Raw genomic sequence first — 72,089 nt, forward strand, 5'->3', positions numbered from 1 at the left:
ATTTATTTACGCGCATTTTGATACTCCATTTGTCAAAAATGTCGTTCAATATTAACAACACAGTAGTGCTTTCAATGATTATTATGCCACCACTCAGGCGGCATAGGAAGCGCAACACGTGACGTACGAGGCTGGCGAAGATACAAGGCTGACAGCCCCATTCAAAATACACGGTTAGCAATTACAAATGGAAAATTAACATACATTGCAGTGGGGTCTTTTGTCGAACCCCGACGGTTTTAGAGTAAGATAATTTTGTTTTGACACCACATAACAAATTTAGAATTGTTTTCATGATTATGTGTTAATCCAATGGTGACCTCAAAATTGGCGATATCGCTTCCATCACCGCCTGCCACCACTGTTGCAAGTAAAGCCCGCCATTAGAGAGTTTGCGAAATGCAGTTCAAAACCACAAACTTTAACGTCTAGAGGATTATAGATGATTATGTATTCAAAACCACTCTGCCATTAAAAGCCGCTCGGAGTCGAAGTTAACGCGATAATCTATAATGTGCCGTGAATTTCGATGAAAATACGTCATATTTAAGGTTACACGAAGAAACGTATAAAAAACGTATAAAAGACGTATAAAGTTGTTCTCTAAAACCGCGTTTTCTCAGCAATCAAATATCGCAGTGAGTCAATGTTGGTGCATGGATGTATCTTTACATTATTTTTGTGTGTTTATAAAAAAAATTAAAATCCGTTTGAAAATCCTTCGTTTAAATCATTTTTACGCACCATGTTCACAAGATCAAAAACGCGTTCCATGCAGTTTTTTTTCAAATGTTCGCTCCGTATAAAACCACGCCGAGTGATTGTTTTCTACTTTTTTGTATTGTACTACAAATCGACCAAAGAAATAATGTTGCCATGGGGAAGAACCAAATACAGTACCGATTAAATTTTATTAGCCCGTTTTTGGGAACAATTTTCGAGAATCTTGTACCACAAAACACTGTTATGTTACATTATCGATATCTGGATTGTGGAACGTTAATTTTGATTTCTAACTGCCTACATCATTTCTCAAATGTCAGTCGATTACTTTACCATTTGAATTTCACTCCAAATTTAAGCTACTTTTGTAAAAAACAAGGTTTTTCAACATCGATACCTCCGACATTTACAGCGGTAATGAGCTTGTTTATCATAAGAGCCTGTTATGCACTATTCCATAATAGTCAGTTTGAGATCAATCAATTTCATATCTCCCCCAGTGGCTCAATCGGTTAGCGCGCCGGACTCACGTAAACCCATATAATACTATAGGTTTGAGCGGGAAAACTTTGGTACGTGTTCGAGTCCCTATGTGGTCCATTCCATTTATTTTATTTCATTTTTCTCTCACTTTTTTTCTCTTTTTTGTTTTGTTCGTTTCTTTCTTTCTGACTGCAGCGATTGATTGTTTTTGCCCGGTTTTTTTTTCATTATATGATTCAGGAATTTTTAGGCTATACCGGGTACTGGTCTAATAGGCGCGGCCTATGAATATATTTTTACAAATTAGATTAACAAAATATTGGTTGTTGGTTTTGTTATTGTTGTTGTAGTTATTGTTGTAGACCTATATATTGCATAATCAGGGTATAAATAGGCCTACTAGGCCTATTATAGCCTATAGAAGCATTGATTTATTTCACGACAGATATCATCCAGGATAATTTTAAAAATTGAAAATTTAGAAAATTTTAGGTAAATTGCCGAAAACGGCTGCCCACAATCACCCCCCCCCCCCATCAGCCCATATGGTCCTATCAACGTCCCCCCTTCCCTATCCCTGCAACATATAGGATGACTCACGAGCCGCGGTTTGTCCGTGGCCCTAGTAGTTCAGATTGATACACTATGGTATGCGTGAGTTCATTCTTTTCTGCATGGCTGTTTCCATTATTAACTTACGCCCCTCTGGAATCAAGCTTTGAAAATCAATTGTATTTAACCTTAAGAACAATAGTTTGTATATTTCCTCATAGACTACATAATTACCTCTTATGTATTATCTAATTAATAGACCAATTATTTGAAATCTATTTTGGTTTGGGTAAAAAACATGCCAACATTCCAAACGTCACGCTGTATATGCTTTTGTGTGTGCTCATCACGTACACCAAATCACTTTGCGAAACCAAGTTTTGTCATGACTCATAATCGCCGAGGGGATCATTACGTTTGGGTTTTGGAAAGAACCTTCTGTTAAATCATGCATGACTCAATTACAAATCTCTAAATCCCTTTCTTCTTATCTATTGATATTTTGAATAGTGTTTATCTTTCCCTAATAGATTATGATACTAAATGAACAATCAGCTCGGACAGTTCGCACTAGGCCCTACATCTCATAGGACAATAAAGCTAGCGCCCTGATCGATTCTTCCTGCATATCAATATGCTTCATTTACATTACATTACAGAGATCGCACACTAATCCCAAACATAACAAACCATGTAAACAATGATCACCTATATTACAGGTGATATTACAGGTCTATATATAACAGGATTAGATTAGTAAACTATGATCTATTTGCAAGTATTATTTTGATTGAGCAGGAAAGATGTGATACTTTTTTTTATAGTAGTCTAGTTGTCGGCGTCAGGTATACATAGAATGATTTTTTTTTATGATGATGACATGGACGTACAGATCATTATGCATGATGCAAACTCATAGGTGTTGTGCGTTTGGCAATTTGGGAGGGGATGGGGGTTCAAAATGACCCCATAGGATTATAAAATCAAAATTTCGAATTGCTCAAATACCTCTTTCAAATATATCAAATTATTTACATAAATAAACAAAAACAAATAAATAAATAAATAAATAAATAAATAAATAAATAAACGAAAAAAATTGAACAAATTTTAGCGTAGCATTAAAATTATAAATATAACCATTGCTGGTAGGAGGACTCGAACCAACGATATTTATATCAGCAGTCTGATTCTCTACCATTGAGCTATGACAGCATATAGTGATGAAGATCGAGTTTTTAGCTTATACAGTGTTTGTCTGTGATAATGCCGCCTCGTGAAAGAAATAAATATAAAATCTCAATTTTTAATTTAAATTTATTTGATAATTTTCTAACCTATATTTTCTTTAGAGCAGGGACAAATATTTCCCTTTTTATCCAATTTGACCGCTATATAAGAATCTACTTTTTTTATTACTGATTTAATTCCGCGATTTGTTTCATTAAGCAATATCAAAGATTAATGTCACACATCTCACAACAGATTTTAGTTGGCTTAGTGGTTTTGCACAGTGCTGTTTAACCGGGAGGTACCGAGATCGATTCCCACCTCTGCCTGCAATTTTTTTTAAAGACTGGGAAATAATAACCTGACATTCGCCACTGACATTCGTACTGCAGAAGCGGAGTTATAACTTGTTAAACTTTGCTCCTTCCGTAAAAGGGTACATTATTTTAGCGCTACATTATTTCTTCTTTTTTTTTCACATTGCTGGTATTAAATATCAAATAGTCATAATTGGCGGTCACTTCAAATCATCCCCAACTGAACGAGGTTCAGGAATGTCCTCTCATTGTTAATTGTTGGTTAACCCACCACTTGAGAATAAAGGAATATGGTTAGGTGCAACAGGATTACCTACGGGATTATCTCAAGGATATAATTATGTTCTCCCTCCTTTTCTTACATCTTCTCTGATATGTGCTAGTGTCAATGGTTATTGTTAAAAGGCAATAAAGTGTGTAATTACAATATTTCCTCTGAATAGGAAAGACTCTCTACATCGAGTTATGTATGCTGGTGGTTCGCAATACTGTTATTTAAGAGAAGGTATCTTCCAAATCCAAATCGAAATGTTATATTCCCGTGTAAATGGTCTAATTTCACCGGACCAAGCAATGAACCAACCTCCGAAGTGTAACTACTGTGAACATTATTTTACAACATTGCGTGTCTTAATTACACCTCTCTATAATACAGATGCTTGTGTTGTTCAGATATTTTATTTGATTATTTGTTTTATTCATTTTGCCTAACTAGTACAAAATGATGGAAACACGTGTCACTGCTATACGTTTTTACAAATATAATTTTTATTATTTTGTGTACATTGATAGATTTTCACATCTGGTATTTTTGTCACTTTTGCGATCAATTAACTGGTATAAGCAAAAATCAGAATTGGGCTATTCTATTCAAAATTCACGCTTCCCCTGTGAAAGATTTTGGAAATATCTTCCACAGGGGGAGTATGTTTTTTCAAATGTAATTGGTCATGGTTAATCATTTTAAAACCCATATTCCCCCTGTATTATGGCTTTACCTTTACCCATATATTCTACCCATATATTCTACAACTGGAGAGAGTATTTCAAATAGAAGTTACCCAATTGTTTATTGTATTCAAAGCTCATACTCCCCCTGTGGAAGACTTTAGCTAAATCTTCCACAGGGGTAGTTTACTGTACTGTTACTTTACTGTTTCTGACACTAATTATACAAACTTTTTATGACCATTTATCGAATACTTTAATGGTGATAAACACCAATATAATTTCGAGTTCAACTGAATTCGTTCATCATAATTAATAACATATTTTTATTTATCAAAACTTGACTATGGCATAGTCTAAAAAGCTTCCTGAAAACACACACAAATTTAACATTGTGGCTTTATTAAAAATAATTTTAGAGCCCATTTTAACATCAAACTTCTCATTGAATTATGCAGAGCCAACTTTGAAAAACTTAAATAATAATAACCCACTGCATTTTTTACACACTGCTGTTGCCATTAACGTACTTGCGCAAATATTAAAATATAAATATAAATAAATACACGAAACCCTACTATTGACCAATATCGAAAGTAGTGTTTCACAAATGCTTGTTATTAAATAATGTCAAGTGTAAAGGAGGCTCTTTAAAATCATTGCATAATCACAAATGTGTTTACTGGACACTCTACTTTGTGAGCAGCATGACAATTCCGGCCATATTTATATAGTGCGTGACTTCCGATTTCTTTTTATTTCTTATGTATTATATAGTTAGGGGAAAAAGCTCACTTTGGTGACCACTCTCTGGCTAGTAAGGTTTGACGATTGATTCGACTTCTATGGACCATTTAGAAAAAAAAATAGCCACCATGTCCCTCGCGAAAATCCCGGCATTTTGCGCTAGAGGCCAAAATCCAAAATGGCCGCCACCACCATTTTGAAAATTTAAGTTTTGAACCAGAGCACCTTTAATCATGCACAAAGACACTTTTTCGGATATGTCGAGTACAAATTCCGATTCTGACATTAGTTTGACATTACGGCATCATTTTCACCCAGAAATCCAAGATGGTGGCCGGCACCATCTTGAAAAATTTAGTTTTTAACAAGAGGACCTTAAATCGTGTACAAAGACACTTTTTTGGATAAGTGACCACAAGGATTTCAAATTTGACAGTTTGAAATCCAAGATGGTGCCCGCCGGCGCCATTACGTAAGTCGACCCCCCAGACAAATTTGAGTTCAAAAACCCCAGAAATCCAAGATGGCCCCATTTGGTAAAGCCCAAGCATTGAATGTCTCTTATATAAACCCCAGAGGAAAGGCATCCTACGTTCGTTACATAAGATGCCTTTTTCTAGATAAGTTGTTAACCCCAGATAAGTCGTAAATCAGATAAGACATCTAAATTTGATAAGGCGCCTTAACCCCATTTAAGAGACGTAAACTCAGATATGTAAACTCAGTATGGCAGTCTAAACCCCAGATAAGGCGCCGTCTGGGGTTTACTTCTCTTATATTAGGTTTATGTTCCTTATTTATGGTTAAGGCGCCTTATTTGGGGTTGGGACTGGTTTATCTGAGGTGTACGTCCCTTATCTGGGGTTACGGCGCCTTATCGGGGGTTTAAACTGTCATATCTGAGTTTACGTCTCTTATCTGGGGTTAATGCGCCTTATCTTGGGTTTAGATGTCTTATCTGAGGTTTACGACCCTTATCTGGGGTTAACGACCCGTATCTAGAGTTTGGGCACCTTATGTGGGGTTTAGATGCCTTATCTTAGGTGTATGTTCCTCATTTAGGGTTAAAGCGCGTTATTTGGGGGTTGGACTGCTTTATCGGCGGTCTACGTCCCTTATCTGGGGTTACGGCGCATTATCTGGGGTTTAGATGCCTTATCTGGGTTTAGACTGCGATATGCTAAGGTTAAGGCATCTTAGCCACAGGTAATGAACGTAAACCCAGGATAAGGCCGTCTAAACCACAGGTAAGGCGCCTTATCCCTAGATAAGGATGTAAACCCAAGATAAGGCAGTTTAAACCCATATAAGGGACATGAACCCCAGATAAGGCGGAAATGACACATTTATGCTTCTGCTTTCATTCAAAAATCACATTTACGCTCTACCAAATGGGGGCCATCTTGGATTTCTGGGCAAAAATTATTTTGTAACGTCAAATTAATGTCAGATTCGGATTTCTTGGGGTCGACTTACCGGAAAAAGTGTCTTTGTACACGATTTTAGGTAATCTGGTTCAAAACTGATTTTTTTCAAGATGGCGCCGGCGGCCACCATCTTGGATTTCTGGGTAAATATGAGTTCGTAATGTCAAAGTAATGTCAAATTTGAAATCCTTGTGGTCGACTTATCCAAGAAAGTGTCTTTGTACACGATTTAAGGTCCTCTTGTTCAAAACTAAATTTTTCAAGATGGTGCCGGCCACCATCTTGGATTTCTGGGTGAAAATGATGCCGTAATGTCAAACTAATGTCAGAATCGGAATCCTTGTACTCGACATATCCGAAAAAGTGTCTTTGTGCATGATTATAGGTGCTCTGGTTCAAAACTTAAATTTTCAAAATGGTGGTGGCGGCCATTTTGGATTTTGGCCTCTAGCGAAAAATGCCGGGATTTTCGCGAGGGACATGGTGGCTATTTTTTTCTAAATGGTCCATAGAAGTCGAATCAATCGTCAAACCTTACTAGCCAGAGAGTGGTCACCAAAGTGAACTTTTTCCCCTAACTAATATTATTTTGTGAGGAAAACAAACCGTGATGTTTTATATAGTTTCATCACTTTTGAAATAAATTAATTTCATATGCATTATATTGTTTTGTGAGAAAAGTTTTAAAATCTGATTTCTAATGTATTACATTGAGAGCAGCATGACGTTTCCGGCCATATTTATCAGATATAGCACGCACTTTCGATTTCTTTTTATTTCTTATGTATTATATTATTTTGTGAGGTGTTTCATACAGTTTCATCACTTTCGAAAACATTTCATTTCTTATGATTATTATGATTTATAATGTATTACATTGTTTTGTGAAGAAAATTGTAATATTTCGGTTTAATATCACTTTCGATTGTTTTGTGATGAAAATCATGTTTCATTTAAGGGCTGGGGTATGAACGTTTGGACAGTATTTATTTTGGGACATTAGAGCACATCAGACATATCGAATTGCATTCTGAATACGAATAATGTCATTCTGATATCAAATAATTTTGATTTTTGAAATTCGCAATTTAATACACATTTTATGGCAAATCATTAAAATTGATATTTTTGATATTTAACAGTACTTGAAGTAAACTTTATAAATCTGATGATTTATACTTAAAGTGTATGTAGGTGGATGAAAATCCGACGATCAATTGCAAAATTTTGACCTTTCGTATTGAAGATATGGATTTTTTTTCCCAAAACACACAAAAAAATTAGGTCTTTTTGGAAAAAAATCCATATCTTCAATATGAAAGGTCAAAATTTTCAATTGACCGTCGGCTTTTCCTTCCTGCTACATACATTAGATTTATATAATTTACTTCGAGGACTGTTATATATCAAAATTTGAAAAATATCAAATTTTTATAATTTGTCATAAAATTTGTATTATATTGTAATTTTCAAATGAAAATTATTTGATATCAGAAAGACATGCTTCGTATTCAGAATGCAATTCGATAGGTCTGAGGTGCTCTCATGTCCCACAAAAAATACTGTCGAAACACAATAAACGCTCATTTTAGATCCCTTAATCACTTGAAAAAATCATTTACATGTTTTGAGAGGAAAATCGTGACGTTTTATTTCATTACTTTCGAAAAAAAAACACATTAATGTATTATAATGTTTTTGTGAAGAAAGTCGTATTGTTTCATTTCATTACTTTGAAAAAAAAAACCCAATTCCTTAAGTATTACATTGTTTTGTACTGAAAATCGTGATGTGTTATTTCATCACTTTAGAAAAAAAGTTAATTTCTTATGCATTATATTGATTTGTGATGAGAATCGGGCCCATCACTTTCAAAAAATTGATTTCTTGTGTATAACGTTGTTTTGTGAAGCAAATGGTATTGGTAAGAACCCTTAACGGTGTACAAATAAAATAACAGTAAGCCCGATGAGCATGCGCAATCTCAATTAATCAGATGACCATTTCTTTCGAAAAATATTTGCAAGGTAAGACAAATCAACTTGGCGATTCAGCTGCTTGAGCTACATGTATATTGGTCAGATGCAAACTTTTGCGACTAGCTGCTCTCATTCTTTCCCCCGGAACAAAAGACATTTAGAAAGGTGTGCCAATTTGAAAGGATTCTCTACATTTGTGCCAATTTCTGGACGAGTAGAGATTCTTGTGAAGCGTTGATGTCATATACAATTACTAAATACAAGTCACCGAGGTAAGTAATACTTATTCATAACCTCTTTGATATACGCGATGCGCGCGTGTGATCCAATCGTATTTGATTTTTTGTAAAAACGCAAACGCAAATCGTGGTCATTTAATATCTCACAATTGTGACCGTCCACGGCGAATGAGCCGTAAATTCCTCCCCCGGTCAATTTTGTTTTATTTCGTGTTTAAAAAATAAACATCATAAACTTAAAAATGGTATATCATTTGACTTCAAACGATATCCAGAAGCGGGGTTATGGTTTGCTAAACTTTGCTCCTTCAACAAAATTATAGCTTTTTACGTTATTACATGTGTCTCTTTTTCCACATTGTTGGCAATAAATATCAAACAGTCATAATTGGTGGTCATTTCAAATCATCCCCAAGTCAACGAGGTTTAAGAAAGTTCTCTCATTGTTAATTGTTGATTATGCATACCTGTACCAAATACAATGCCTGGTAACCCGCCACTTGAACAGGATTTAGCAATATAAGCAAACAAAGACCAGAGCTATTAAAAGTTCTATAGCCATCTAAGGTAGAAGCTTATTATCCACTTCAACAATAGGATTATTGATTAGTTTTTGACTATCGAAATGAGACGGATGTCGGGCCAGCTTAAGTTACCGATGAATACGACCTTTGTACACATTTTACACCATAACTCAGAATACAATTTAGGGAATTTACGGCTCATTTGTGCTGCCGGGTCACAATTGACCGCAAAATGCGTAATTGTTCGAAAGTAAATATTAGTAACCTCCGTGTTCGCCGTATAGTGCGTTCAACAAACTGCGCGCGCTGGCTGCCGTATTTGGATTGCGTGCTATCATATTTTGCACAGACTGTAATAGGCATTTTTGTTATTGGTCGTCGTCTTGTTTTAGCCTGATCGATATTTGGAAAGGAATATGTAAAATCTGTTTATTTTACCAAGTTTTGAGGAAAAATGTATGTTATTTTGTTAAGTGAAGAGATGAAAGTGACGGTTATGAATAAGGTTAATAACTTCGCATCGGTAATATGTCGGGTATTGTGAAAAATCTAAACATTTTGCATTGGACCTCTGATATTCCTCGGTTCCAAAAGCAAAATCTTTAGATTTTTCACAATGCCCTCCAAATAACCGATTTTCTCTTGTTGCCGAATAAAAAATTAGTTAACACCAGACGATGAGAGAAACACTGTGTTTTACAAGGGATATCATATCTAAAAATCAATAACGAATTGTGATAGTTATAATTTTGCAATCATTACTATTGATACAACTAACCAGTTGTGTCTCTGGATGTATGTTTTAATATAATTTGTCTCTTTATTACATATTTTTATTATCACACTACTTCACTTTTAACAGTGCACAGTGGGAAAGCATGAGGTATAAGTGCGTCACTACAAAATAAACTTGTTTATTTTTAGGAAGTTGGTACTCAAATAAAATGTTGCTTTTGATAATTGAATACATTAATACAACACCCACCCAAGTCCATGGGAAGTGATTTTGAGAGAAAAACCTGTGTATCATTTTAATTCCTGGTCAATATGGTAAGTTTTACGTGCAAATGAGTGGATTAAACTGTATAAAGTATGACGATTAGCATTTCAGGGACTTTGTAGGGTTCGTTTTAAATTTTGGAGTTTGGTGGGTTTTTTAAATCATATACAAAGACAGCAACGTTGGAATGAGATTACCACTAGTAAGATAATACAAAATAAAGCACACGGGTATGTATAATGTTGATAAGCATTCTGCCATGTAATATAAACCACACACGTTCCTTTTTTTCAAAAGCCACTCTCCAGCAATGGATGTGTTACAAGTGTACTTTTATACATACTGGATTTCAATCAATGTGTTACAAGACTCAAATCACGGAATTGGGTGGTTTTTTCATACATGCTATTTCTCACATGCTCAATTAGACTATGCCGTAGTCGAATTTTATTAAAAATATGTTATTATTAGTCATGATGAACCCATTTCGTTGAACTCAAAATTATACTGATGTTTATTAAAATTAAAGTATTCAATAGTAAAATGGTCATAAAGAATTAAGAATATCAGATGATTAGTGACAATAAAAGTAATTGAATGCAACATTATCTTGCATAATTATAATGGCACACTTTAATACTGAACAATTCTGATTTTGGAATCTACCAGTTTATTGATAGCGAACCACGAAAATCCGACTATGGACTTTGAATTTTAAGCAGAACTTTGCCCCGGGACTTTGCTCTCTAAAACACACTGTCAAGCATACTTGTTTATCAGTCCATTAACCACAAGTACTAAGCATGGTATAGTACAAGACGTTTGATGAGAGATTAACTTTCGCGTCAACACAAAAGCGCCGCAAATACCACAGATAGTTGTGTACGGTGTAGTTAATGGTAATGGCGCGGGCCCGGAAGATTTAAACCATAGCGAGATATGGGTGACCAATCACAAGGCAGATCCATTTAAAGATGCATTACATCATGGCCAATTTTAGTTAGGCCAGAAATTGGCCTAACTCTCCATAGAGTCCCGTGTTAAGTATCTTAACCGCAAGGCAAAGTCAGTAGTCCACTTGGGAAGCTAACAAACAGAGGGAGTGCGGTGACTGAAAAGATCAGATACAGATGTGAAAATCTATCAGTTGCACACAAATCAATATAAATCAGAGTTTTATGCTTAAATGTAATAGCCAGAGTATGCAAAATGGGCAAGTGGACTACGGAGAAGTCTATGACATTTAGTACATTTTGATGTTTTTGGTCAAAGTTAATATTTTGTGTGCAATTTGTTTTTGATGTCTTAAATCTCTTTAAGAAGTGTTCAATCTTTTAATGTTTTAATATGAATATTCGCTTTGTAATTTCACATGTAATTTGGCCATTTGGCCACGAGGTGTGATTTAATAAAATACCGATAATAAACATTAACTCCAGCAAATGTAAAGATTAACATGTGAAAGTGTTAATATTGTTAACATACAAACATGTTAAACGACTTTAAAATATTGTTTTTGATATCATATTATAAATTCGGAGTCCCCGTGTGTACTAATCTTGCAATTCAATTAACACTTAAATTTGATGATATTTATCTAAAGATTCCTATCCGTGTGAATGGGATGAGGATTTGGTCACGTTTGCTTGACTGGGTATGTCGTGCTTACCTATGGGTCATGTGCGCATTTATACGTATTTATAAATATAATCGAAGTCAGCTGAAAACCTATATACAAGCTTAGCTTAAATCCCTCCAAGTGTCAAGCCATCCAGATATGCTTCAAAAACGACTCCCTGTCCATTCTGATTTAAGTATTTCTGGTATCTCCTCAACTTTGTCGTTGAAGGAAATATTTTAGGTGAGAGGATTCAAAAGGATCTCCGCTGGAAAAAGAACATCTCTCAGATTAAATTCAAAGCAAGCCGAAAATTATACATGCTTAACATGCTGAAAAGATTTGGATTAAAAAAGATGACTTGATCCCCGACATACCTTATTTGAAAAATCCTGGTGTTAGGAATGAAATTGTGTCTTTTACGGTAAGATGTTTTATTTTTAAAGACCTGAACTTCGCCGATAAGCTTTACCTTTTACCTTTTTAGCCTTTCAAACTAATATAGCACTCGGAACGCTACTCACCATCTTCTATTGATAAGCATAGTCGTGCTAAAAGTCGATCGATGATTGAAATCAGCACTATTCAAAGATATACCATTTTGCCTTGAAATTAATTTTCTCGTCAAATAAAAAACAATAATTTAATTTTTTCAGTTAAGTCAGATAAAAACATGTAGCTTGGATATACCGTTTAAAAAATCCTGGTGTTAAAATTAGGCATGAAATTGTGTCTTTTAGTGTAAACTTTTTGATTTTCATAGGCCTCAACTTCGCCCGTGAGATTTTTTTTAAATTAACGTTTCAAACAAATATAGTTCGCTAAGGAAAGATTTTCCCCACTTCTATAAGGCACATCGTGTGGGTCTATATATATTATAGTTTTGTCAGAATATCCGTTTTGATATCATCTTTTTTGACTTGAGACTACCAAAACTACCAGTTTTTTTTAAAAATACAGTACCAAGCATTACAGTTTTTTCTGACATTTACCGAAGAAATTAAAATTATTGCTTTTCATTTGACCGATATAATGAATTATGAAGTGGAAAGGTGTAACTAGAAATTTCAACACCGAATTCGATCGTTTCCAGTGCATAACTAATGACTAAGTGGGTCTTGCATAATAATAGCCATCGACTAACTAAAGTTCTGAGTGATGAGGCATCATATCGTGGGTCTATTGTTTTGTCAGAATATCCGTTTTGATTTTAAAATTTTTCACTTGCGATGCAAAAATGCCCAACTCAGTAGTACATCATTTCTAATATAACATGCAGAAATAATCGATATTTTTGTTGTGGATTTATTCACAAAATGGTGCAATCAAAACCAAAATTCTGACAAAACTATGATATTATAGCTTTATATAGAGTTTGGAAATATCTTTCATTAGCGAATTGTATTATTTTGAAAAGCAAAAACGTTGATCCCCCCCAAAAAAAATCTTACACCAGACGACTAAATTTCACACCTATGTTTAACACCGGGATTAACAATAAAATCAATATAAGATCAAGCATTATCGTTTATTGAAAGAATGAAAATTATTGGTTTTAATTTGGCCGAAAAATCTATTTCTAATTGAAAAGGTGAAACTCGCAATTTCGCTTATTTCAATACCGAATTTGATCGGTGCATTGCCTAATAAAATCATGAAATGACTGAGTGAGCCTTGCGTAACAATATCTAGCGAGTGACGTAGACTGTTATAATTAAACACAGAGATAAAAAGATTTTATCGCGTCTGATATCACTGTCAATTACAATCCTTGATTGGTTTACACAGGTTAATAGCGCGTAAAAGGAAGACCGATCTATCTGGTGCTGATCGGAGAAAAGGAATAGCAGCAAATGGCGAAAAATTACGTACTTTTACAAGGCAAAAAGCAGCTTTTTAGGCATTGTTGACATGGTGCCTTCGCAAAAGAAAGTTTCCTACTATAAAGACCTAACTTTTGAGATGGTTTGCATGTTTGAAGGTGCAAAATTAGCAATAAGGCGCCCGGTTAAACCGCCACGTTCAGCAAGTCATCATCACGACACTTGTAAACAAACCGTGCTCGAATTGATTGACAGATGACGCGATAAAATCTTTTTGGGGCGCCCTCTACGGAGGCGCCATCATATAGGCATGACTTTGTGAAATTCTTCTAATTTCACTCTTGCTAGATTGACTTCACAATTGTGTTGCTAAAATTATGCCCAGCTCAGAAACAAAACCACAATTTGCTTCGTTTTTTTTTATTATTGTTTTCTGATATGCGCGGGATAAAATGGTGAGCGTATATTCTTTGTTTAAAATACAAAATTAGGACTTATAAAAACACCAAATAAATCCTGACCTTTGTATGCGTTCAACCAGTTTACCGTGTGCCTTAGAACCCGATAGACGGTGACATTTGACCATACACTAGGATCCACAACATGCTCATCTATCATGGGAACAGTTCTTAAACCCTAATACATTTGTACATTCATCCTTTGAAAATTTGGGTACACAAACTCATACTCTGCAACTTGAGGTCAAATTTTGCACTATGATTATGTAATTGAGGTTATTGGACTATGCCATTGGGATGAGACTCTTGTGGTCCATAGTGATAAGATCAATTAACGAGGCCTCTTAAACTGATGGCTTTTGTTTGATAATTACCATAGAATCTATATAGCGGTTATTGCCAAAGTTGCAATATGGTGGCACAATTGGGCGGCAAACTGTATGCAAACAACACGGCATACTAATTATACATGTTCTACATTGTTGTATTTTAAAACACAGAAGACCAAAATTGACGTTAATGCCATGATTGGATCATGGAGGTAGTACTAGCTACTACCTCCATGATTGGATTAAGTAAATAACTAACTCCTGTTATCTACCCAGCAATGTTTGCTTATCTTAATAATTGTAACAAACTGTAGTGGTACAAGACTAAATGGTACAAGACAGAAAAGGCAAACAGACAGAAATTTAGAGTTTTAAATTAGAGAGTTGACAGGAAGTTGTAAGAGTTAAATTGTTATGGATATGATTGGTGTAAGCGCGAAAATGTTGAATGTCAGATCAAAGTCATCCGAGGTGAATTAAGTAATGTCAATCACAAATTGATACAGGTCATTTGAGGTGGACTAAGTTTATATTTGGATTGTCAGAACACCTTCCCCAATCAAATTGCATTTGATCATCTTCTACTCTTCCCTAGAAAAATCATTATAATACCAAATCTACACACCATGGAATTCACCATATCACGTCCAAGCTCACATTGGGCGCCCATTCCTTTTTTAAAGGAATTTTTATTATCTCTGTCTTTAATTATAGTTTGTCAAAGTGTGGATTTACACCCAGGATATTGAATTGCACGTTGCACCAACGAGTTAATAAGCATTTAGCGACCATGATAAATCCAGCCGGTTTATCCAACAACAGCAACAAATCGAATTTTATATCGCCCCATTACACGACCAAACACGACCACAGCGCTTTACCAGGAAAAGATTAATCTTAACTTACGGAACAATACAAACTAAACAAAAGTACAAAAATTACCGTCGTTTTATCTTTTCAGTTTCTGTTTCCGTATCCGTAATAGTTTTTGTAAGTCATTGTTATTCTGAAGTGGTAGTCTCCCAGGTTTGACCAATCTTTTATTCTAGCCTTTTGTTAGTTACTGAAAATTTGAAGCTCGTGAATTTCAGTTTTCGTTTTGGTAAGTTATATTGATTTTTTACATAAAACCTCGAGATGTGCGGTTGGGTGCTAATCTAGACAAAAGAAGAGTCTAAATTTTACGGTCCTAAATTCGCGGGAAATTGTACGGCTTCAATTGACTTGTGTTTGGTGTATATGCACTTACGCCTAGACGTAAGTGCCTCGTATAAATTGTCTTGCATTGAAATATATACTAACCATATTGCCAAGTTATAAGCATATTGGCGATGAAACGAGCGTCTAAAATAGTCAAATATCTCCCAATGAGGCGCGTACAAGTGGTGAGTTGGTAATCATGTTTTATATTGAAATGCAATACAAAGGAATTGCATTGGAGCAAAGATAATGTATTCTATTCATTCGTACCAATGGTAAGCTAATCTGATAATTGGTTGGGTCTATATGCAAGGCTCGGGTTTATTTTAAATGTTTATATTTTTGCAGAGCTTATTTTCAGTCATACTGATAAATACTGATAAATTTCTCGAGGGATGGAGAGGGAGGGAGGGAAATACTTGAGACTGAACAAGTGAGAGTGGGAGGGGTGCGGAAGAAAGAGAGGAGAGGGAGAGACTGAAAGACTAGAAAGAGAAGAACTCGAGAGGAGTGAGTAGGGACTGGGGAGGGAGTGGGGAGACTGATCATGGGGGAGGGGGCAGGAGGAACAAAATAGGGAGATAAACATTGATGGAAGGGCGACACTGTGGCCATGCACAAGTGCTTTGGGGTTCGACAGGCTCATAAGCGGACCTTTTGTGATTTTAGGGCTTATTTGCAACGTTTTTACAGAAAAAAGTGGATTTTGTTATTCGGATTGGCATGCATTTTGTGAAATTAATGTAGATCAATTTACCAATGTTAAAGAGAGAGGGCGCTAGGCCATTAAAAACACTGGTGTTAACATAATCTTTTCTCGCGGTTTTATTGACATAAGCAATCACCTGTATTGAAATAAGCTGATTGGTACTACATCTTCTCTATTCAGAGTTAACAATCCATTGACGCGTGACCTCTACAAACAGTGTGTGTTATAGGTATATGGGCATTGCCTAGTTAACATCACTGTGTGAAAAATAACCGGCCAATATTTTAACTATTCTCCAAACTTCTAGCAAATATATTTCTCTAACATGACCTAAAATTACAGCTAGGTTAGATGTTCAGAAGGGTCGCACTTTCGTAGAATATGAGTGAGGGCAAAGCATAGCTAGCTCATAGCTAGCCAACTCCCCGTGTTAATTGAATGGAGATTTGACCGAAAATATTGAGCTATATTGGTAACGGACCGCTCCGTTCTGAAGGATGCCACAAAAAAACGGTACAAGCTACATTATAGTTTAAAAACTATTCTAAATAGGTTCTAGAAAATATAGTTTTGTAACATGTCCTAAATTTTTAGCTAATTTAGTTGTTTGGAGAGGGTCGCACTTTTGTGTTTTAGGAAGGATATGTAAACGATAGATAACACCAAAAATATGAAGAAATTATTTCCAAACCGTGTTAAGTCAACAATCATTATGTTGCTCATTTTGAAGAATGCTGGTTAACAAAAAGCAGGCAATTGTCTCATTTCGTGAACAAAGGTACACATACCATTGTTTCCTTTCGTTTCCTTTATAATCGGTTACCCAACTGAAGCTATAATACCAGCTTTATTGCGATGTCGCACATGTAAAACAGACACTTGTGCACAACCAGAGAAGATCTGATTTAATCAGTTGAGCTGCTTCAATGAGTGTTATCTTGGTTTAATAGCTTTTAATGGGGTTTAAGTCCTGCAAAGGTCGAGATGAATTCTACTGTAGACATGACTGCATCATGTGACGTACCGACCGCTGAAACATCAGTACAAATTGACCAAATCTGTGATGTTTATCGTTCGTTTAAGGCCACAATTATTCTTATGTTGGCCCATTTCAGCATTAAAATTGCAGTTTTTTTCCACCTTGGAAATGTTGTTCACTGATAACTAGATACTAGAGCACCGGAATATCATACCAAAGTTACAACAATAATGGACAGGTTACTTTCAAGCCGGACGGTTACTTTTATGAGGAGCCTGTCCTGCGGATTAGTTGCCAGAGCCAAATGATAGGTGTTGGATGAAAGTCAATTGTTCCCTGTAATGTCTGAGGTAAATGATAGGTGTTGGATGAAAGTCAATTGTTCCCTGTAATGTCTGAGGTACAGACAGAGTCCTATAAACTCTTAATTTATTTAAATCACTTCAACCAGTTGTTACAAAATTCAGGAAAAACCATCCATTTTAAGGAACTATTAAACCAAATCAAGGGGGATCAGAATCCTGAAAAAGTTTCAGTGAGAATTTTTCATCAAGCACCCCCTAATAAGGGCAATTCAGCCGGCCATGATGTTCCTGCCACTGCCTGATTTTCTCCGTCATAAACACTAATACGTTTTCTATGAGAAATCTAAAAGCAAACCAATCCAATTATCCCCTGCTGATGCCGTACTGATAGAGCTGTCAACAGGTTGTGTAAAGTGTGCCAACGCAGATAATATTCCCTGTCAATTCGTTTATACAAGCAAAATCCATTCTTGTTATTTGATTTGCTACTGAGTTTCAATAATACTTGAACGTCTTGAACTAGTTTTTACTTCAAATTTGTTCTAAATTTACAGCATGCAGTTTTTGTTGTTTGAATTAATATTTTGTTGTTTGTCCCTGAAGAAGAGCAGTTTATCTGCTTATGTGTCTGCTTATGTACATAGTTATTTTCATCCTTTGTTCATGTGTACATGTATTGTTTACCTGACACTTCTGTCAGTTCTATGGGCTCGATAATTGGAATTGGTCATTTGCAATGGCCATTGAACTTTGCCTGTGTTTAAGTGTGCCTACATTTGTTGTTTGGTGTTTGGTTTAACGTGTCTGCTTAAACTTTGCATACCGTTTACTCTCTATTTTGCTTGTTTCCCAACATCTATTTGGTACACTCATAATGCTACTATACATTGGTTCCCTCCAAGTTCGGTAGTGACGTCAATGTTTTCATGCGGTTGCACCGCAAGCGTGACGACAAACCGCCCTGGTATAAATGCAAGTACGCTCTGTGCAATTTACTTTACGCATTTCTCTATTGCGGCAAGCGAAATACGCACATACTCGTACGTCACTACCGAACTTGAACCACCCTCTATTGTTGTGCATTTTGAATCAGAAATTTATTATTTTAAACTCAATTTTGGGGGGCCAATTGAAACTATTCATTTGCCACAAATGCCATATTAATCCATAATGCTTGCATAGTGTAAGATTTTCGATTTTGACAGGCTTGAACTTGGATTTACCCAATTCTCTATGGCACATCATACGAAGCTACATATCATAGGTTTTTAAGACACTCCGTTTCGAATTGACTATTTTTCACTTCCAATTGCCAAGATGTCAAAATCAGTATGTACTTGTATTTCGAATGCAACAAGCATAAATAATCGATATTTCCATTCGGTTAATTTGAAAGAGGTAGATAACCTGCACCAAATAACAGAAATGTGTAGAAAAAATATAACCCATGTTTAAAAAGAAAATAATATTTTTTAAAGGGGGTGAGCGGGAGCTGATTACAAGGCGATATGATATCTCAGATATAACAACTGCAAATGGATAATTAATTCATGTCTTCCATATTAATAGGAATGCATTCAATTGACATTATCGATTAAGTTTTAATTCTTATTTTATGCTTTATATAGTTTAAAAGACATAAGTAAATGAGAAGGTAAGGTTTTTAACGGGAACCGGTTTTCGCCTGCGCGATAAAGCCAGGCTGATCAGCATGCAATAAGCATTATGCTGATGCTATAGAGGCCTTGCATGTGACGTATCATCCCGTAAATATGGCGGACTACTCAAATGCATTCAACAAAAGCATGATTGCAATCTACCGTTACAGTTCGTCTCACACACATAACCCTGCACTACGATCAAATAGGTTGATGACAACATTTGATTGAATGGACTGCACTCCGCCATCACTACGGTGAAGGACACCGGTTCAAATCCTTTGTTTGGAGCCAATCGATAAATTGATGCAGGGCCTCTATATAATGGGATAAATATATTAAAAGCATTTAAATTCACACAAGTAATCCCTGAGTTGATATCTTTTATTCACACGTTTTTTTGTTAAAATAATTTGTTAGACAAATCTATAGGATAGTTACTTGTTTGCAGTACAGCCAAAGTCTTTCTGTGTCTGTACCAATCCGTCCTGATGAGATTGTCATTTACGAACTTTGACGGTGGATATTTGTTATTTCGAGCTGTTTCTTAAAGATCGAGGTTAAAAAGACCCACTTTTAAGTCATTTGTTAATTATTTATTTTATATAGTTACGGGTGATTTGACTTGTTTAGACCATTTGTGTTTGGGATTGTGATATATTGCAACGCTAATGTATAGCGTTTCTACCCTCTGTCATGTTTTGGTGTTTTTAAAGTTTAAAGTGGTTCTGAAAAGAGCCGTTGTATTTGCATGAGCCACGTTTAAGGTTGGTCTGAACCCTGGAATTATGGAAACTTTCGGGCCTCATAACTTCTAAATTGTTTGTCTAAAGTATATAAAAGTATACATATTTAGAATGGCAAAGACTGGATAAGTTCATCTGTGAGGTCAAATTTGGGCCAAAATGGCACTTTTGGCCCAAAATCTAAAATAACGGTTTTGGCCCACTTCTTTTTATGCACCGTAACAAATAAATTCTTGGGCCAAAATTTAATTTTTATTAATTTTTAAAAACTAGATCAAAATATCTAGGACCCGTTTTTTCATTTTTTTGAATTTCGACCAATTTCACCAAAAATATTTGAAATTTGTGCCAAAATCGGGCTTTTTTATGATTTTTTGCAAAATCAGCATTTTTTGACCATTTTTGGCGCAAATTTCTCAAAGTTAGTCGAAATTCAAAAAAATGAAAAAAAAGGGTCCTAGATATTTTGATCTAGTTTTTAAAAATTAATATAAAAAAAATTATGGCCCAAGAATTTTTTTGTTATGGTGCACAAAAAGAAGTGGGCCAAAAACCGTTATTTTGGGATTTTGGGCCAAAAGTGCCACTTTGGCCCAAATTTGACCTCACAGATGAACTTATCAAGTCTTTGCCATTCTAAATATGTATACTTTTATATACTTTAGACAAACAATTTAGAAGTTATGAGGCCCGAAAGTTTCCATAATTCCAGGGTTCAGACCAACCTTAAGTAATTTGATAATTATTTATTTGAATAATGGGATATTCGACTTGCTTGCAACTGTAATATACATGTAATATAAGTTTGCTACACTCTATTCAAGTTTTGGTACTTTTAATGTTTAAAATTGCTCTGAAAGTGCCGATAAAATCCTCTCCTTTATGCCTTTTAAATAAACATCTCAAAAATGTAACTAACCCCCCCTTAAATAATGACCTTTAAATAATAATATTGTATTACAGATCTGTAAAATGCGTTGGAAGCAAAATTTTGACACCTCATTTGTAGCAATTTTCTAAATATTGACGTCATCAACATAGATTTGAAAGTTGCAGTAAATTCTATTGATTTGTGTTCAGTATAATGGAAGGAAATCAGTGTAATGATATAGAGGGTATGCAATACGACGTCACTCATGACAGAGTCATCCACATTTAAATAAAATTCTGTCCTCCATAAGGTGCCACGGGGCAAATCGCATGATAATACATTAAAACAGGTGATAGGTATGAATGGATGTGGAATCGATCTAGAGACCTGTCCCTCTGTCATCTTAAGCTATTTTAGAACTGTCCTCCAACATGGCTGCCATCTCAATTGTTATATCGTTCCGGTTGGTTTATTGCATACACTCTATTGAGTGTCTTTGTATTGTTGTAACTACATTAAATTGACCGATGTTTTATTCTTTTCTAGGCTATCGTATCAAATGAGATGTCAAAATACGCAGAAAAAATTCTGCTTCCAACGCATTTTACTGTTTTGTAATGCAATAGCCCGTTTTTGAATAATGTCAATTATTTAAGGGGGTTAGTTACTTTCTTTTTTGAGATGCTTAATATTTAATTTCAGTCTGATTATGAGTCTCCATGTGAGGATTAATATTCCAAGTCTTGTCATTGATTCTTGTGAGTGTAAGCTTACTCTAGCATGTTTTGCGAGGACAGTTTCGCCGTCGTGCACACAGTCCAATACTACTGTCTCGATCACCATTTGATTGCATTGTGAGCGCGAATATTTCCAATGCGGACATGATTACACTCGCTCATTCGCAACTTTTTACAACCTGTGCTTGTTTATGTTGACATTCCTTCATAGTTAAGGCGCAAAATCTTACTGAAGTTAAAATCTTCCATGAAATGGTAGCATTCGATCGTTTGAAATATGTAGAATAATTATAACAAAGCCATTTTAAGGTCTTTATTTTTACAAATGCTCCATTGATTTCAATGATTAATTCGACTCAAATTAGTGATCGAAGCTTAAAATAACCACTTCCAAGTCATTTGTTGATTAACAATTTTAATTATGGGACATTTGATTTGTAATAGGTAATAGACCATTGGTTTTTGAGATTATAATATAATTACATAACGTTGCTACCCTCTGTTCTCATTTATCCTATGTCTTTTATACAATGTAAAGCATAAAATAATAATTAAAACTTAAAACCTTAATGTAAGATTTCGGTTAAATTTTAATTTTGTTATTCTTTATTCAAAATGTTGAAATAATATTAGTAATAACTGACGGGAAGGGTTGATATCCATTTAAAGTTGAAATAACAAGGTAAAGTGAAAGAAACCCCACTGCTTATTTTGGCCATTTAACATGCAGTTCTATGGGAGGACATATTATCATAATTTTTAAATTATGATATTATGTCGAACTTTGCTCTGTTGACCTACAAAGACAACAAATTTGGCCGATTACCTTTAGGTGCATGTTGGGACATGTGTAAACATTACAAATATGCAAAAAATCAGGTTTGAAAAAAATTAACCAATTTCATATTATAATATCGTACATTATGGCTTTAATTGATAATGTCATCTGAATGCATGGAAGACAAGCATCTACGATTATCCATGTCCAGCTATTGTATCTGAGATATCGTGTCGCCTTGTAATCAACTCCCGTTCACCCCAATTAAAAAATTCCCAAGGGGTCAACAGATTTTCTTCAGATTTTAATAACTTTTATTGATTTTTATCATTTTTAACAGATCTACAGACGTACAAGGTATTGCAGCAACAGAAGTCTCCACCACACCAAATATGACGAACTTCATCTTTCAACTTTTTGTCACTTTCACTATAATTATGGTTCATAAAAACATAAAACTGGACATATCCACTAGTGCAATGGCCGTTGCAAAGCTGCTGGTCTCTTCAATGTGGAACGTGAGTGATGTCAATTCTAGTATGTGTACGCTGGAGACGGATTCAGACGATTTCTTTATCTTCCGAAGTACCGGGGAGTGGTTTTGTAGTGTGGATGTCAGTGCATCAGAAGATATTCCAATTTCTGTAACCATCCTTAACGGAACCAGCAAAATGGCCCACAGCTCTACTTTATTTGCTGAACGATTAGTATCATATCCTCTATGTTCTGCCAAGTATGTCGTTATGAAAACCTGACATGAAAGCTGCAGTTTAATCTTCGGACATACCAATGTCAAGTTTCATCTCCAAGGTGATGTTGGCATCCTCGTAACGAAAGCGCCTGCTGTTAGCACGATCGAAGGCTGTCCGGAAGACCATCATCTTGACATTAGCTCCAATGTTATGAACGAAACTTTGGCACCTGTTTGTTTAGACGTTATGGGTTTCAACAAAATAATCGTATGTGACATTCATAGCGATCTAGATCTAGCATATCCCGTTATTTGTAAGTACAATTTTAACTCGAATTGTACGTCTACTCTTCAAAACAACAGCGAGGTAACATTCCGATGTCTTGATTATATGAACCAAGAGGAGGCAGTCATTGTATACCACAAGTCTGATGTAGATCAAATAGATCTCACTAATAATAATATAGAACACATTGAAAAAGGAACATTCAAAAGTTTAGTGTATTTAAAAGTTCTTGATTTATCATCCAATCAACTAATTATATTACATGACAAAACAATGGAGGGATTAAGTAACTTGCAAGTTTTATATCTCTCCCAAAATCAGTTAGAGGTGTTAGGTGAGGGAGTATTTCAAGATGTTCAAAATCTCATTTGGTTGTTCTTACCTGGCAATCGTTTGAAAATATTACCGAATAAGCTTTTTCAAGGCTTACACAATTTGAAACAGCTGTCTTTATCACGAAACCAACTGAGTTTTATAGAAGCGAAATTGTTCCAAGACTTGACAAATTTAGAAATAATAACACTAGCATACAATAACCTAGTCACGTTAGGCCAAAACGTTTTTCAAGGCTTACGAAACATGAGGGCTATTTCTTTGCAAAATAATACAAAGTTACAAAGTTTACCATTTCAGATATTCCATGATCTTGGTAAACTTGTCTACCTTTTCTTAAACAACGGTAGTATGGAGAAAATTCCAGATATACGACATCTCACTCATTTAAAACTGATAAATATTAAAGAAAATCCATTGACAGATATTGACGGGACAGTATTTTCTATGCTTCCTAGGAACTCCAGTGTTATAGGAAGTCAACATGAAATATGCGAGTGCTATGTTGGTACAGGTCTTGCTTGTATTGCCACAGACGATAGGTCACCTTACCTAACTTGCGATAGATTATTGTCTGATAGAGTATTGGTTGTTTTAATGTGGATCATCGGCTTGAATGCGTTCTTTGGAAATATTTTTGTTATAATGCTGTTTCTGATGACGTCAGAACGTCACACAGTTCAAGATCGATTACTTATCAACCTGGCAATGTCAGACCTGCTAATGGGTGTCTATATGTTCATCATTGCATCGGCTGATATCTATTTTGGAGATCATTTCCCAATGAAGGCTGAAGCTTGGAGATCAGGAATTATTTGTAGAATTGGCGGAGCAATCGCAATAATATCTAGCGAGGCCTCTGTATTTCTTGTTACTGTGATAAGCATTGACAGGTTCATTAACATACAGTTTCCATATTCGAACAGAAAACTGAGGAAAAAATCGGTTGCTGTTGTGATTGCTTTTATATGGCTCTTCGCTTTCTGCTTGGGTTTTATTCCGTCAATGTTATCTGGAAAGAATTTTAAATTTTATGATAACTCTCACGTGTGTATCGGTTTGCCTTTAGTTCTTACAGATAAGTTTGCATCAAACGTAGGTGACGCACTTAAATATATTGACGGGGTATTAGTACAAAGTGCTGATGTAGGAACAGTGTTAGTAGGCAAGATGTCAGGTATGTATTTTTCATCCGCTGTATTCATCGGTTTGAATGGAGTTTGTTACTTACTCGTATTCTTTTCTTATGTTGGAATCGTAAGAGCGGTGAAAAGATCTTCAAAAGCCATCGGCCGAACGCGAGTAATGAGGAAAGAAATCCAAATGACGACTAAAGTTATAGCAATTGTAGCCACTGATTTTTGTTGTTGGTGTCCAGTTATTACTCTCGGGATTTTAGTGCAACTTAGAATCCTAACGTTGCCTGCCTCGGTGTTTGCTTGGTTAGTCACATTTGTTTTACCAATAAATTCAGCAATTAACCCTTACTTGTATACAATAGCAGCACTAATCGGTAAAATTAGAAAGGATAAAACTCATAATGTACAAATAGTAAGGAGTAATGGGAATACAAGTAATGTGAATACAATTTCTACATTTCTGTAGTATTACTTGAATACGCACATAGATACCGTGAAGTATAGATGAGTTGACCTCAATGTTTATCAACAAAGGCAAGGGACTGGTATATCGATAGGCTTCAGTGAATCCCATGCAACCACTACACTGTTCAATAGCCTTATTGTAATGTGGCGGGAGTTTTAAAATCACGAGCCCTGAACAAAATATGATGCGCGCGCATACTTCCAGGCAAAAAAACAATGAAAATTGTGATCATGGTGATGATGCGTGCGCATACTGTCAGGCATTGACGTCAGAAGTCAACTCATCTATAGGTCTTAATTTCCATAGTTAAAATCAAGACGTGTTCGATCCATTCATTAATTACCTATAAGTTAATAAATGCGTATCACTTGTTGGCAGTGAAATTGTACGCGTACTAAGATGTTGATTCACGAGCCCCAACCTGAAAGTACATTAGATGCATCAACATCTCAGTATAAATGCATTATTATCTACAATTTCCCAAGCAACAAGTGGTACACATTTACTAATAGTTTATTTCATACACGAGAAACATATCATAACAAAATTGTCAATAAAAATGTTGGAAAACCCGCAAGAAATATTAACGCGGTACGACACCACGCAGAGTGCGGGCAGTGCATTATTATTCATAATTAATACACTCCTGACATTTTTCTAACGTTTGCTCTGATCGTTTCTCATTATGTAAGTTATATAAGAGTACACTCTCATGAATATTTATTGGCGACATTTTCCAATATGTCAGCGCTCAAATCGGACACAATAGAACAATAAACCCTTCAGTACGTTGGCGAATATCGTTCTTACTAAATCAGGAAGATTTTTAATGTGATGCGTAGATATCTCAGAAATCACCGTTACATTGGATAGATTTGCCAAATAATAGTTTTGTAAAGTACTATACTTATATTAAGTAATTTATTCTTATTTTAAATAACAAATCAATGTTTTACTGAATTACATGAGCGAGAGTGCCTGGGTGACCTAATCTACTAAACCTTAGACGTTTTCCCTTTGAACGCTAACCTTCCTGCAATATGGTGCCTATTGTCTAGACCTAGCATACACACACTTGAATCGTCAGGTGATTTCAGTCGCCCCTCCCATTGTTCAAAATCCTGATACGATCACAAGTAAAAAACAATACAGTACAACATAAAATAATATCCTTCAGTGAACAGACATTTGTGCAATCTCATTGGTCAAATACCAATGCAATGCAATTGTTCACAACACGCATCCAATCCTTCATTTCAAATCTTTAGTTTTGGTTTCTCTTTTGTTCAGAAACCAAAAATCAAGGGATCAAAAAGTAGAGCTGATCTGGTCTGCAATCATAACACTATTATGCTGGGAGGACACAGTATAGGGTATATAACCAGAAGTATACAATAGCCTATTGTGCTAACATAATTATTATCATGATTGATATCGGAAATCTATCCCGCGGACGACAGTTGATGCTCTCAGGGATCGATACAAAGGGATGGGCATCCTAGTATTACGTAACAAACCGGAAGATGTAGTTTAAGTCTAGACAATAGGCGGATTAGCGGCCATTTTGTCTTCGACATGATTTTATTCACGTGTCCTTATACTTTAGTACACAAATATTAACAAACAAGTTAACATGTTTACAATATTAAAATTATATTTTGAATAATCAATTATATTCTGTAGTAAATCGATCAAATGACGGTGATTGTTTAGGTATTATATGCTTGATAAAATTAAACTGTCTGACCAGCTAGTATTCTCCTCCGCCGTCAGTGTGATTCCAGACATTCCACGTACCATGTTGAGAAGGTGGAGGAGACTAAAGCTGTATTAACGAACACGCATGCGTAAAAAATGATGTAGTTTAAGTCGAACAATAGAGTGACGTAGTTTCCGGCATTGTTCCTATGCACTTTCACCCTCCTGATGCTCTCTGTCGAAGGTAGGTGGCATATTACACGCACGAGTTCTAGGCCTAGAAATCATATACATGCGCGTATATTGAAGGATGGGGCGGGGTGGGGGATTTGTTTGTTTGTATGAAACATAAACGATGCATGGAGATGATTTGATTATGAATTAGTTTATTATCCCCGGGAAGCACAACACATACCTCTTTAAGAGGGGGGCTCCCCTCCCTATATAACCACCTCTTCCCTAAATTACCCCTTTCCCCTTCCTCCTCCCCTACATTCGATACCTTCATCTCGAGCTCTCCTTCCCCTTCTCTTTCACTTCCAATGCTCTCTCCCATCTGTTTCTCTCTCTCCCGGCCCATATCCCCCTTGCCCTCCACCCCCCCCACCACACACACACACACCCACCCACACACACACACACCACACAATCTCTTCTCCCCTCTATCTTCTACTTTTTGCAGTGAAAAATTGCTTCAGTAAAGGTCATTAGGTTATTAGAGGTCATATAATGGCCTTCCATCGATTCTGGTACATGAGATTAAGGACATGAATCGATTTTGTTTATAGCACCTATACAATTACAATTGTGGCCCCTTTTGTAATGTCGAATGCAAATATTTCGATGGTCTATATTTTTTCGCAGGTGAATTAGCCTAGGCTTATTCGGTTTTGTAAACCACGTCTTTCAATGTAGATTACCATGCTCGATTTCTCTCCTCGTGAATATTGCACTGCGAAATTTAAACATTTCTTTTTCATACTTAGAGTAGGTAACTTCAAATCAAATAATTTTACGATTCACACCACTTATAAGAAACTGAAACCAAAACCGAAACTGACTGACACAAATGTTCGGTTTTAAACAAAAGGTAGAAACAATGAGTTCGATATCTTATGATTCAAGTGGTTAGGCACGACAATAGGAGACCACGTGCCCAAAACCAAAACCAAAACTAAAACTAAACATTTGAAATGAGGCAATGTAACCTTTTTTCGTACATCTTGGAGCACGTGTTATGGCATATTTACACGATTTTTTTATCAAATGCTAGAGTGAACAATAGCCCATGAGGAGTGACACAAGTCAAGAACTTATAAAGGCACCTAGGGCACTATAAAAGACAACGACATGGGCCAATCAGTGGTTCACATCATTCATGTCAATATTAATTTGTAAACAAGAATTGCCTTAACGCCGCGAATGAATTTTATATTTCTTAATTTTGTAAAGTGCCCAAAATGTTTGTGTTTAATTATCACAGACTTCTCAAGGGTGATCACTTCCACCACCACATTTCATTGTAATCCAGTTATCAATACTCAGATGACCTTGACATAACCATGAACTTTTTGGCGCTTAATTGGGATCACACCCACCACGTTTCATGCACAATGAGACAATATATACACTATTTTGACGTCAATACTCAGTTGACCTCAGATGACATTGATATGTTTTTTAATATTTTCTGTGCTCAATTGTGATCACATCAACAAAGTTCATGACAATCTGACAATCTATACTCATTTGACTTCTGATGACCTTGACGTAGCCGTTCTCAGTCAATAATGAGATATGCACCCTTAAACAACAAACCAAACAGTAACTCCTACAACTCCATGTTAACTCGATAATTCATAACTCCAAACCTTTCTGTCTTTTTGCCTTAACTTTATCTTTAACTTCAATTCTTTATTTCGGCATAGAATTGACATCATCTGTATAGTGTAACTGAATACGAATACATTGATTTTCGTAAATCTGAAAGTACATGTAATGACATAATCATATACATTCATTCGATAATCCAATAATCTATTCTCACCTGACCTCAGATTACCTTGACATTACCTCGTAACTGGGATCATATCCACCAATTTCACCACAGTTCGAAAATCAATACTCAGTTGACCTCAGCTAATTGACAATTTGAGGCGCACAGTTACAATCATAACCACAAAATTTCATGAAAATCCAACAAATCTATACTCATGTGACCTTAGATTACCTTGACACGACCTTGAACCTTTTTACGCTTAATTGTGATCACGTTATTCTATAAGTTTCATGACAATCCGTAAATCAATACTCAGTTGACATCAATAATCTATATTCAGTCGACCTTGTGATGACCTTGAACATTATTGGCGCTCAATTGTGACCACATCCAACATATTTCATGACAATCTGACAATCTATACACTATTTTGACCTCGGATGCCCTTGCTCGAATATTCTTTAACCACCACCACCCCGCGAATGGTAATAACCTCTGGGTGTACAACTGCGTCAATATTATATAGGGGGTCCAGACAAAGCAAGTATTCTCTTCTGGTCATATGGATTCATAACAAAAATTACCTGCCTGTTACCATTGGATCTTGAGTTACTAACACACAAGTCGAAGGTCAAATTTTGACCCCCACATGGGTCAACATCGTCAAAAATTCTTCGATTCAATCAGATTAAAAGTATCTCAAATTGTTCCACTATTAAAATCATTTCTCGAAATGAAGAAAAGTTTAAACTAGATATTGTCAGACCTATGTAACAAAACATCCTAGACTTGTTTATTTGGAATGGTTTTGCAAGAGAACCATGTTGAGAAGATTTTGGTTACAATCGGAGCATTTTTAAGATGTTGACGCCTGTGGTGGTAAAATTTGACCTTTGACCGTTTTGCTAATAACTCAAGAACCTTACGTCCCAAGAAGGTCAAAACTATACTTGTGACCACAAGAAAACTTTGGTTTAAAACAATATTCGAGCAATTTAGACCCCATATAACATTTACCCCAATGCTGGGACCCCTGTAGAAGATTGATTTCGGAACTCACAGAAAACACCTACATAGGCCTACTTGTTTATAACACGCCATGTCAGATAAAAGGGCTTGGCCCCGTGGTGTGGCGAGGCATTTTCTTCAAGATGGCAAACAAAAAATAATTTGATCACAATTCAGGTTTATTTACCTGGAGGTCATTTGTTACATATGAGGTTTTGTATACCGTAAAAACTCGATAGTTAGCATATGTGCTTTCTATCGAGCGCTTTTAAAACATGCAAACATGAAGATTCCCATCCACAAAAGTGTAAAGGGTAAAGTAAACCTGCAAATGTGTGTCTCAACCCTATTAGCTCAATTTCATGTTTTTAAAAGCGCTAAATAGTAAGCACATGTGCTAACTATCGAGTTTTTACGGTATGTTGTATATGTTCTTAAGGCAGCGGGATATTTCTGCGTAATTAAAAGGGTCAGGGGATTCACTCTATCATTATAAAAAATATTTGAAGAAATCAAAGAGCCCTTGGAGTTAAAATTGAAGTCAATAACAAAAATTAATTTTTGTAATCGAACGTTTTATAACAATTTTGAATTTAGCCTGAATCCATAAATATGGCATCACTTGTCCTTTTTTAGGCCAGGGCTGTTTTTACTATTTACCAGTGAACTATCGTTAAAGCTATTTCACATACATGTTTGAAAACTCCAGAGAAAGAATGGGGCCATATATTATTCAAATATATTTTGTTGATTTTGAATGATAATGTTACGAAGTTGTAAATTATAGAAACCAAACCAAAACAATTAAAACATTGCGATGCATTTCCCGACTTATGCAATTTCATCATTATATCTGTTTCTTCATTATTTGTTTAAGAGCTTCTCCAAACGTTCGTGCTATTTATTACGTAAAACGGCCATTGTTATTTTTATGTAAAAAAATGCCAAACTTAGCATTATGAGATTTATGTTTTATATTATACTCGTCTCCGTCCAATTGCCTCCGTGGCCTAGCGGTAATGACCTGGATTCATGATTGTATTCTGGAATGAGTTACCTGTTGGTAAATCGTGTATATGTAACCTTTCTTAAAAGAATTATATAATTATGAGGTTTGTTCCGCCCAGCGGTGATATACAAACCTTTACAAGGTAGTTTTCAACTTGGACAAAGAACTTTTGAAAATAAAGGAAAACATAATATAAAATTGGCTATGATTGTTTCATTTTTTGAGTGATGTGGTCTGAATCTCTGTCAAGCAGTATCAAGTAATGGGAAGGTGAATTAATGGCATATTTGTATAGATACAACTCAAAAAGTAATTACCCCCACCAAGAAAAAAAAAAAAAACGTTTTCAACACGGTTTAAATAGGTTATATTATGGGTTTTGGTTTAGATAAAAACGTTTTAATAACGTTAAATGTCGGATATGATATAAAGGTCATGAAAACGTTTGGTTTGAAAATACGCTACAACTATGTTTTTAAAAATGTTTTCAAAATGTTATTGTAAAATATTTTTTGCAAACATTTTTTGCCAAATATTTTATCAACACTTAAAACACTTTATCAACATTGTATTAGAATATTTGCAGTAGGTTATCAACAAATGTTTTTTACTCTTTATATGCCATTTACATAACCCGACATTTAAACGTTCTCTGGCAACCTTTTATAACCTTTTGTGGATGATGTCGAAAACGTTTTGTGTTTGCTGGGCAACTTAAGTGTACAGGGTGTATAAAAATAAAGTACACACTTTGACAAATTTCACTAGATTAAAAAATATGAGGTATTTGGTCACTTTGATAGATATTACCTAAATCAACATCATGTCCTCATACAACTGTAAAATCACTGGCGTATGATTATTAACAGGGACTCATTATTTTTGTGAGCCGGGTAAAAATACAGTTATGCGAAATCAATTAAAATAACATGAAAAATCACAGTTTTACCACTTTCTTTACGAAATGTCACGCAGATTTGTTTGGCAATCGCTTGATTCTTGTTGAATCGTTTGATTCTTGTGTGGAATCTGTAATCAAAAGTCCTCCTGCAGACCTTGATGAAGCAGAGAAACATTATTGCACAAGTTGACATCCCCTGGCAGGACTTCTTTCATAAGACGTGGTGTGAATGCCATGTTGAGGAGAGCTGATATCTGCATACAAAGGAATGGTGGCCTTAGTGGAAGACTTAGAGTGTCAATTACTGTAAAGAAAGTGGTTAAACATGTGATTTTCATGTTGCTTTGATTTCAACTGACTTCGCACAACTGCATTTTTGCTCGGCTCGCAAAAATAGCCACTGAGTCGTTTATGGTAATACGCCAGTGGCTTTACAGTTACGGACAAGATGTTGATTCAGCTGTCAACTATAGCATTTTGAACAAATACCTCATACTGTTTAATCTAGTGACATTTTTACAAACTGTTTACTTTATTTTGATACACCCTGCATAGCAAAAAGAAATCCATTTTAGTTACACAAATTTTGATACATCATTTGTCTGGATAGCTCAAAATTTGTAGCAATGGAGACACCTTGAAGAAAAAAGATGCAGACTCAAAAGTTGCACTAACATATACTCAAGTCCGTCTTCCATTACCTGACCCGCGGTGATAAATGACGAATTGACACCCAAGCAACAAAAGCAACATTTTCAATGGGTTTAGGTACTACTTTTAAATCTGCATCTTTTTCATTCAAAGGGTCACCATGGCAACACGTTTTGGGCTATTAAGACAAATAAGGCATCAAAATTTGCAAAACAAAATTGGGCTGCTTTTCGCCAGCCCATTCGGGGCTGGTACCTGTTTCAGGTTTGGGGTCAGTTTACTCAAGAGATTATATTTTAGTGGTATTGGAATGATTTTTTTTTTTTTTTTTTTTTGTGGTTAAATTTTTTTTAAATATTTTAATTCGATTTGTTAGGAAAAGTAAGTATGTTTTGCCGTTTCAACGAACGAAAACGAGTGAGTATTACCAAAGTTATGTTTGAACTAATTAATTATGACTTTAAAAGTTTAAAGGCCTAAATGTAACAATAATAGTTAATATATATAGCATCATATGGTCAGCAGAAGAAAATCTGACATCACCTATGATGTCATATCAGTGTCCTTGACCGGGGTCCTTACTCCTTGACCACTGAACAGCGTGATATCATGTTGATAACAGATCTATAGAATCAAAATCTTCATCATATCCTCGGATCATATCACAGATTCTCAACAATCTGTGATCATATGGACCATATTGATGTGAAAGTAGTTATCTATCATATCCTGTGTCGTTTTATGGATAAAATGACTCAAAATGTTATTGATGAAATGGTTGCTAACATAAACATCAGCTTTGTCTTTTCAACGGGAAAATCCGATGCAAAATAAAGTTTTTAGGGCCTAGCTATAATATGGGCATAATTTATGCATATAGTATTGAACAATGTACCCCATTTGACATGCACTTATAGATAAATAAATTGTCTTACTTTATTAATTTAATAACTTCTTTATTATAAATAAAATGACACATAACTATTTGATTCATAAAATTACATTCAACAAAATGATTGAAGAGAAAACACACAAGGCACTAGGCAGACTGTTATAGAATGGAGTATGTAAGATGCCATGTCCATAGCTTCGCAGGAGTTTCCGACTAGCAATCAACATGATCAGCACATTCAGAAAAACACAGTTTAAGAGTGAAGATTGTAGTGAGTAACCAGTCCTTTATAAATGTGCTGGCCACTATCTATTATAATATAGTAGGCTTAAACTATACATTGCGAATTAATTAAGTTATTTTAAAATAAAATGTACATGTTAGTTAACTCAAACCGGCAGTGTATATATCGAAAGCAGTGAAATCGGACATTCCTAAGCGAAGATATTGAGTTCGTAAGTTCTGGTATTACAAAATTGGAAATTGAGATATCGTGGGTAAAAAGCTGAAAAGACAAAAAACCAACGACAACAACAACAACAACAACAAAACAAACAGACCAGAACAATTTGGAGTACATGTAATGAATTAAAAGAGTTGACATGAGATTAGGAATTAATGTTTTCTGCTGTTTCAGTGTGCATGTTCTCATCGTTGATGGTTTGGTGGACTGTCATGTAGATGTAAGCGTGATCCTAAAAATGCCTTTCACATTGACCAAAACTAATTACAAGACCTCTTCTACATTGAGGCTGGCTTTCCTTTTAAAGGGAATTTTTATTTATATTTCGGTTTTAAATTTGGATTCCTCGTAATAAAGGGGAGGGGGTAATTATTCTTTAGGATGGGCTTTCTTGTCAAGGGTATATAAACACATCCCCAAAAGTAATTACCCTCTTTATTAAGAGGCAATTACTCAAAATCGATGAATCCAATTTTAAAACTGAAACAGCAATTTGTTTTTGCAAATTTTGATACATCATTTGTGACTGTACACCACAAATCAGTCGTAAAGTCGGCCCGGTCAATTTTTTTAATTTTATTTCGTGTTTAGAAAAGTGTTTTAAAATGGTGTATCATTTGACTTCAAACGATATCCAGAAGCGAGATTATGGTTTGTTGAACTCTGCTCCTTCAACAAAATGGTAAATTTTTTCGGTTCTACGTTGTCTTTAATAAATATCAAACAGTCATAATTGACGGTCATTTCAAATCATCCCCAAGTCAACGAGGTTCAGGAATGTCCTCTCATTGTTAATTGTTGGTTATACATACCTAGACAAAATACAATGCTTTGTAACCCATCACTTGAACAGGATTAAGCCAAAGCAAACAAATACTAGAGCTATTTAAGGATTCTATAGAAATAGGTAGAAGACTATTATCCTCTTCAGCAATAGGATTATTGATTGGTTTAAACGGTGTTAAATATTACTTGAATAACAAAATTATTACACATGGAGGGATTCCAAATTTGTAATATGTTATCAAAAACATCAAAAAACAAATATCTTTTTGAAAGTATTTGCCGACGGAAAAAACAATGTTTGCTGTAAAGTAGTCTCGTGTTGTTTACTGCCTTTGCATTCAAATGTACAGGAAAACCACCCGCTATGTATATAGAAGGTCACTTCAAGATTCACTGTCTAGACGCTGTTATATAATGGCAGCGAGGGGGTAGTCACGTGCGTATTTATAAATAAACGAAGCATACTGGTCGCTGTTACCAAATCGCAAATTGTCACTAACCCCGGCTTTCACAAAGATTCATCGATTGTATTAGATGACTGTAAGTAAGAAGGTGCAGCTATTGGATCAGCTGATGAAGAGTATTCTTTCTTTTCACTTTCGCTGAAATCATATGTATTGGCACGCAAAATATCTGGAATCTTTACCCAACGGAAGTACGGCTTCAACGTATTCCTTACATCTTCCGGTCTACAGCAGAAGAGTATGAAAATGGCCAGACCTTGAGATGAATTGCAGAGGCAGAATATCAATTGAAAAGTGAACGTAGCGCCATCTACGGCAAGAAAGCCGAAAACCCACGTCAACCCGAGTAAGGATGAAATGATGATGGCGTTTTGTAAACTTTTGATTATATATGCGTTGTTGCTGTTCTTCATTTTGCTGGTCTTCATTCTTGTCTTGAGAATCTTGTGCATGATGAAAGCAAAACTGATGTAGTTGTGCAACAGCACAATGCCAATAGGAAGGAGAAGACCGTAGTAGAGGTTGGGACCAGGTGGTATAAAACAACTGAAAATACAATGAAACACAATGAAGATTTGAATTGCATCAGCTGGCTACTTTTTGTATTAAGTTTAGGTCTTGAATAAAGCAAAAAATGCGGCTATTGCATCTAAAAACATTTACCTAGGTTCATGCCATTATTTATATTCAACTACCGTTATTTATTTGTTCTTAAGCCTTTTTGTGGAGTAACGCACATATGTTTTTAGTGATAGTACTTATATGATTAATCTAAGCTATGGCGACATTTTAAAAGTACACCTCATTTGGTAGAAAACTGTCATTACATTTGTACAGGTATGGTCAAGTTCAACATTACTCGAAACGTAGAAAAAGTATATTATCACCTATCAATGCCATACAGTTATTAGGTTACGGGCAAATGTATCATATTGGGACGTCATAGGTCTAATCTTTCACCCAAAGGAGGTATCTCTGGCAAATGTGCCAAATTTAACACGATTTGCACGATGGGTACGGGAATCTATTACACTACATCGGTTGTTATATTACTTGTAATACCGTAAAATTCTCGTCTAAACAGAGATGATTTTCATTTTGGACTTTACTAAGTCCAGATTTATTTTAAACTTGAAATTAAATTCACTTTGTGTAACAAGTATAATTTTGAATGTCCAATTTATTATCCATTCCAAAAGGAGCACCCCCCTTCCAAGGCTATATGATTAGGATTTGGACTAAGGTTAGGAATTGATATAGGATTAGGGTTTGCCTGTTAAGGGTATGTTAGGGTTAAGGTTGGGATTAGGGTTAGGTTAGGGTTAGGATTAGGGTTAGGATTAGGGTTAGGATTAGAATTACGGTTAGTGTTATGGCCCATGTTTAGGGTTATAGGGTACCGTATGTAGGAGGGTCTGCAATTACCTTGGATAAAATACAGTTGTTTGTGTGGGTGTGTGTACATCTGTACAGGTACATGTATGGCTATGTGAATATAGGCCTGTGATTCATATGAAGAATGTGCATGGTCTTTTTATAGTACAAGGACAAATTGGCCAATGCCAGAGGCTATATGCATACCAATGTGTGTACATCTACAAATGAGAAATTTTTGGTGGTTTGCTTTTCATTGCAAATTGCAGTCATTTTAAATTATCGCAGTTTTTTAATTGCAACTTCCTACACACAAAATGGCGTTTAATTTACTCGCAACATTACGCGTCTGGTAAAGCCGTGAAATTGTGCCTATTTAGAGGATATCTCATCATTTGTATAATGTACATCATCACTATACTTGTCCATGTTATCAAAGATATGGCTATATGCAGTTGTGAATTTCAGCCCCCCCCCTTATGGCCAGGGTACCACGGGGATGGGTGGCTGGGACTTATACCAGGGCTAAATTTCAAAAATGTTAAAACTCCCGGCCATGTCCCGGACCGACGGGAAACAACACATGGCCGGCCCTACAGGGACAAATTTTGTGTCAATGCCCGTCTGTTATAATAAACTGCCCGGCTATTTTTTCCGGGTACTCTGCACTGCAGCCAGGGGTTGGAGTGGGTCAGGGACTCAGGGTTTCTATTGACAAGTGCATTATCAACAGTCTTCATTTTCACGTGCATGAAATCTATAAGCTTAACTACTGAACATACGGGCCTATGCCCCCCCCATCATAATTACTCACATCACTAGTATCACAGGGTCAGGCTTTCAATTGACAAGTGCATTATCAACAGCCTTGCATTTTCACGTGCATGAAATCTATAAGCTTAAATACTGAATATACAGGCCTATGTACCCCCCCCAGCACACACACACAATCATAATTACTCACATCACGAGTATCACAGGGTCAGGGTTTCTATTGACAAGTGCATTATCAACAGCATTGCATTTTCACATGCATGAAATCTATAAGCTTAACATACAGGTCTATACCCCCCCACAAACACACAATCATAATTACTCACATCACTAGTATCACAGACATTCAAATTTCATCATGAAATCTATTCGGCTTTCACAGTACACTGATTTTCAAGTTCAAACGCTAGCTCTTCAAAGGTGCTGAATTCGACCATCGTGCAAATCGCCAGATATCGTATGAGGAAATTAACATAAGGGCGCACATCACTGAAAATGATGCCAGTTTTTCTCTATAAAAATGCTAATTAAAATCATTTAAACAATTTTTGATATCTACCATCTGTGATACACTTGTAGGATTTAATATTACTAATCATTACCAATCCAAATTTAGCCAAAATTATGCAAATTTCTGCTCATTTTAATGCTTACTTTATAAAAATAAATTAAGATTTGTTCCAAGTCTACCATGTTACAATACTGATAATTCAATAAAAAAAAACTTTTTAGACTGCAACAAGTCTGTCCTAAAACATTGTATTTATTTGGATAATGAATTGAAATTCAAAATCATATTTGCTACACAAAGTAAAATTATTGTTTGAAATATATAGTGGACAAAATAAAGTCCAATTTGAAAGAATTTAATGTTTCTACAAGAATATAGAGTGTTTTTCGTAAATATGCCAATACAACAGATTGGTCTTACAATAATACTTGTTTGTATACGCTTGTTTCGATAATTTATATGCTCAAATTCCATACCATAATGATATAATTTTGTTTATGATGGGCGCCTGGATTAAATTAGCTTTCATCGAAAACACTCTATATGCTTATATACGAGGTTTTACGGTATTAAAACTCGCTATTCATCACCAATAGCTATAACACAGGTACAAACGACGTCTTTCAGCTCTTTCTCCATCTCTATTACCTCCATGATTAAACAAGAGTACGGATGTAATTTAAATACAATGGCTCACTAAAAAAGTTAAGATAATTTCTAAGCAGAAACAGAATACTCACTAATATTCACTGACATAATGGTCATATCCAGCGCCAATGGTTATGCCAACGATCACTAAAGGCGATCCTGAGGAACACAACAGAAACCCACATCTGATCAAATGATGGTTTGTGCAAGCTTATAATTCAATTTTTCGTTCCAATTTAACGCAGTATACATTGTTTCGCGATTTGCTTTGCAATATTGAATTATAGAATTATAATTAATATTAAAACAGAGTTACATACTTGAATAGCTAAATGGCGTTCTCAAAATGTAAAATGTCATCACATTAATATAATTACACACAATTCTTACTTTAACATAATTATATAAAATCCTATTTTGTGGGTTTGAAACCTTTGAACATTATCGGTCAGGTCACAGAATGAAAAGGGACCAATGTTTGAGGAACCCCAATATGTCAGTCCATTTCGAATATCGAACCATTTGAGAGAAAACTTTCAAATATTGATAAAGATACGTAAAAATCATACCCCATGCTATCAAGTAGGCAACTGTCATGAACCAATTCTTCTCTGGCTCAAGAACAGACCATAATGACACTAATTTGGAATAAAGACTCCGAGCCGTCACACCCATCCACATCATGGTAGATAATGTTAAATAATGAATGAGGCCAGCGACAACAATGCATCCCACTTCAGAGTTCACGGCAGTGTCGATTCCAGCGATAAAAACCACATAGAGGAATAGCAGGGAAAAGCAGAAATGAATCAGGATGATTTGCTCACGTAATGTTCGGAGCTTCCTATGATGAAATATAATAGACGAAGAAAGCGTTAATCGCAAGCCATAAGGTTCAAAACGCGTTGCGTAAAATTCATAACACGTAGCGAAAATTCCAGTTTGCAATTTTTGCAACGCGTTGACGCAGTGCGTTATGAATCTTATGTATTACGATAAGCATCAGCAACACACTCGTTAATGAAAGAAAGAATGTAATATTGCCTTCAATCAGTACATATTGATTGTAGTTTGTTAAATATTAACCAATCTAATTCAAATTAGACTTTCTTCCACCGCAGCAATAACCATGTATGTCGTTAAATCAATAAGAGATATCATCATCGAGGAACAGTACCTGAAATCGTTAGTTTTTTATCAAATTGATATTGCGATACACATACCTGAATCTAAGGAATATCGTCAAGGTTGCAATTAATGCAATCATTGATACACCGCATCCAATATATGTTATCCATTCTAGTACTAAGCCCAGTGCTCCATTAATGATATGTCCACGTATATTCTGCAAATATAAGAAGTTAAGAACATACCAAACACCAAATTTGTATAGAGTATCTGTCTTATTCTCTGTCAATCATCAGATGAGTAATTATGACCATGCGTTTGGTCAATTGATCAATTCTGGCCAACATTGGTCACTAGAACTATTACCTAGTGCACTAGAACTATTACCTAGTGCCACAAAAGCCACCTGACCAACTCGTATATGATTCGTCAAATGACCATAACCTGCATGTATGCATCGGCAATTCCTGGGCTCAAGAAGGTAATTTCCAGTCTAAGACTGGATACTTTTCAAATATTACCCAAGTGGTGGTGGTGGATAGTTGTTGGCGGTGGTGGTGCTTTCCCGATGGTGCTTGAAATGAAGTAGTCTCTTTCAAGAGACTAATCAGGCCTAATTACAATGAATTCAATGAAAATTAAATTAATAACTAGAGTAAATCATAGAAAGTGTTACCATTAGAACAGCAAAGTTGGTAAGATGATTACATTCGCAGACGACTCGGCCATTTTCTATCCCAGTAAATAAACACCCTTCAGTAGACCAATCACCTGCACCATTTTGAAGTTCAAAATCCCAGAATACACACATAGATGTGTTTATTACTTCTTCAGTTATGTCTGGAATCTTTAAAGAAAATGCAAAATTAAATTTTTCATCAGTCACCCCATACAATCTCCCTTCCACATATTGACGCCTGTATGTTGATTTCTGACCACATTAACATCATATTTGGCCACTTTTGCAGCATATTTCAGTTAGACACCATTTTAGCAATAATGGCCATTTATTTCGCGCACTTCGCGCGCATTTGTTACATAATCGCATTCCATCGACAAAAGGTGATGGATTCATAATGCTTCAAGAATTGTTTCCAACTCCATCCCTCTATTTCAAAAAGAAATCTACCCTGCATACTGATTCATTCTTACCCAGAATAAATATATTATCAACTTAATATGGTACATTATACTATAGGTGATTCGATTTGTACAAATATTTTATACCCAAGTTACATTGAAACCAATTACTACGGGAATCTGATTTCAAATTTGAATATAATTACAGACTTGACATTTAGTATGGAATGTGCACTTGTAATGTACCACTTTTGAATGTGGGCGGAGCTTTTGAAAAAATGGCTCTTAAAAGTGGCACATACTCAGAAAATTTGACTGACCCTCTGGGACAGTGTTATAAACTTACTGTACACAAATTAACAGCGTGGCAACCAGTCATTGGACAACCAGTAATCCGCACAGTTGTTTTTGTTCCGTAAGTTTATAACATTTGACTCCAGTGGGGGCATTCACACTTTCTGAGTACGTACCACTAAGAGCCATATTTTAAGCTCCTCCTATTTGCAAAAAAATGGTACATTGCAAATGCATTTCGGCTCTGACGAATGCCAATTACTGACGAAATTTAGGAAATATCACCTCAAACCCCAATAAATTTGATAATAACAGAACAATGTTGCATAAAACCGAAATTGTGTTACCCTTAAAGCTCAAATTCAGCCTCTTTTCATTCCGCCATTTTAGGCGAATGCACTGCATTATGAGCACTATATTGTAAACTCATGGCAAGCACATTTTTCTATCAAACTATTATTTTTGCACCATCTTCCGACACACCCCAATAATATTTAGCCCGTGCGGTTTATGCAGACCCCTTCCAGACGAGTCTTGGCAATTCGTGAAGAAATATTCCATACTAAATGTCAAGTCTGTACTTCAGTGTTCGGATATAAGAAGTAAAACCGTGTATCACAATGGCTCATGAGGGATGAGACTACAACTTTTCTTTCAGATCATTAAAAGTTAATGAAAGATATTTACTAGGGTTATGCTGAAAACAATATGTGCTTTCTGCTGATACCAAAATGGTGTAATCTTCTTATGGGGCAAAGTTGGGGAATGATCAGGTCATTTCAAATTTACCTGGTAAGGAAAGAATTTAATGACAAAAGGATCTGTCCAACTGGTATTAGTCTTGTTAAGTATATCTGCTGATACAACGGATCCAGCTACGGTTAAATTCTGCGCCGTTTTCTCCGGGGAGATAAATAGAAATGTCTCTTTATAAACCGTGAAGCTCATTTGTTGGGTACCTGTGAAAAGACAGAGAGAGAGAGAGTGCGATTTTAAATACTGCTAATACAATGATATACTATTCACCAACATCAATCAATCGATCAATGAATAAACGAATGAATGAATGAATGAATGAATGAATGAATGAATGAATGAATGAATGAATGAATGAATGAATGAATGAATGCAGATATATTTAGATATTTTGTCATTCCACTTTTTGGAACTTGTTGACAACAGAAAGATTTAATATGAAAAAAAAATTAATTTTACATTTAAATCACAATGTATTTCTTTTCTTTTTTTTTTGAGGGGGAGGGGTTACATGTCAAATTTAAAGCCTAACTGATAAGTTTGCACATACGGGTAATGGATCGGGTCAAAGTTCACTTTTGGAACTTGTTGACAACAGAGATCAGGAAACAGCTCCAAAATTTGAATTTACATGCAAATTAGAATGTTTGTTTTGTTTGTTTGTTTTGGTTACATGTCAAATTTAAAGCACAACTGGCAAGTTTGCACAGACGGGCCGGGCAACGGTTCGGGTCAAAGTTCACTTACCTGTCACAAACAAACTTTCTGGTAGTTGTAAAGTTGTTTCGATATCATCCGGCACATCATTCACATCAGTAAAAGTGTACACTCTATTATCGTCAAGGTCGCCATTTTTATCCTTCCCATCATCCTTCACCACAAACGTCACACCACCAATCACAACATCAGATGAATTCAAAGTTAATCCAACGACTCCAATGGTTGGATCGATGATGCTTATATTGCCCAAGTTTTGTACAGTTACTTGAATTTGGCGTTCCAAGGAACATACGATACTGGAGCTAGATTCTGGTGAGTAGTCGTCGGAATCCGAGTCGGCGCTTTCTAGTATGCTACCAACTGTCCTCACTACCGAGAAAGTAACCTGTTTCAACAATATACAATGTCTATGCAATAATTATACAAATACGGGGTTGGAGAAAAAATGCAGTGGCCTCGTCACTCTTTACCTTTAAAGTTTGGAGTGATATTCCCCATGGCAACTACCAACCTGATAATATAAAAGTAATAGCTCTATGTAGTAGTATGACTTTTTATACCTCTAACTTTATGAACTATTTTCTACTATAAATCCTTTGAAGGTGTATTTCGTAATTCCAGCATCATCTTTTTGTGGTAAGTGTCAGTAGATATCCACAAAAAATGCTTATTTCCCAAAATTCCAGTTGATTCCGATTTTGTGTTTGCGAGTTGTGCGTAAGTATGTGTATTAAGAAACGCGGTCGCGTTTTGCCAAAGTTTTAAACAAAGACATAGATAAATGAAGGGCTTGTTTGCAAACCATGTTAAGCCCACATTCACATGCTTCTCATTTACTTGTGTGATATAATCACAATTACTTTGACAAGTTTGACATTAGCAACAATGAGTTGTACCATCAACAAGCAATTATTTATCACCACAATGCTGTTTAACAATATGCAGACTGTTGTTCTTATTTGGGAAACAAAGGCCTCACACAGTATTGTTACTGTGCATCCATCCACTGATTGCTTTGTAATGGTGCAACCAACTGAAATTACTATACCTATACCATCACAACCCATTGCAATATCGCACAGGTAAATCAGAAACATGTGACTTTGTGGACTTTGTACTTCAAATAACGGAAGAAGTTAGCGCGAAGTCTACATACACTTCAAATCTATTGAAATCTACCACTGAATTCTATTCCTAAAACATAATGTATGAATAGCGTAAATCGGTTAATTACACATTTATTAATTTTTTCTACCGTCGACGTTTTCCAATTATTAATACTCTTATATATAATATTATAAACTTGGTCCAATTTAGGAAAGTCGCAACAAAATAAACTTAATATCATCATGATTCTTTGAGTGTGTATTGAACAGTTTATGCATTTGTGAAATTGATATTTACACTAGTATATTTGTCTGATAATTCAACAGTTTTGCTAATATGACGAGGGTTTATAATTTAGAACCATATTTTGTACTTTGTTCTCAAAATTATAACAACAAAAATGACTAAGGCAATTATCGTCGTAGGGTGACGTTAAGGCAAATAACAGTTTTTATCTATTATCAAATAATAAAATTGCACCTAACCTGTTCTCAACAAACCCGGATCATGTTCAAACTTCATCTGCTGATTTCATACACATGCAAAGATTAGTAAATAAGTAAATAAGCCTTGCAATGTAACCTGACCGTGTCAAATTTTTTTGAAGATAAGTGCATGATACGATTAGCAAATAATTATTTTAGGTGTCAATGTAAATGCATATTAAAAATAAACGGTCTGGCCTTACCCCTAAAACTACGAAGGGGTCTAAGGTTTTTATCCGTCATAAAACAACGCGCATGTTTACGCCCAACAACCTTTGCGCTCATTTTAGTGATAAACTTTTTACCCCAGCATATTACCCGAGGGTAAGGACTGACCATCAAAGATGACCATAGAGAGGGGTTGGTGAGGCCCACCCTTGGTTTCTACAGTAAAATCAATGATTTCCATATCCTTAGCTGAAACAGTCACTTCCTTTTATATTAAGGAGAAAATTCCCTCCTACAATAGCCGAAAATCAATTTTGCTTGTACTTTTGTACATAGCCAGAATTTCCCAAATTTTCACAGGCGCGCTCACATTATGACGTCATATCAACATTATGTTGGGGAATGCTTGTACTTATTTTGGTGTCACTAGATAGAAAAGACCCGTAGCTATAAATTGGTACCGAATATAAGGGTATATGACGTTTATAATTGAAAATTAGGGGTGGGGTGCAACAACAACCCCCTTCGTAGTATGTGTTAAAAATATAGCTCAGTAGTTAGATGATGGTATTTATCTTTTGAGGCTTTTATCTATCTCAACATTAGGTTGCACGGACATGTTGTATGTTTCGTATTGGTCTATACGCAAAAATACACGAACATTAGTTAATTCACCCTACGAAATACTTCTCAGATATTACTGCCTATAGTAAAATAAAAACAATACCAACAAGTATAGATAACTTTGTGTACGTCTTCAGCAGAAACTTTGATAAATGGGACCCTGCATGGGGTATGCTATACATTTACTGCTTGCGGTAGTTATTACAATCGATTTAGGGCAGGTGACATGTTAAATATTCTATAAGACAGTTGTAACGTAACCTAATGTTACGCCACTGTTTCACTTACCTCCTTGGATGGGTCTTTAACTGTGGCAATATTATCTAATGTTTTGGCGATGTCATCTATATCATCCGGTGTTGACTCTTTAATGCCGTCAGTCAGATCTTCAAGAGTGGCTGCAACTTCTTGTACATTATCTTCAACCACAGGAACCTAAAAATGAAAATGGGTTATTGTGAAAAAAGATCCTTATAAACAAAACAACGTATGCCGTGGTTGATCACTGAAAATTCTTATTGTATTAGATCAATTTGGGTTTGTGCGTTACATAACACAAATGCTTTGAAACCATGACCCTCCGATTTTTTTTCAACTACTTGTTTTGTCTTCCAGGTAGTATCACATGTCAGCTAACTCCGGCTGTCAAGTTTGTCAGCGTTTGTCAGCATTCCATCAAAGTTTGCTATCACTAACAGCGATCCTATGTTAACGCTGGTGATTACTTCATAGTTACTATAATTTAAAATGTTTTACAAGAATGAAAACAAACCAAAAAAACATGTTTATTTTATAAATTTATTATTTATTATTTTTAATGATAACACTATTACAATAATAAATTAATTACTAATAATTACAGCAATTTCCCACGATATGTCAGAGATCAAAGTGTCCCCAAACTGCTCTCAAAAAATCGGACGTTACAATGCCGATTGGGCTTATTGATGGCGTTAAATTATTAAAGCCACACGCAACCACGTAAGTGCACTGCCACTGCGACATCCAAAACAAGGTTACTCTCAACTTGAGACGAGACACACTATAGTCTATAATTCAATTTGTCATGTGGTTAGTTTGCAGAACTTAACCAAGTCTGGTCTTATGTACTGTATGCTAGCAAATTTATTTCCTGTGGGTATGCAGGGTGTCCCGAAAAGAACTGCATCGTCGGGAACTGAATTTTAGGGTATTTTAACGCCTAAAGCAAACAAAACTAAACAACCGATGTGGTTGAAGAATATATCAGCTATCACATTCTTTTTGAATTTTGACAATTGACCGCTCCGTTTTTGAAATAAAACAATCTATCAATGACAATAGACGCCTCATGCGCTGATGATGCGCTGTCATTAGCACTCCGAATACAGATCATCGATTGATATTTGAATCTGTGGAAAGGTTTGAAAATGAGAGAGTTTCGTAAAATTCTTATATATTTCAAGAACGGTGCGGTAAATTGTCAAAATTCAAAAGTTTATTACACAACCACACCAACTATTTAGTTATGGCGTTAAAATACCCAAACAATTAAGTTTCCGACGATACAGTTCTTTCAGGGACACCCTGTAGGTCCTGTAGATTTCAAAGTTGGTCATGTATAGCGTCAACTATTAGAACTAATGACACATTCAGCATATTAGTTAGAATGGGATATCCATAATAAATCAATTGTTGTACAGTATGCTTCGACTATATTCATAAATACGTATTTATAAATACGCATGCACGTGACCACCTCCGCGATGCCAAAACAGCTTGTAGACATGAAGTCTGCAAGTGACCTTCGACACAGTGGGTAGTCTTCCTGTACATTTGAATGCAAAGGCGGTAAACAACACCGGATTGTGCAACAAAATTGGCTATTTTGTTCAACTTTGTGATATTATTTTAAACGTTTCCGTCGATAAATATTTTCCGTCGGCAAATACTTTCAAAATGTTGTTTTTGATAATATATTACAAATTCGGAACCACCCCCCCCATGTTTAATAATTTTGCTGTTCAAATAATTCTTAAATTTGATGATATTTATCTAAAGAGTTCCTATCCTGTCAATGGCATGGAGATTTTGTCGCACTTGCAGGTCTTGGTATGTCGTATCCATGGGTCACGTGCGTATTTATAAATACGTATTTATAAATATAGCTAGCTGTTGTAGGTACGAATTCTTAGCACCAATTATAAACAACCGTCTTTTATGACTCCCTTATTACCTGGCGTTTGAATTGCCGCATTATTCTCTCCGATATTATAATGTTAAACAATAAGCAGACAAATGTTGCGAATCGTTGCAACCTACCTGTGTCAGATCATCAAGATCAACCTCCCTCTCCTGTCCACACTCTTGTATTTCAACCTGGCCCCATTTAGCAATCCCTTCGTCCTCATCACGAAAACATATTCTTGTGGCAATACCATATCCTCCTAATTAGTATAAGTTAAACAAAGAGAGATTAAAGCATGTGGTCTTGAATAGTTCATACATAATCTTATTATTTATGTAACACGGTTTTTTAAATTTCTTGACCATTTGTTCTTTTTTCTGATGTTTTAATACCATTATTGTCTACCCCTTGTAAAGATGCAAACAAGATTTAAGATAAATAGCGTCATCATTGTTTATCTTTTCTTTAAAATTACTACATTTTATGTGCCATCAAACTACCGTGGTAATGTGTACACTAGGACAAAATCATCTCTTCCAAGCTCACACAAATACAAACGACGAACACACTGATGTGTATATATAATTCACAACAGATGAATTATCCAATGAAAAATATAGTATTATTGGAGAATGCTTTAATATGTAAAAAATGGGATAGCAATCACTGTGTTACGATCTTGCTGTAAAAAATGTACAACAAGGTATAACAATATAATGATATTCATCCCAAAACTCATGCCAAACTAATGCCCTATAAGGGACGCACCATTAGATTCTCAGGGGGGCATGGGAGTTTGGGTCATGCAGAATTTTTTTTTTCGCCGCCAAGAGCACAAAATTTTTTTTTTTCGCCGCCTTTGGCGGCGAAGTTATTTTTTTTCAATTTTAATGTATATTTTTATACAAAGTTGGGTGGGGAAAATTTTTTTTTACTCATCAGTGAGGCAAAATTTTTTTTTTCTCACTAGTGGGCAAAGTTTTTTTTTCAAAAACTCCCATGCCCCCCCTGGAAATCTAATGGTGCGCCCCTAAAGACCACTGTCCATGCGGCTTTTACCATTCACTCTTGCAGGAACAGTTACTCATCCACCCTGTCCCACATATAAGTCGACAGAATAGTATTCTCTTTTGGGGGAAAGATGCGCACTTTGGCATACTCCTAATATCTTTCGTTATTGCTGGACAAGTTTGAAACAGTATATACATCAAAGAACTTTGAGTACAACAGAAGCTGGCAACATCTATTGTAATAAGGTCTACGCATTGCCCATATATACTGAATAAACAGTTTTTGTTGACTTATTCAAACAGTGTATATTTCGGCCTTCGGTCTTTGCGTAACAGAAACTGCGGGCTATGCATAGAGAGAATTATGCTCACATCTTACCGTTTTCAGTATCTACCGGACATCGCTGGTTGGATTCTGCAGTATTTCCTGCTTCAGTAAGAGGCCACGTCAGAGTTCCAAGCTTCTCGTGTTCTGTCCGATCTTCTGGACACAGTCCTAATTGAGTAAGGAACAAACAAATATTTAACGAATCTAGTAAGGAGACTGTACCCGCCTGGAGTTTGCCTTCTTTGCCATCTACGGGCCCTCTGGTGTCTCTTCTTTTTTACGGATCCATAAATGCATCTTTTCTTTGCTTGGTAAGTATTTTACATGCTCACTAATGTCTCTTTTTTCCTTTTACGTGCCCATTTGTATATTTTGTCTGTTTTTTTACGGGTCCACTTCGGTATCTTTTTTTTGCCTTTACGGGTCCATCATAAGGTCTGTTTTCTTTGCTCTTTTACGGCCCATAAAAAGCAAACAAAAGTAGCGGGCCCGTAAAAACAAAGAAAAGGGACGTGCATTAACAACACACACTTATAATAAATAGGCCTATTGTACTTGAATTATGTTACTTTCTGTTTTTGCCACAATTGTCATCCTCGATATAATGAAGACTTCGAGAAATCAGGGGAGTGCAGCTCAATCGTGGGAACACTAATTGCAAATATTCTCGCGCGTCACGCGCATTGTGCTTTTTCATGTTCATTATTTGATCATTTAGCTTAAAATTGGACATTTTAACGCGTTTCGCGAGGAGTTCCAATAAGTTCAAACACGGGAGCAAAAGTCGCTTTGTTCGAATTGTAAATTTTCTCGCGTTTCGCTCGCATTAATTTGTCCAATTCAACAGTTCATATATAATCATTTTAGCTTCAAATTAGCATTAAAGTTGGCAAATTTTCTGCACTTTGCATTGAAGTTGTTCAGAGAAACTTAATCTGGGATGAAAATTCCACTTTCAAAATGCAAATTTGTGCACGCTTCGCTCGCACCTGTCGCCTTCAATATTCGTGATAATTGGCAGCTAAACACGCTACTTTCGCTCCGCTTCAACATGTGTTCAAGGATTTTACACCAACCTCCCTCCCCAAGTCACAAAGAAATATACACCACTGCTGTTGCCTACCCCCTCCTCCCCCCCCCCACACACTTATGAAGTCCTGCCCCGTCATCGCTGATCATACGGGCCCGTGTGTTCATTTTACCCCGGTCCTGTAATGGCTCTCAGCGGCACAGGTCGTGCTTTCATTGATCAAGGACATATAAAAGTGCAACTTTTAATTTCGTTCTTTCCTTAGATTTTAGATCCATTCTTTAATTCTATTATCAACAAATGAGGTCTTAATTTAGAGCTAAGCTTAGAGTATAGATATTTGCTGCTTGCTTCAATTTTGTTTAACATATACAGGGGTGAACATAACTGGTACCTTAAATATTTTGCGCACTGTATTTCATTTAGTGGTCAGATCTGGTTTCATTATTGCATTTGTTGGACACTTTTCTCATAATGTCACCAATAAAGAAATCATCATGAGATTGATATCTATGATATCAAATTGAGCCACCAGTAGATAACCCTGGGTTTTCGTTGAAAGATACAGTTATTCTTCCGTTCAAATATGAGCAGTGTAGTTTATTCATGGTTGATTTGTTTTATAGTAAGATTTTGTTAGAAAAATATTTACTTAGTTTTCATAATTGATAGCAGAAACGCGAAATTAGTATACCATAATTTGACTGTGTGATCTATTCTGTTAACAATAAACATTTTTGTGTTTAGCAAGCGCTTAGGTAACGAAACAAACCACCCTTATTCTACAGGCCTGACCTATCCGGATTTTGCGCTTTGTTACTCTATGCTAAGTCTGTTTTGGCAAAAACGAATGTTTTTTTTACTGAAAAAACACAAGCGAAGCGAATGAAAAATAAATAAGTTCCTTTTTTCCATTTTTTCCTTTAGTTCCAAATGTTGATGATTTTCACGCATTTGCACAAAACAATGAGGGACGAACAAATCCTAGACGACCGACTCTACATGTCCGCCCGTATTATTTTTGTCAACTTTTGTTTTTGTTTGTTTTTGTTTCGTTTCGTTTCGTTTCGTTTCGTTTCGTTTTGTTTTGTTTTGTTTTGTTTTGTTTGGGTTTGTGTGTTTTTGCTTATTGCGCGAGTTCCAATAAACGCTACATGTAAGAGCGAGACAGTCACGATAACGGGAGTGCACAGGGCAACATCTACTTCACACTTGAAAGTGTTAACTTACACATATAATATTTGTGCAGGTGTGCTAAAACTTAAGGGAAGGGGTATGAACGTTTGGACAGGTATTTATTGTGGGACATTAGAGCACATCAGACATATCGAATTGCATTCTGAATACGAAGAATGGCCTTCTGTTATCAAATAATTTTGATTTTTTGAAATTCGCAATGTAATTCACATTTTATGGCAAATCATTAAAAATTGATATTTTTGATATTTAACAGTACTCGAAGTAAACTTTATAAATCCGATGATTTCTACCTAAAGTGTATGTAGGTGGGCTGAAAAGCCGACGATCAATTGAAAATTTTGACCTTTCGTATTGAAGATATGGATTTTTCCCCAAAACACCAAAAAAAATTAGGTCTTTTGGGGAAAAAATCCATATCTTCAATATGAAAGGTCAAAATTTTCAATTGATCGTCGGCTTTTCCTCCCAGCTACATACACTTTAAGACTATATCATTAAATTTATCAAATTTACTTCGAGGACTGTTATATCTCCAAAATGTGAAAAATATCATATTTTAATAATTTGTCATAAAATTTGTATTATATCGTGAATTTCATAAAATGAAAATTATTTGATATCAGAAAGACATTCTTCGTATTCAGAATGCAATTCGATATGTCTGATGTGCTCTCATGTCCCACAAAAAATGCTGTCGAAATGCTCAAAACGCTCATTCCAGTTCCCTTAAGTTGTGAAAATGTATTCTATAAAACTGTTTGTTAAACACATGGTTGTATACCTAGTGAGAATGCATTTCGCACTGCCGAAACATCACTATGACACCCTCATTTGAGCGATAACATGCTGAATGCTTAAGCGTTGGTATAATTTTTCTCATTATACATTGCTATATGATGAGGGATTTTAGCATAACAGTCGAGAGGAAAGTTCATACTCTCAGTAGTCAAGAATAAGACATGCTCAGTGCAAAAGGAAATATGTAACCTGTAAATATTTGCAGAAAATTATCAATAGCTTTTAGATAATTAATAACTGGAGGAATTAAAATTAAAATCAAAATTATTTGATATCAGAAGGACATTCCTGGTATTCAGAATGCAATTTGATGTGTCTGATGTGCTTTCAGGTCTCATAAAAAATACTGTGCAACACCTGCAACTCCGGTTGCAAAGAAATAGTGTTTAACATGCTGTTTCTGGTTTTGGATCTCCCATTGGGTGCTCTCAGGTGCGGGCTGGTATTTTACCAGAGTGAGGGAATGAGCTCCCTCTACCTCCCTAGCTCAGTTGTTGAACATGCCAGCTTTAGGGCGGAGGAAACCATCAGGTTCAACGGCCAGTATGTTCAAATGTCTAGGCCATTTGTTTTTGCTACTGCAACGATGTAGACAGTACAGCCAGCGACACAATCATGATGAGATATTGCTCCGTTCTTTCCCCTTTTAGTTACTCATATCTTGTGTTCGTGGCATTTGTTAGGTTAGGTTTAATACCAGGTCTTTCAAGAGCACTTGTGAGTTATGTTCCGGCTGGACTTTATCCTTAAACTGCTGGAGAACAGTGCGGTAAGATCGGGTGCTGTTTTTCTGGTAGGGCTAGTTTAGTTCCAAGGTCTCTTGCAATGAACATCAAGCTCCATCTTTGTTTTGTTGAGTATTCTAAGGGGACAAGGACGTAGTGATTCTCTTCATATTGGAGAAGCCTATCTCAATGGCTCCGAATTTTCATCATGGGCCAAAGAGCGGAAGAGGAAGATTTACTTCCCAACGCTCAATAGGCTGGTGTTGAACATGTCATCAGTGGTCAATCTTCCAACACTGGCCAACATGTTCCAGATCAGAGCCGAACTACTGCATATTGGTAGATCTCGGCTGCTGTGTGTCCAGAAATAGGCTGAAACAGGGCTGATCACCCGTAAAGCTGCTGGGACTGGACTAAAATAATTCCCTGCAACTCAATGATTACGAAAACTACAAGCAAATCTCTAAAAATTCCGAGGGTAGATGAGCGGGAGTCTACTGTTGACTCCATGACGGACCAGCGGGAACCCGGCACACCATCACGAACTGTTGGCCCTGATTATTGTCGCCTGTCTACCTTCAAACCTCTTGTAATATCTACTTATAATGTCCGTACTATTAATCAACAAGGGAAAATCCATCAGCTGTTCATGGGCTGTGCTGATGCAGGTATTGACATTGCCGGAATTCAAGAACATCGTCTCATTACACCAAGCCCAACTGATGAACTTTGGTCAGACGATAGGAACTGGGTTATAGTATACAGTTCTGCTACTAAGCAAAGGCATATAGGAGTGGGTATGGTCTTGTCCAAGCATGTTCACAGATGTCTTAAGAGTGTTGAAGCTGTCTCCGAGAGGATACTATTTGTAACATTCCATGGCAACCCTCAGCTTAGCATCACTGTTGTATATGCACCCACTGAGTGCTCAACATCTTCTGACAAGGAGGATTTCTATTCATCTCTATCTGACCACTTGGATGGTATGAAAAGGCACGACATCCATCTCACCCTTGGTGATTTTAATGCCAGAATTGGAACAGATAGTCATCTTTCCCATCCTTGGGTGATTGGTCCATACTGCTACCATGATTCAACCAATGGCAATGGTGAGCGTCTAGTCAACATTTGCCAGGAGTACAACCTCAGACCGGCCCAAATGAGATTCCCCCAACCCAGGAATCGTCTCTGGACTTGGACCCATCCAGCTGGATCAACCCATGCACAGTTAGACTACATTCTAATAAACAGCAAGTGGGTAAATTCTCTCCGCAACTGTCGAGCATACAATTCAGTAGAAGTGGACTCCGATCATCGTATTGTGAGCGTCCGTCTAGCTGCCAGTTTGCGAACAAGCAAAGGAAAACCTTGCAAGAGACCAAAATTCAATTGGAAGAAGTTGCAAGATCCTGATACAAAGGAGGAATTTCAGCTGGAACTAACAAACAGATTCCAGGTCTTGAGCATGGATGATGCCACACCCATCTCTGATAGGTATGAGACCTTTGAGACAGCAGTTCGTGAAGTTGCTGAGGAAGTTATTGGAAAGCAAAAGCCATGCGGACTGCCAAGTTGGGTATCAGATGCAACCATCAGACTTAAACTGGAAAGGGATGAGGCCAAAAAGCGGTACTCCATTTCAAAGTCTCGTCAATCTAGAGAAAGATGGAGGAACTTGAACACCAGCCTTAACAACTCCTATAAATCTGATGAGCTTGCTACACTCAATAAGCAGATGAAAGATCTGAAGCTGGCCGATGCAATGGGGAATTACACCACCACCTGGAAAATCATACACTCGCTTTCTGGGAAGAACTCAAGGAAAGGGGTAAAAGTCAAAAAGAGAGATGGATCAGCCCCAACCAGTGATCATGAACTGCTTGAGGATTGGAAGGAATATTTCAGCACACTCCTTAACAACGACAGTGGCACAGCAGCTTCAGAACTTCCTGCACCAGCTGTTGAAGATCTTCCTATTATCACTGAGCCCCCAACTCGTGAAGAAGTAGTTGAAGCAATAGCAGCCATGAAGACCAACAAGGCAGCAGCATTGGACTGTGCTATAACTGCTGAAGCACTTCAGGGAGGAGGGGATAGCATGATTGATATGATTCTCAAATTCTGTATGGAAGTATTCTCAACGCCACGTCATTGGGTCACAAATGTCATCATTCCTCTACCAAAGAAAGGCGACCTCTCTCTCATGACAAACTACCGTGGTATTTCACTTATGTCCATTGCCGCAAAAGTGTACAACAAGATCCTTCTGAACAGAATCCGACCTCACGTTGATCCTTTACTGTGAAGCAACCAGGCTGGCTTTAGATCAGGTCGAAGCTGTGCTCAGCAAATACACATTTTGAGGAGGATCATGGAAGGCTTCAAGGAGTACCAACTTCCCTTGACAGTCACTTTGTGGACTTCAAAAAGCCTTTGACTCCATCAACAGGTCCGTCATGTTCTCAGTGCTGCGGCATTATGGAATACCAAAGGTTGTGGTCAATGCCATCCAGGGACTCCAATAGTGCCGTTATGGTAGATGGAAGTATCTCAGAGCCTTTCCAAGTAACAACTGGAGTGCTTCAGGGTGATGTGTTGGCACCATTCCTGTTCATTATCCTGGTAGACTACCTCTTGAAGAAATCAACTTCTGGAATTGTTACCTACACACGTCGGTCAAGCAGGTATCCTGCTAAGATGCTGAATGACCTGAATTTTGCTGATGATATTGCCCTGTTGGAATCTTCTATAGCCCGGGCCCAGTCACAGCTTACTAGGACTGCAACAGCAGCAGCAGATATGTAACGCCCAGCCAGCACTTGAAGTCTATGGTAGTACCATCAACCATGTCACAGACTTCAAGTACTTGGGTTCCAAGATGGGCTCTAGTGTTGGAGACCTAAAAAGAAGAAAAGCACTAGCCTGTGCCGCTTTCTGGAAACTGGAACGCCTTTGGAGAAGCCCATCCCTGCCAATCGGAACAAAAATCAAGCTGTTTGAGACAACTTGTGTCACTATCCTTCTGTACGGGTGCGAGTCATGGGTAATTTGTCTCGTTGTAACCCGTACGATTCTCGGGGAGCTGATCCTGGTTGCGATGGTTATTTGTGGAATGTCTAGGGTGTGCGCTCTTGAAGCAGCAAAGACCCTGAATTGTTGTTTAATGGTTTATGGAATGATGTGGGGCCGTAGTGGTCAGCGACAACATAGCGCACTATAAATCACTGCGTTTTTTTTTAATCACCAAGGACATGGAAAACAAGATCAATGCCTTTGCAACATCTTGCTACAGAGTCATGTTAAACATCAAGCGTGTGGATCGGATCCCAAATGAAACCATCTACAATCTGACCAACACCACTCCACTGGTTGCCAGAGTCAAGATTCATCAACTCAAATTTCTCGGCCATATACTGCGTCTTGAAGATGACGAGCCTGTGAAAGAATATGTCCTTTATATTCCACCACATGGGAAGAGGAAACCGGGACGGCCGCGGACACTGTACAGTATGTACAGCACCTCCTGGGAGATACTGAAGGGATGCTGCAGCCAAACAAAATTGTTTTCAGCCGACTGATGATGATGATGATGTGCAAATGTTGCTATCCGATTCCTTAACACAGACAGTCTACAGATGAGCTTATTGGAAACCTAAATTGAGTAAACTAGAGAAAATTTGTAAATGTTGCAAAGCGAGAAAACTAACATATTCAATGGCATAATTGCAATTAAATTTTACAAATCTGGCAAATACTATGTAATGAGAATTGTTTGAATGTATACTCGCGTATGCAACTACGGCAGTAAATAAGCAGTAAAAAATTATGGAATTTATAAAGAGAACAGGTTAAAAGAAAAATAACAATATGTCAAATGCAAGAAGGTGTGCTAAAAGTGGCGAATACTGAATACTGCATGCCTGAGAAACAATTGGGTGTATAGAATGATAGGGAATAATCATGCAAACATCTCTTGTTGTACGGGAGATCTCACACAAAACCAAATGGAGAGACAGCACGTATTAACTGAGTCATGCTTACATGGATGGAGTTAAATTTCACACATCATTGTTGCTTATTATGACGATTTCTTACCAAATGGATCATATAAATAGTTAGATCATGGCTTCCCAAAATGAAATTCAACATCGAAACATAAAATAAAAACAAGAGAATTATGGAGGAGATAATCGAAAGGCCAATAATGGCAGCATTGACCATCCTCTCACAGAACTAAATTAAAACAACATAAAAAAATACATTAAAACTATCATACAAGAACAAAAACGGGGCTCCAAGAACTAGTTATTTTCAGTGGCATAATTTCCGAGTCAAGTCGTCCCAGGGCCGGATTTACCTTTTTGGGGGCCCTGGGCCAGGCCAAAATTTGGAGGCCCCCAAACGCACCGCGAGGAAGTTTTTAGATTTTATTAGGACATTTGCGCGCGAAAAAAAAATTTTAGACTATATATTTTAGTTCAAATTGAAGCTGAATTTTGCTATATAATAGGCCAGTGCACGCGAAGCGCGCAAAATTTTGCAATTTTTGTACACTATTTTGGCTCAAAACTTGTGTTTTTCAGCTCAAATGGAAGATGCACACTGCACAGGGCAATTTTGGGGGCCCCTAAAATTTGGGGGCCCTGGGCCCGGGCCCATCTGGCCCTATGGTAAATCCGGCCCTGAGTCGTCCTGCTGACCGGCTGCTAGAATGACAAATGCGCGGGAAGCGTGCGGTAAATGTGCAATTTTAGTAATGCTAAAATGTAGTTGCATGACCAATGCCATTGAGCATTGAGTACTTTGTTTCGGCAAGTCCCGTTACCCCTTTTGGAAGAGGCCGCGACAACCAAAAGAGTCAAGACACACAGTTTGGGAACCGCTGAGTCAGTTCTTGATTGTCTGTCCTATATTCTGCTTTGTCTGTAATTTTCAATACACTAGATTAACGAACTCGTTCCGGCGCAGAGAAATGAGCATAATAAACATCAAGGCGTATGCAATTGCCACCTCTCCATAAATAATTATCCGAACTTCAGACCGCTCCTACCTGGGGGTGGGTGGGGTTTTTGGAAAAAAAAACAGCTCGAAAAGGTTTCCCTAATTTGTTTTCGATGGTTTGAAAAAGTAAAGAGCAAAAATGAAAAAGGATAATATGCGCTGGCAACCTAAAAACAAAATTTATGTATAATTTATACATTTATAAAATCCAAACCCATATGTGAATATTACAAACATCAACGAAATAATTGCAGGAAAACTGGCGATTAATGACAGCGTAAATTTCCGTTTAAACACCCACGCATGACCCAATGTTCCCAATGCTAGGCGCTCCAAGCCGCACACCTATACCAACATTTAAATTGAGTGCCCCCTTCCACCGGCAAGGTACTAATTTATAAACGTCTGTGCACGTACCCTCTCAAAATTGGGAAATTATAGAGGCAAAAATATCGAACAAAAATTGTACATTGTACAGGCGTATTACCAGGGTGTTTTTAATTGGCTCATTTTGTCCGTGGCAATGACACCAAAGTATGGTTCCAACCAGTGTGCAAAATTCAGCAAAAAAGCAACTAGTCCGTAGGACAGGCTGCTCCTGAAAGTAACCTATAAATCTAGCCTTAAGTAACATGTCGCGACCATATGTTGTATGTGTAAGTTAGCTCGGGCGCTCTCTTAGCCTTAGGTCGGTATGCACAAAAGAGTTAGACCAGGTCTAAAGTTAGACCGAGTCTAAGCGGAATTTAGTTCCATCAGGAATGGTCCATTACTTTTTTTTTCAATAATAGCTAGCAAATTATAAAGATTTCAATGCAAAGTACAAAATAACTTGAAGGATGTGAAGGAAAATGTCCTTTCTCCTGAGACTAAATTCCACTTAGACCAGGTCTAACTTCAGACCCGGTCTAAATCTTTTGTGCATACGGACCTTAGTGTCTATAGCAAAATAGCACAGTTTTCCAGCAGCTGAAATGGGCCGAAGATAAGGATAATTTGGCCTAAAAAGGACAAACGGAAGATAAACATCGCAAAATATGGTCAATTTTATCCTGGTATTTTGGCGGTACGGTATGCAACATTTCTGGCCGTCCATCGGACGGGTTGGACATGATGCAGTCATGTCTACAGTAGAATTCATCTCGACCTTTGCAGGACTTAACCCCATTAAAAGCTATTAAACCAAGATAACACTCATTGAAACAGCTCAACTGATTAAATCGGATCTTCTCTGGTTGTGCACAAGTGACTGTTTTCATGTGCGATATCGCAATAAAGATGGTATTCGTAGCTTCAGTTGGGTAACCGATTACAAAGGAAACGAAAGGAAACAATGTTATGTGTGGCTTTGTTCACGAAATCAGACAATGTCGTGCTTTTTGTAAACCAGCATTCTTGAAAATGAGCAACATAATGATTTTTGACTTAACACGGTTTAGAAATAATTTCTTCATATTTTTGGTGTTATCTGTCGTTTACATGTCCTTCCTAAAACACAAAAGTACGACCCTCTCCAAACACCTAAATTAGCTAAAAATTTAGGACATGTTACAAAACTTTATTTTCTAGAACCTATTTAGAATAATTTAAATGTAGCTTTTACCGGTTTTTTTGTGGCATCCTTCAGAAGTGTGCGGTCCGATACCAATATTTTCGGTCAAATCTCCATTCAAATAACACGGGGAGTTGGCTAGCTATGCCTTGCCCTCACTCATATTTTACAAAAGTACGACCATTTCTGAACATCTAACCTAGCTGTAATTTTAGGTCATGTTAGAGAAATATATTTGCTAGAAGTTTTGGAGAATAAATAAAATATTGGCTGGTTATTTTTCACACAGTGATGTTAACTAGGCAAGTGTCCATTCTCCCAACATACATCATTTGTAGGGGTCACGCGTCAATGGTGAGAGCACTGTGTATTGTGTATAGGAAAACGGACAGTAACTGCAGTATGATAGGATAGTAGCACGTACAAAGACAAAGCAGCCCGTCTCGGACGTGCGGACGGGTTCTATTTTACACACTGGTTCCACCATTAGTTAGAGTCGTTAGGTGGTTCATTGTAGCGCTTAAATGGATCTTCTTTTGATGTTTACATATTACCGTATATTATACATGGTTGATACGGGACTGAAATATTTGAAATTATGACACGATCTGCTCCATGGGGGCCAAAGAAGGCATTTTTGAAAATTGAGTTACTATAATTAATACCTTGTAGTAACATTAGGCTATCATATACTGAAAACACGACAGGTCTAGCATACTTGCTTAAAGTTATGAGGTTTTGTGATGTGTACTTTCAAATTTGCCGTCTTTGGCCCCCATGGACCAGATCGTGTCACAATTTAACACCATTCCCCTAAAAACTCATTTACTTTTTGATGACCTGTGTTTGGTTCGATAAAGAACAGTGGGAAACTAGGATTATATGTGCCATTCTTTCGCTGTGAGATAGGAACAAATTCTTAACCTTGAAAATGAAAATATAAATTGAGGGCGATTTACTCAACGTTACTCTTTTACCTCTGTAAAACAATTATATTGTTCAGATTGTTCTATCGATAGAGATATCTGGATTCTTACCTTCACATAGCCAGACGATTAGGACCAGAACCACGATTGTTTTCCACATGATGAAGAAAGTTCACAATGTATTCATTCACATTATAACAGTTTGTATGCCCGTGGTGTTAATACACAGTTCTAAGGTAAAAATAATATTTAGTCCCTGGTATACTTCTACAGGTCCACTAATGTTTGCTGCATAGATTGTGTAAACCATAATTAATTACACATTTGATTGATTATCGTCATAACGCCGTTATGATTGACATGTCACAGGGCACACTGTAATCGCAAAACAAATCCCCGAAATTGGACGAAATACGCATGCGGAGATAGCGTGGTATGGATATTGATTGAGTTAAGGATAGACTAGGTATTGTTGGTCGAAGCAACCAAAACATCGATTTTCATTATCTAAATCAATATATTATTGAAAAATAACACTTTGATGTCTAGCAAAAGTTCATTCTACAAATCATATACTTTGACAACTTTCTTGATTTATTGTTGTTAATGAGTTATGTACGTTTTATAAAAGTGTTGTTGTTTCAGCCCTCTTTACAACATAACTTAAGAAACACAGGACCTACAAAAGTATATCTGTGATATTTGAATTCTTCTATACGCTCGCTAGGAAATGATCAATGCAATTTTTGCCAAAGCTCACTACCATTCGCAAGATAATGTGGACTACCAAATCGCAACATGTTTGAAATAGTTCCTAACCTTAACATTGCAGATACCATTGTGAACTACGCGGATATTAGATACTTTGTAAACTTCAATTCCGATACAGCTGCTGCAGCTACCCCTTAGATTTATTGAAAAATATAAATATATTTATTGGTAACCGGGTGCTTTGTTGCCCGATGGATTTCTATGAAGAAAATGTAAAAAAAGCCCACTCTCTGGAAGGCTGAACGTATGTTTTATAATGTAGCATATTCCTTTTAAATGAAAACATTTAGAAATATTTTGTATTGCGGAGATAAAAACAATTTTGAGTTGTAACATGCAATGCACTGCCGATTGTATAGGGCTTATCATTATTTACGTATATTACTGTATGTATCGTAATGCAAATATCAAATTATCAGTACACTTTCAGGGAAAGAGCTCAATGTGCATATACTTATAAAACAACTATTCAAAATATTTGTTTTATTACCACCTATTCCAGTTGTCATAATAACATTTGTTACGGGTCGCAACATCCCAAGCACAAAAACATCTTTTACCCAAGTTTACTTCAGAATAACTTTGCAAACCCACACTCTTTGCATAAGTTAACAAAACTGTTTATTTCTAAGGGTTATGCAATGATTATCTGTCGGGGGAACAAATTTCAAAATGGCCTATCAAAACCTTCATGCCTTACTCTCACGGTAAGAAACCCTATAGCGCGAGTGTAATCGTCCATTTTCCATGCCACTCACGCGCATATACTATACCATGGCAACGCTGACAAACGTGAACACGTGGTTGTTGCTTCTACAATAAATATAGGCCCATAGTCCTATAGTAGTTGAGAGTAACGCCATGTTGGATTTTACAGTGGCAGCTTCGATTCGCGGGCTGACTTAATTACGCGGGGCGTACACATACGCATAAAAGGACAATTAATTCGTACGCCGGCGACGCAACCAAGTAAACACACTGATTCTAATCTGCCACTGCAAAATTCAACATTGCGTTATTCTCAAATAGAGACGAGACGCACTATAGTATACATAATTTATGCCTCATTTTGTTTTCCTGGTGATTAACAAAATTAAAGCCATATTATAAAATGTCCATAAGAAATAAATATATTTGGTATAAAATGTTAGTTTTCACTGTCAGATATGTCCTCTTTTAATTTGAGCCCAAACAGACGAGGCAATACAAAGAAAATCGCTATTTAATACCAGCGCATATGTCGCCAATGCGAGCCAATCATTCGAACGTGAATCGTGTCGATGCTTTTGATATGTCACGACTGTCCGCACGCCAATAACACACAGAACACAATGGTTTAGGAAGCTATACATTTATTAAAATAATTTGAATTGCCACAATAAACCTAATTCATGGAGTCCGTACATTTGAAATCTTGAGTGAGGTGAAAACATGAAATAGCCAGTATACCTAGTAATAATTATGATAATAATAATTTCTGGTGACAAATCGACAATGTTGAAAATATCCATTGTATGTTTTGTTTGTTTGATCTGTTTATACCTTTGGACTGTGATTCTATATGGGTCTCTATTTATTTTATGCAACGTTGTGGCCTAAGTATTTACTTAATTTGGCAACTTAAACATTTTAATCATAGTTGTGAAAATATGTCTATAACAATTATGGCCAAACGCCAATACATTATTTCCTGCAGAGATTGTTCAATATCACTAATTATCTATTACACTGTTTTCAATTGGAAAATGGCTGGTTTCGGGCGGAATTTTCTCACATTCAGAACTCTTACAGTTAAATGCCACCAATATCAGGTAAAACTATATGATTTAGATGCCAAATGATCAAAAACTCAACATAGGTTGACCCGAGACTTTTCTTGTTTTAACGCATTGAACCGTAAACACCTCAAAGCTGAAAGTTACAATTAAGTAGGGCGAATATTGACAAAAAACCGATGCTGTACGGATGAATTTTGATATTATTAGTACAAAAATGTCATATAATGAATAAAAATATACCATTTCGAAGCATCAAAACCCAAAATGTACTTTTTTGGCTACATAACTTTCAATTTCAGTGATTTTAAAGCAGTCTTTTCAGATGCCTGACAAACAAATAGTTCCTTGTCGTATTTCCATGCATCGCCCAGGCCTATTAATGGTATATAACCAGATACCGCCTAGTACCACTCAAAAAGCCTATGTAGGAGGATTGGTGATAATTGGTACAATAATAGGGTGTATCAAATTTTGATGTTTATTGAACAGCCTGCCTCTTTCAAATTCAACGTTGGATACTCTTAAAATGTCCAGAATGTATAATGACTTGTTTTACAATTAATCTACAAGTTATTTGGATTTTATGTTGATTTTGATGTGTAAGACTCATCCATATTATCAATAAAAACTGATGGGCACCAATCAGTTTTATACAGCTTGTATTTCAAGTGATAATTGGCAAAATATTTTTACATTTTCAAAGTGAAATTTATACAGATTTTCTGAGATTTGCTACATAACATCATAACCATGATAAAATTTTCTGAGTATATAAGTGCTTCATGTTAATCATGACTTTTATTCAGGGCTAAAACTAAATAATTCAGACTCATTACCTCATTACGTGAATCATATCCACACACTTCAATCGAAGAGAAAGTACCTGCAAAAGGTCCAAGTTTGGAACAATCACAACATGTCCATTAGTTATATACTTTAACTTGGCCCCTCAACATGTATATACTAAAGTTGCGTATAGTTTCGTATAGTTTGGTAATGTTTTATACATATTCAGGGGCCAAAACAAATCTTTCACAACCTTTCAAAATGTTTTCACCCTGGAACATGTATTAAACATTTTAAAACCCTAAGAAACTATACGCAACTTTAGTGTATACATGTTGAGGGGCCAAGTGGATTTACGGTCTTCTTGCGCTCATGTCTTCAAATATTTGTCACTGGACATTCTATTTTCCAAAACAGCCCGTCCGACGGCCGCCTAAAATGCTGCCACTATATCTAGAAGTGGTTTGCCATGGTAGCGGCCGCCGTAATATCGGGAAAAATCGCCCATATGTGATGTTAATTTTTCATTTAGCCTGCTTTAGGTCAGAGCCCTTAATTTAGCCCATTTCAGCATACGCCCCAGAAAGTCATTTTGGTAGCAGATCAATTTTGCCAACCTTGGAAATTTAATCCTTTAAGCGCGCTTCAGACTCCGTATTGTACGTACAATATTGTATGTACAATACTTTTCGTGACGTCAAAAAGTATTACACGTGCAATAAATAGTATGTACCGGGAAAATATATATTTTGCTACAATCATAGGTTGCTTAATTGATACGGAGTTGCCAAATTTCTAAGAGTTCTAAATTTAGTGAGTGCACGGAATGATGAACATCTTTTAATGTCTTCTTAGAGTATTCAACCATGGTAGGTATCATAATACCTACCATGATTCAACTGTACTTGAATTATTATATAATCAATGGGCACCTTTTTAAAGTTAATAATACGTCGTATTAATACTTATATTAATAATATTAAAATTGTAATAAAAATATAAATGGCACATTCAGATCTTATTTATTTATTTATAGATTTATCTATTTAGGCCTATTTATTTATTTATTTATTTATTTATTTATTTATTTATTGATAACTGAGTGATTAATTGATTTAGAGATTCATTTATACTGATATTTAGTCATATATTGATTTAGAATGTTTAAAAGTATTATTTGCAGGCCTTTGTATTTATTCTGGTTCTGATTTTATTGATACTGATATTTTTGTTAACTTTTGAAGTTTTGGCATAGCATTCGTTACATTATAACACGCTGTGTTATGAATTTGCAACACCTTTTTTACATATTGATATCGTTGAGGCATGTTATGATAGGCCTACTTATGATCATCACAATACATCCATAAACGTGTTAATGCAGTAACCGTAGCGTTAGGGGCACGGAAGCGCCCCCCCTTGATCTGAAATATTAGAAAATCCCATAGGAAAACTGCCGAAAACGGCTTGTGCTCCCCCCCCATCAGAACCGGATGCAACGCCTTCTATACTTTTTCATTCATTAATTATAGGCGTATTAATAGTAATGCGTTTAGTTTTTAAAAAGTAATATCCGCCTTTTTTTCTTTCTTTTTGAAATGACATACGGTGCTTGTTACAAAAACAAATCAGCATGGAAAACATTTTTTTTTTCGTCAGAGGCAGATATTTGGCCTATTCAGTGTCATAAAGCTACAAAATAGACGATCTTTTAAAATCATTTTTAAATGGCTATTTATTTTCCAACCTTATTGTTTGTATTTGTAATGTTCACACAATCTGAACATGTGCTTGTAGGACAACGATTTTGAATTAAACATGTTAATTGTGATATTTTAATTCCCCTAGAACACCACAGTTAAGCGTCCAAAATTGTAAGTGGGTTTTCTTTTATTTAACCTCATTATTTCGCTAAAATTACTCGAAAACCCTCCTAAGAGTTGTTGTTACTAATAAACATTTCATAATTTTGGGCAAAGGATAGCGAAATAGTTGACCGAAATCGTATATTTGCACCAATATTTGACTGAAATCGTATATTAACATTACCGCCCCTTCGTGGCTTTATTGCAAGCCAAAATGTGAAACGAGATTACTTGAAATATATATATCAGAGTTGAAAGAGTTTCAATCCTACGAATATATTTCTGAAATATGTCTCTCTGATTGGTTGATGGTCAAGAGGATTACGGCATCCTCAAAGCCTCTTGCTGTAATTCTCTAATCGATATCTATTATAGGACCGATCTTCTGAAATCCATAAAACCGTGTCAAATGAAATAGTCTCGAATCATAATTTGTGTACGATACAACGTTGATACGTCAGATTTCGGAATTTTATTAAAAATAGGCATAAATCACATTGAACAGGTTGAATGCTGGCAAAAGTAGATAAAATAACTATGGGTCGAATTTACATTAATCAGTGTCCTGGGGCCAGGATAACATTTAGGAATCCTTTGAATTCTAAAACAATACTTCGCCAAATGTCCTTGCTTTCATTTTCTCATTTAATTTGTTTTAATTTTAATTAATTTCTTTATCCACTGGCTCTCTGGTAAATCCGGTATTGCCAAATATTTCTTGTCCATTACCCGTGTTAATCTATTTATTTATTAAAATGAACCATCTATTAAATTCCTAAAATACAATGTATAGGCCTATAGACTAGTGTATTTGATAACAAATTTGTTTTTATTTTTGATTGGAATTTGGGTTCCATTACACGATTTCATAATAAGATATGTTTGGGCATGGCGGAATTAGTAATGATTAAAAATAGACATACTCTTAGCCCCCTTTTTTAATGTTTGTAGGCCTACAATATTGATATCAATATTTATGTACAAAATGCAAAAGAATGTATGTATATTTGATTGTTTTGTAAACATTAAATTTGATGTTTACTCATAATTATGTCTGGAAAGTCAGGGAAAAACTAAGGAGTATCGGTATTTAGTTTCCTGGGAAAGTGGATCAGATGAGCAGTGAGTAAAAACATTTGCCCTAAATCTTTATTTGATTTATATTGTTTTATGAATTTATTAGGGCTACTGGTAAAGTGCAGAAAAAACCGTCAAGCGCTCGCTAGGATTTTTCATCAGCAGCAGTAGAAATTTCTCTTGCATAGATTTTCTGGTGACCTCGCTTGGATTTAGCAAACAATGAACCATCAGGGTTATAGCGCGTTATTTAATCTGATTCAACTCGTCGTGGCACGTATATTTATTGCACGTGTAATACTTTTTGACGTCACGAAAAGTATTGTACATACAATATTGTACGTACAATACGGAGTCTGAAGCTAGCCTTACACCACTGATAACTATAGACAGAGCCCAAGCACCGATACATCAAAACCAAAGATATACATACGCTCGTAAACAGATAAAACATTATATGGAGATGAGTTACATCATACGTTCAAATAGTACAAGTTACTTTTAATAGCAGCCTGTCCTGCAGAATACCCTTTTATGCTTAAATTTAAACACTGATTTGTAAAACCAACAATCCAATCAGAATAATCGAGCTTCTATTAATAAGTAAGGCCGTACAAAATTAATAATTTGGTTTTCGTCCCCTCCCTCGGCAATTTCTGGGATTTATCAGATTTTTTTTAGATTTTTCGATTTTTTTAGACTTTGGAATACTTTAGCAAAACTTTATACATAAATAATAAATAAGCTTATCAGAGAACACTGGTCACTTTTAAAACCTTTTGTACTCTAGGGGGTTTATCCCTCAGAATCTCATTTTAAAAAAGGGCCTCCTCCTTTCCTCGAGCAGTGTTGGATAAGACCGAAAACTACTAACAATGCTAATTTTACATTGGAAAAAACCCTCCCTCCCTCATCAATTCATGAAAATCCTCTGGTAGAGAACCAAAACATTAATTTTATACGGCCTAAGTTAAAACTATTGCAAATATATACATGGTAATAACAGGGTGGCCATATTTTCAAGTCACAACGGGACTTTATTACAAAGTTATACAGTAATGAAATTATGTCTAAAAATACACACACATGTCAAGGTATAATTATCATTATTATACGTACTGTAAGATGTCATGTGTTGATATTACATGTAGATTTTTTTAAATCAACTTGTACAAAAAAGTATATCTTAATCTTAAGGGATCTGGAATGAGCGTTTTGAGCGTTTCGACAGTATTTTTGTGGGACATGCGAGCACATCAGACTGCATTCTGAATACGAAGAATGTCTTTCTGATATCAAATAATTTTCATTTTTGAAATTACGATATAATACAAATTTTATGACAAATTATTAAAATTTGATATTTTTCACATTTTTGATATATAACAGTCCTCGAAGTAAATTTTATAAATCTAATGATATATTCTTAAAGTGTATGTAGTTGGGAGGAAAAGCCGACGATCAATTGAAAATGTTGACCTTTCATATTGAAGATATGGATTTTTTTAAAAAAAAAACCTATTTTGTTTTGGTGTTTGGGGAAAAAAAATCCATATCTCCAATACGAAAGGTCAAAATTTTCCATTGATCGTCGGCTTTTCATCCCACCTACATACACTTGAATTATAAATCACCAGGTTTATAAAGTTTACTTCGAGTACTGTCAAATATCAAAAATATCAATTTTAATCATTTGCCATAAAATGTGTATTACATTGCGAATTTCAAAAAATCAAAATTATTTGATATCAGAAGGACATTCTTCGTATTCAGAATGCAATTCGATATGTCTGATGCGCTCTAATGTCCCACAATAAATACTGTCTAAACGTTATACCTTCTATTGGTTTTAATTTCATAGCTTGGTTATTTCTGTATCTTTTGCAGTCACTGATATCTCAAATTAAAGAAAACATCCTTGCGTTCATTATGGTCACATTGAATTTTTAAATCGGCCATCACTTTGGCTATAAGGTCATGTTTCACGATCAGCTACCCTATTCATTATAACCGATAACATAAAGTTTAAGTATCCTCGTAGAAGTTTGGAATCGCCCTGTTGGCTTCCATGTTGTCATAGGCGCTGCTATCTAGATTATCAAGATTTACGTCATATTCTGTATCCTTTTGTTGTTGGTGCTGTGGGTCATGTGCAGTATTAGGTGGTTTCTCAGTTGTGTGAATGGAGACAGATAGTTCCGACTTCTTTTTCCTGCAAAACACACCACAATTAATACAGAAGAATATTCATTTAGAAGAACCTTTCTGGAATCGTACTTTACGGGCAAAAAGGTTAGCTTACGGTTAAAGTTAAAAGTTGAGTTACTTTTTCAAAATCCGTCCCCAGATCACCTTTTTAAAATCAGCAACCCCACTCCCACCCCCCCATAATTCCTACTTACGGGCATGCGTCACAGTGACGCAATATGAATAAAGTAAGACCCATTGTGGTATTGATTATGTTGATGGATAGAACAACCTATAAATAAATGGATCAGCTGACAAAAAAATTCAAATTAGCCATACCTTTTGCAACACATGAAAGTGGCTACTGCTGCAATGATAATTGCAATACCTCCACCTCCCACAGCTGCAGCGATGATGATAATGGTGGTAGTACTTAATATTGGTAAGTTTTCTGGAAATTTGACACAATAGAACGATCTGTACTTAACATATGCTAATCCTTACTTCGCATCAATGTAATGTCTAATTCAGATGATATTTCATGAGAAATGTCAGTTAGTCATTGCCAATGATTGCCAAGTCAATATTTAGCCGATATCTCTTCAACATGTAGACCAGGCAAGTTCCAGGCATGACGAATTTTACGGTTTAAAATAAGGTTGCCCATTCCAGTCCTTGATCGCGATTTAGTTCTCGCGATTTCTTCTTGATCTGGATGTCCGCCTCCCGCACTAAAAGGGGGTACTCTCTGTCATCCTTTGCTAAAACCTTTGTGGATTCCTAGTCAATGTTGTGGCAACATCATAGGACTTATCACAAGCGAGTATTTATAACAACTTACCAATTAATAATACAATAACATTGAAGTTGCAGACGGCTCTGTTATTAGAAGCATCCCAAGCGGAGTACGTCACTGTAGTATTACCAACGAAGAAGACGTCATTTGGACTGTGGGTTGAATTTGTCCTTAACACATTTCCAGAATTGTCAGTCGGCACGGGAGGTATCCATTCTACTGGAATAGAAACTGTACTTTCTGTGTAACTCGTGATGTCTTCAGGACATTCCACAACTGGTGCTTCGGTATCTGTAAATTATTTTTTTAAAGAACAAGATATAAAGAAATAAAATATAGAATTGGCTACGTTAAAATAACCTAAAATAATTAATGCTGAATATATTCAAATTTAATCTGTGGCAGCCCCTCACATATGGAACAGTCGGGGACTGCTCTATAATCCGACGCTTCTACAATCCGAAGGTTCTTTAGTCCGAAGCTTCGCTAGTCCGAACATGTGTTCATAACATTCGCTAGTCCGAATTTGAAAAGAGGTTCTCTAGTCCGAAAAAAGTGATCGTGCCTTCTCTGTGGCAGCCCCTCACATATGGAACAGTCGGGGACTGCTCTATAATCCGACGCTTCTACAATCCGAAGGTTCTTTAGTCCGAAGCTTCGCTAGTCCGAACATGTGTTCATAACATTCGCTAGTCCGAATTTGAAAAGGGGTTCTTTATTCCGACGGTTCTTTTTTTCGAAGGTTCTATAGTCCGAATTTTAAAAACGGTTCTCTAGTCCGAATATGAAAATAGGCTCTATAGTTCGAATTTTAAAAAGGGTTCTATAGTTTTTATAACATTAATGTATACTGAGCCCTCTATAGCAAATCACGATGTAATGTGGATGGATTCCGGTAAAAACAAAATCTTTTTAGAGATATTTTGGCCTTCCTGTGGAGTAAAAGAGAGGCATGTTATAGCTTAATTATACACACACACCCCAAATCGCAAGATAAAACCATACTTAAATTAACTATTCTCTAAACTAATTTGTTTAAATGACTAAATTTGTTTCAATGACTAAAGCCGCAGCATTTACATGGAGGGATAGCGCTATGAAAATTTGAACTCGACAATGCTCGAATACACCGTAGTGCATTACTAGTATATAATATTATAACGGAATGAAAAACAGATAAAAATGAAGAACATATCACCAGAATAAAGATAAACGTCAATGTACGCTACGGAAAATATCCAGAGAAAGCAACCATGTTGACCATCAGCGCATTTGTATTTAACAATTGATGATTTGACATTGAAACAAATGATAAAAATAAAATTCGGACTATAGAACCCGTTTACCAATTCGGACTAAAGAACACGGTATCCGTTTCGGACTATAGAACAGTTTTGCAATTTCGGACTAGAGAACCTTTTTTTTAAAATTCGGACTAGAGAACCGTTTTTAAAATTCGGATTAAAGAACCTCTTTTTATATTCGGACTGCGAAACCTTTTTAAAATTCGGACTAAAGAACCTTCGAAATAAAGAACCGTCGAAATAAAGAACCTTGGTTATTAAATACTGTCGGAATAAAGAACGTTCGGAATATAGAACCGTCGGAATAAAGAACCGTCGGACTATAGAGGCTCCACCGAACAGTCTTCCCAATTTTATTCGCAGTTGTTCGTCAATCGAGTCATTCAAATCCTTACTCAAGAAACATTTTTTCGAGCTTGATGATTGATTGATATTATTTTTATTGCCAATTCGTGGCCCGTGGGCCAAATTACATACAATAAATTACAATATAAAAATACACATATAAAACAAACAGAATTAAATATTTAGGCAAAAAAATTGCACATGATAAGACACACAAAAATATACAATTTGAATTACATTATTTAAGAAAATTGCATATATAAAAGTCACAGTAAAAACATTTATCATAATATTGCACTTTTTAACATTATAAAATGACATGAAAAGAATATCATATAAAGGTACAGCATGCAGAACAACTCTGGGTGGCAAAAAAAAAAGCAAAACTTATTTATTAAGAATATCAACAAAAAAGGGAAGAGGACTATTTCTGAAACGATTAGTCCTAGTCCTAAACTGAGAAAAATTATTACTGTTACGCAAAGAACGGCCATGACACTCCTTTCTGGTAGGAGGGATGAGAGAACTTGTTCGATCAGATTTGGCAAGCCCTTCGGCGAACCTAAGACAGTGCTCCTCCCTCCTATCAGAAAGGGTGTCAAGCTTGCAAACTTTAAGCGCATCACTATAGGATAAATAGTGCCGACCCAGGATTGTTCTGCATGCACGTTTTGAATGGCTTCTATTTCATTGCACTGTTTAGCTGAGATACCAGAATGCCACACCACATCAGCGTACTCAAGAATTGGCCTGACATATCCACTATATACGACACCAAGCTCTTGAGTGGAGAAACCAAAGCGTTTCAAGGTTCGTAGCATGAACAACCGGGAATTAGCCTTTTTAACATCGCGTCCATCTGGACATTCCATTTAAGGTTGTTCTGTAGCCACAAACCAAGAACTTTGGCTTCGGTGACGTATGATAGTGGTTCAGTACCAATTCTTAAGTCGCGATGCGGTGGCAATGGATTAGAAAAAGCAATTTGCATGGCTTGACACTTGCTGGGATTCAATTTCAGGTGGCTGTCACTAGCCCACTCTGAGAACTGATCAAGATCATCCTGAAGTGAACTAGCACAACCACCGGAAAAATTCTCAGCAAATGTCAAGTCATCAACATATTTCCAACAGCGACTACCGGCTTCTTGGGCAGCTTCATTTATAAGAATTTGAAACCCAATTGGGCCAAATTTTGTACCCTGGGGTACACCACCATGAAGAGTTGAATAATCTGAAAGTACACTGTTGTATCTGACACACTGTTGACGGTTGCGGAGGAAATCGCAAATCCAAGGAACAATGGACCTACGGACTCCCATATCGACGATCTTACCAATAAGAAGCGTGTGGTCGACAAGGTCGAACGCTTTCGAGAAATCCGTAAGTACCACTGTCCCTATATTGCGACTCCTCTCCGCTCCCTGGAAAAGATAATGAACAAGAGAAACTAAATAATGAGAAGTTGACACTCCTTTTACATTACCATATTGGCGGATGTCAATATCATTTTGAATATCATTTAGAACCCAATCAGTAATGAAACCTTCAGCTATTTTGGCAAAAATTGATGTGAGCGAAACAGGTCTCAACTTGTCAATACTTGGTG

Source organism: Amphiura filiformis, chromosome 11, assembly GCF_039555335.1.
Source record: "Amphiura filiformis chromosome 11, Afil_fr2py, whole genome shotgun sequence".
NCBI lineage: Eukaryota > Metazoa > Echinodermata > Ophiuroidea > Amphilepidida > Amphiuridae > Amphiura > Amphiura filiformis.